Source organism: Helianthus annuus, chromosome 15, assembly GCF_002127325.2.
Source record: "Helianthus annuus cultivar XRQ/B chromosome 15, HanXRQr2.0-SUNRISE, whole genome shotgun sequence".
In the NCBI taxonomy this organism is placed as follows: domain Eukaryota; kingdom Viridiplantae; phylum Streptophyta; class Magnoliopsida; order Asterales; family Asteraceae; genus Helianthus; species Helianthus annuus.
Window position 1 is genome coordinate 14260249 of NC_035447.2, and position 72089 is coordinate 14332337.

Sequence of the window (72089 nt, forward strand, 5' to 3'; positions counted from 1 at the left end):
AAAACTAAGAAAATAAAACTAACTAAATGCTGAAAACTAAAAATAAAAATAAAGATAGACAAGATGAATCACTTGGATCTGACTCGTGTATAGTGTAACCTTTGATTATTTTCGCACTTTTGCACTTGTTTAAGAGATTATCTTAGTTATTGTAGTAGGCCCCTCTTTTGAAGGTGACGTTACCCTCAACCCAGTAGTTTGAGTCAGCAAGGATACAATCCTAAAGGGTCGGATTATTGAAAGATAATTAATTAAGTTATTAATGCAAATTATGGTAGGCCCCTCTTTTGAAGGTGACGTTATCCTCGACTAAGTAGTCTGAGTCAGCAGGGATACAGTCCTAAATAGCCGGGTTATAGTATTAATAGTAGTTTACTTATGAGGGGGTCAAAGAGTTTGGATCCCCGCCATCCAATACCTTTGGGTATTGAAGGAGATCCTACTAAATTTGACCCAGGTCCCTTGCAGGACCTTTAAACGCTGAACAAGGGCAAGACTCTTACCAAACCGTTCCCTTAACCCCCGACCAGGTAGCCAACATACCTCCATATAGACCGTGGAGATATGAATGGTGAAAATCTTTTATTTTATATAGACAGTAAAATAATGTCAAGACACCACGGACAAACGATAAGGAAGAATCACCTTCAACATAAGAAACTAGTTATTAAAGTCATTAATACAAAACCAAATAAAAAGTGCAAAAGATTAAAAAAAAGTATTACACTAGACACTTGTCTTCACCAAGTGATGTAAGAGACTTAGGCAAACATGGCCTTTGATTGTCAAGAACTCTTACGATCAATCTTGGATCCCGAGACGACTCACACACTCTATGATGGACAATGGATGATGGTGGTGGATGATGGTGTTATGGTGGTGGTGGGTGGTGGGTGAAGTGTGAGAGAGGTGGTGTGCCAAGGGATGAGTTGAAATGGCTCCAAGCACTCCTATTTATAGGCTGAACAGAAGCCTGGGCACGGCCCCGTGCCCGCTGGGCACGGCCCCGTGGCCGTCTGACACTCTCTTTCTTCATTAATTGTAATTCGCAATTACAATAAATGCCCCTGCAGTACTCTGACCACGCCCCCGTGTCCGCTGGGCACGGCCCCGTGGTGGGCAATAGAAGCTTCTATTAGTTTGTCTTTTCTGCTGCTTCTTGGGCACGGCCCCGTGCTCGCTGAGCACGGGGCGTGTTCAGTCTTCTGCCTTCTCTGTTTTGCTTGGGAGGATGCTGTCGAGGGATCGGGCAATCCACTTTTGTCCCTTTTCTTGTATTTATGTTAGATTTTGCTGTCTTTTTGCTTCTTTTGTTAATTTGAGCTCATTTAATCCTGAAAATACAAAAGGAAGACAAAAACACATTTTTTCCAACATTAGTACTAAAAGGGTTAGTTTTATGCCATAATTGATATAATTTATATGTTGCATTTTGCGCGTATCAGTGTGACGTCGACTAGGAAGTCTTTTTGTATCGCACATGCCGTTATTTGTAAACAACGAAGGGGTAACTACGTGTGGGTGCTTGAGCGGATCAAGTTAATCTTGCATGAATGTATGATGCCGCGTGTGATAGTCACGGATAGGGAGCTTGCCCTAATAAACGCGTGTTCTAAAGTATTCCCAAATGCAACCAGGCTTCTATGCCAGTTTCACATCGAACAAAATATAGTTAGACAGTGCAAGAAAGGGGTCGATAAAGAAGATTGGGGGAAATTTATGACGTACTGGCGGAGAGTGTGCGAATCTACTTCAGAGCCCATGTACAAGTACAACTTGGAGAAAATGTATAACCGACTCGTGGTTGCCAACCGAGAAAGTAAGTGTTCCTTCAACAAACGACTCACCCAATCTATTATATTTTACACACGCTTTTACATTTCATTATTTTATTTTTGCAGGTGTCTATGATTACGTCTACGAAAACTGGCTCAAAGACTATAAAGAAATGTAATGCGTGGACCGATAAGTGTCGCAACTTTGGTCAGCGCACCACCAACAGAGTTGAGAGCCAGCACACAAATTTAAAAAGATACATTACGCGCGGAAGTTCATTGCTGCGAATAGCAAGATGCGTCATTGATATAGTTGAAACTCAGTACGATGAAATACAAAAAAGTTTCACCGAGAGCATCGAAAAAATGATGAACCACCACAGACACCCGCTGTTGGACAACCTACGTGGAAAGGTTTCCCATGAAGCACTTGATTTGCTGGCAAAAGAGCTAATGAGGAAGCTGGAGGTGTTGCGGAAACTTAACGCATCATGTGGTTGCCATATGTGGCTTAGCTGTGGATTGTCGTGTGCTTGTAGGCTGGAAAACTACAAACGTACAGGTAAAAAATATTAAAACCACAAACCTTTTGTTATTTTGTACGATTTAGCTGTTTCTCACACCGTATTAACTTAACTGTGCAGGGCGTATGATACAACTCGACGACATAGATGTATTCTGGCGTAAGCTTGACTTGCTCCCATGTAAACTGGTAGACGAGGAAGTCGATATTGTAGCAGAGCTCAATAATGTGCGGCAACATTTAGAGGCGCAGTCCCCTGTTCAGCAAAAGAGTATGCTTTCAAAGATAAAAGCGGTCTTCACCCTGAAATCGTCAGCCAAGAAACCACCGATTGTCCAACAAAATACTCGTGGTCGGCCTACATCAAAGAACGTACAAGAAAGGCTAGATGAAGCTGCGAGGTTAGACGAAGCTGCGAGATACAGCTCCTATGGTGAGGACAGCAACGTATATACCGCTTCCCCCAAACATAGGTACGATTTACCCCGACACAGCTCATACGTACCGTCAGAGGGCTCTCGTGGAACTGGTTCGGTTGTGAAGTCTGAAAAACCTAAAATGCAACGAAACAGTTTAACGAGTTCTAAAAAGAAGGAGACGCGGGATGATCAGGGTTTTCCATTAATGAAGGGGGATGAGCACTTGTTAAGCATTAAGAGGTTTAAGAATCAAATTCCATCAGAGTTTCACTCTTACATATCGCGTATACAAGATGTGACCCCAGACGGTCATTGTGGGTACAGGTCTGTGGCTGTCGGGTTAGGTTTTATGGAACACGCATGGCCCCGTATTCGAAGTGATTTACTACTGGAGATTGACCATAACAAGCAGCGTTGGAAGCATGTATTCGAAACATATAACAAATGAGACTTTAAACGAATACGTAACAGCATCGAATGGAATTCAGTGAAAGGGTGCGATCAAAGTCACTGGATGGAAATGCCCCACGTAGGGCTTCTCGTAGCGCAAAGGTATAATATTGTCCTCCACGTGCTAAGCATCGAATGGAGCTCTACCATCTTCCCATTAACGGATGCCCCACTAGATCCACGACCTCAAGCGATAACGCTCGTACATGTTGACGGGGGACACTTCATACATGCTAAGTTGGAAGGAGACTACCCCATGCCTTTAGTGACCCCGTTGTGGTCGACACATCGATCAATAGCTGCGAAACGGTGGGAAGAAATGTATAGACCATGGTTACAGCACTACTACGAGTTAATCAATCCTAAATCAGACTCAGATAAAGACAGAGAACCGAGTTTAAATGTTATCGAAGATTAAGCGGAAACTTGTATTTTTGTAAATTGTAGAAATTTTTTAATTTATAAAGTTTGTATCATTTTTTATTTTTATAATTCATAATTTTTGTATTATTTTTAGCTTTTTTAAATTATATTTGTATTATTTATTAAATAATATTGTTTTCTATAAATTTAAACAAAGGAAAACACAAAAAAAATGTAGCTTTATATACGCTGCGTAGGGATCCCGACACAGCGTATGAGATTCAAATGACAAAACAGCCCCTGTTTTTGGCTGCGCATTGCCACAAAACAAGGGCAAAATGGTAAAATAGTTACACTACCAGGCAGCGTATTGATCCATACGCAGCGTATGTAAAAGGCGGACAGTTTCCCCCCAAATCAAATTTTCAAAACCTATATATGTTAAATTACCATTTTACCCTTGTGTTTGGGGCAATACGAGGCTGATTATAAAGGTAAAAAGGTCATCTACCACCTTTATATACGCTGCTTATGGATCACTACGTAGCGTATAACAATAATCAGCTCCATATTGCTCCAAACATAAGGGTAAAATGGTAAAATTATTATTTTTATACGCTTCGTAGGGTTCTCTACGCTGCGTAGAGGTTCTGATGTAAATCAGAGAAACCCCTACGCAGCTTTGTTCTTCCCCAAATCTCAAAAACACACACACAAGAGAGCATACCAAGGCGACTGACAAAATCGACGGTATACGACACGAATTCGAAGTATAAAACAGGTATTTACTCAACCTATTTAAGTAATTTTGATTTTTTTTTTGTATTTTATCCGTAAATTAGATGTTTTTTAGGTAAATTAGGGTTTGGTTAGTGATTGAACTTTCGTAAATTAGGGTTTGGTTAAGCATTGATTAGTGTAATGTGTAATGCTATTTGAAACCTGTATAATGTGTAATGCAGCTTGATTCCTGTGTAATGTGTAATGCTATTTGTGTCAACTGTAATGGTTCCATGATTATATTAGACTACATATTAGAATTGCTGAAGGTCCCAACAGAAAATAGTGATTTGATAGTAGCAATGGTCGTGCAATGGTCATTGCAGTTGACAGAACCATGGTTTTAAAAAACGTCCGAGGCGTACGCCTCGAGGCGGTTTGGTACAAAAACGTTCCTGAGGTGGCGCCTCACCTGTTCTAATTAAACGTACGCCTCAGTGTGGTGAGGCGTCCGTTTCGTTCCGTTCCGTTCCATTTTATCTGAGGCGGCGCCTCACCTGTTCTAATTAAACGTACGCCTCAGTTTTAATCTTTATTGCTGAATCGCTACTTTGTTTAATAATTTATTGCTACCGTTTATTATTATGATGATTAGTGATTAGCGATAATGTATTGCTAATTAGTGAATATTGGTGATAATTAGTGAATATTAGCGATAATTAGTGAATATTGGTGATGTTTTAGACTACTTGTGTCTTTTGTGATATGTTTAAATTGTTGAATCTGATGTTTAGTATTTTTTTATAATATATATATATATATTTATATTTATTTATTAATACCGCCTCGAACTTACGCCTCGTTCCGCCTCGAGGCATACGCCTCGTGAGGCGGAGGGAAAACGCCTCGAAAAGCGTTTCCGTTCTTTTAAACCTTGGACAGAACCATTTAATGCATATAATGTGTAACAAATCGAAGTTTTTTTAAACAGAAAACTGTTTAATGCATATGATTCCTGTGTAAACTAACCTTGAAGGCTTCATAAGCTACACGTTTAATGCACTACAATGGTTCTGTCAACTGCAATGGTCATAGACTTTAACGGTTTTTTGTTAAAGTGATTTGATATAATGTGTAACAGATCGAAGTTTTTTTAAACAGAAAATTGTTTTTTTAAATAGAATTTTTTTAAACAGAATTTTTTTAAACATATTCTTTTTTTTAAACATAATTTTTTTTAATTATTTAGTCGAAGTCTTCCCGTAAGACGCGTAGGTCCCTAACGAGCGTCGAAACTAAGATTTCACAGCCGTTTGCGGCCGCATTTGCATGATGTTGTCTTCTCCGTTTGGGACTTTGTTTGTCCTCTTTTATGGTATTTGATTACCTTTTGGTTAATAAACAGACTGCCATGGGACTTTCAGTCCATTCTCTAACCTTTTGAAAGCCTATGTTGCCCATTCTTGAAAGTTTAATTATGGAAAAAATATCTCATCGGGACGTTATTTCATTTTCTATTTTCCATAGTCCCAGACCGAGAACCGACCCGAACCTAAAATTGTTAAAAATTTGGAACTGATGTCTGACCATTTGTAATGGGTTGGGCTTGGTTTTAGTTACTTTTGGGTCATATTTTAGAGTATTTTTTCCATTGCATTATGGGTGATAAATTTTTAATCCGCTAAAATTCTACTCTTTTAAAATTGCATAAAGATGTACGATTGCCTGATGTGTATCGTGTTCCTGTCGCATACTGTCGACTCCGCTGCAACGCGCGGGTTTCCCACTAGTACTTCATAAAAAAACACCAACTAGACATTAATGTTAGATACTTCATAGAACTTCAACTTGCTCGATGTTAATTATTATGAGTTGAAGCTAGATTGCGAAGTCAAAAGGTTGCATTTATTTAAAAATTAGGGATCTAATATAATATGGTAGGAACGTTATAAAATAATCTCACTACAAGTCTACGATATATAAATTTAGTTTCCGAAGGAAAGTCATTGTCCATAAAAATATAAAGTGTTATCATATTAGAATATTTATTCCCATCTAAGATCTACCCAACAACTGCTACTGCAATAATTTATATGTTTATGCATAAAAATTCAAGGTTACTTTTTATAAGCATGACTTCTTGTAATTCTAATCTATTTTGTATCTTTTGAAACATGAGTGACATATTCTTTTTATATATTAATTCACGTGCTTCATTCTGGAATTTATGAAAATAGAAACTACTTGTTTGGTTCTTTTTTTTTGTTTTGTTTTGTTTGGATGAAACATTTGAAGCAACTAATTAGAACACAAGTTTCATTCCTAATATGCCATTAACATGAACCAAATTAGTTTGGTCTAAGTTGATGTACATTTTGGTCAAAATAGACTAAGCTTCATGCAAAATGCATCATATATGAACCAGATTGTTTTTATGTTCATATGACTGACCAATTCTGTAGATGAAAATCCTATGGATTAACCTTAGGGGGTGTTTAGTTCGTAAGAATTCAATGGAATTTAAATGAATTGGAATCTGAATTTCATATCTTAATATGTTTGGTTCATAAAATTTTGATGGAATTGGAATCTAAATTCCAATCTTCGTGTGTTTGGTTGACAATGTAATTGGAATTGGAATTGAGCATGAAATTCTTCGAATTCCTTGAACTATAAAGGAATTCAAAATCCTTCCTATATGTGAAGGAATTAAAGTAAATTCATTGGAATCTTCTACCGTTTTGACCCGAACGGTTTTGACCTGCACCGTTTCAAGTCGTACCATTTCGATCCGAACCGTTTCGACCCGTACCATTTCGAATCGAACCGTTTCGACCCGAACCGTTTCGACCCGTACCGTTTCGACCGTACAGTTTCGAATCAAACCATTTCAACCCATACAGTTTTGACACGAACCGTTTTGGCCCGTACTATCACACCCCGATAAATCGATTACATCAGAGTCCAGTATGATCCGAATGATACCTTAATTGCACATCGGAAGTTTTTGAGCTAGGACTTCTAAACAGTTGAACGCCCACTAGGTACTCGAATTCTCATGGGTTCTCTTATTCCAGCTGTTCCATGGTTTGAAATTATAACCTGAGAAAGAACATGCGAAAAAAAATCTACATAAAGTTGCGAGTTCATAGTTTGTTTTAAAAAAAGATTTAAAATAAATCTTTTTGATAACCGGTTTAAAAGTTGCTGAGAAAACATAATAAAATCATTTTTTCTCAGTATGTTATATGAAAACTGTAAGTCTAGCCCACGAGAGTCTTTGTGCATTGCACGAGTGAGAATGGGTCGAGCCCAAAAGAGTCTTTGTAAGCATAACCAACATGTCCTCTTACTTGTATATAAGTTGAAAACGTCACTAAAGTTTGTAAATCCATGTGTTTGTGAGTTTGCATCAAATGAATCTTAAAAACATTTGAAAATTCCGAGTATCAAAAACAGGTATTTAAAGCGTCTATGAACCTGATCATTAATGTGTAGCTAAGACATTAATGCGTGTGACGACATAGGAAGCACTCAACCCAAGCGAATTTCCTCCGGTCCACCGGTTGGAACAACAAAAGCACTACATGGGCCACACAAGGACCCATGAGTGGGGCTAGCTACACCAGATAGATCTACCACTCTTGCCCCTCGGTTTTATACAAGATTAATGGCGCTTAAGAGAGAGCCTTGTCTTACATAATCCTATAGTTCAGTCCCTAGCTAAACCATACCATCGAAAACTTGTATTTCCCCCGAGAGTTATAAATCCAAAAACATTTAAGAGAGAAGGGGGACTTGGACTCACTGGGTTATCCCGTTGTTTGTACGCAGACCAACCCAGTCCCATTGTTGTAACTAGGACAATCCCGTCACTAGTCATGAAAATCATGCACATTTCGTGAATATTGATTTTTATAAATAAACTTAGTAATTTATCGATTTTTATAAATAAACTTAGTAATTTATCGATAAAATATTCTCATGTCTATAATACAAACGAAGTTGTACGATTTAGTCAAATAGTTTTAATCATGTCTATAATACAAACTAACGATGTAATATGATTTTATCTAACTATAATAAAAGGAGTTCATAAACACATTAATAATCATCACTAAAAATAAGGGGCAACGTCGTTGGCCTGGCTCAAGTGTAGGTGAGGGGTAACGCCGTTGGCCTGGCTCAAGTGGAGGTGAGGGGCAACGCCTTGCTCACGACACCATGGTGTTTTGTTTCACCTATGTGGCATTCCTTCTTATTAGAGTATACTGGTAGAGTTGTATGTATAGTGTTAGTTAGTTTGTTGAGGATTGTTGTGAGTTGGTTATTCCTCATTTGTATATATATAGACTATCACTATGAACTGTACAACTTACTTGATGAGATGAGATTATGAGTTGAGCTTGATACTGTTCTTTATGGTATCAGAGCCATGCTCTGCCCTTTCTGTTGGAATTCCGGCAGTATTTTCCAGCCAAACTCATCAACTCCGGTCGTCTTCTTCTTTTTTTTCCGATCAACCTTTTGAGCTTCTTTTCTTCTTCTTTCTTCATTCATGGCAGCATCTTTAAACTCTAATTCTTTTTTAAACATGACTGATTTCACTTCAAATTATACACAAACTTTAACAAATATCACCAGTTTCATGCCAATTAAGCTTCATAATGATAATTTTCTGAATTGGAGGCATCAAATTCTTACTCTTTTAAAGGCTCTCAGTCTATTACATTTTCTGAATCGCGAGATTGCACCACTTCCGATTAACTCATAAGCAAGAGAAGCGTGGATCAGATCTGATGATTTTGTCTCTGTTTTTCTGAGAGATAGTGTGTCTCCTTCTTTGCTTCATCTCACAAATGGTGTGAATTCTTCCTCAGAACTGTGGAATCAAATTGAGGATTCCTTTTATAATCGATTTAGTCCGAACTATGGCAACGGTGCTCAAGATTATCATCAATTTAGTGGTGGTGGTTTCGATTTAGATGAAACAGTTCAGATTCCGTTGATGGCAAATGCGCTTTGTGATGATAAAGGAATGGTTTACGGCAGTGGATCACATACTTCTGATTCTAGGGTTTCGCCTATTGAAGATGATGATGTTACTGTTTATTTGTGTGAATCGAATACTTCTGGATCTAGGGTTTCGGCTATTGAAGATGATGATGTTACTGGTTATTTGTGTGGATTGCACTTGTCTAGTGAAAATGATAATTTGTGTTGATCAGCATGTAAAGTGGATCAACAAATTTTTGGGCAGTTTTCATCTTTACTGGGCTCAGGCCCAAACTTATCACAAAATGTGTTTTCTTCACAAGTGCAACAATCTCATGTGTCACCACAAGCCTATACACAAACTGTCCAGCCCACATTTGATCCGGGTGTCTCTCATTTTGGGCTTACCGCAGATTTTTCCAACATTTGTGAAAAGGTTGATTCTTGGATACCCGACTCTGGTGCCACTGCGCATATAACTGCTGATTTTTCTATTGTCTTTGATGCGGTTCCTTACACCGGCTCTGAGCGAGTCGTTGTAGGCAATGGTATGGCTCTTACTATTTCTCACATTGGCACTGCCTTGCTTCATTTATCTGATCATACTCTTACTCTTAGACATGTTCTTGTGGTTCCTGGCTTAGCCAAGAACCTTTTATCGATTACACAGTTAGTGATTGATCATCCTATAGCTGTTATTTTTTCACATCTAGGTCTGTCCATTCAGACTCTTGATGGACAGCTCCTCCATCACACACGTGATAGTCCACATCAGCTATATTCACTTGCTGCTTTCACTTCTGTTTCTCGTGAGACTTGGCATTCTCGGTTGGGTCATCCGTCTGATGATGTTTTGTCTAGATGTTCGTTTTTACATCTGACAAACAAAACCCAACACACACATTGTACCGCTTGTAGTGTTTTAAAATCAACTAGATTGCCGTTTACATCAGTTGTATCTCATTCTACTTCACCTCTACATATTATACATTGTAACATTTGGGGTGCCTCGCTTGTTATGTCTAGAGATGGATACAGATATTTCATTACTTTCATTGATGATTTCAGTCGATTTACATGGATGTATCCATTGACTTGTCGTTCTCACGCGGTTGATTGCTTTCGGCATTTCAAACCGCTTGTTGAGAACCTTTTCTCCTGCACCATCAAGCATCTTCAATGTGATGGTGCTCCTGAGCTCATTCGTGGATCTATGGCTCATTTTCTTTAAGATTCTGGCATCTTTTATCGCATTTCATGTCCCTATACTCCCCAACAAAATGGAGTTGCTGAGCGGAAAAACCGCCATCTTTCTTAGGTAGCTCGAGCTTTATTGTTTCATGCTCGGTTACCAAAGAAATTCTGGTATGATGCATATGCCACTGTTGCCTTCCTTATTAACCGGTTACCATCACCGGTTCTTCATCACTCATCTCCTTATGAGGTTATTTTTGGATCTCATCCCGATTACTCTCTCCTTCGTACTTTTAGGTGTTTGTGTTATCCGTTTCTTGGTGATACTCGAGCGGATAAACTTTCACCCAAGTCTACTCCTTGTATCTTTGCTGGCTATGCTCCATCTCATCTTGGTTATCTTTGTTATGATCCTCAAACGTCTCGTACGTATACTTCTCGACATGTTCGATTCCATGAGTCGACTTTTGACATTCTAGGGAGTTCTACTACTCCCACAGCTTTTCAGATTCTTTTCCTTTCTTCATTCCTCCTCCTTCGCTTTCTACTTCTGTTTCTTCTCTTTCTTCTTGATCTTCTCCTATTATTCCTTCCTCATCTTCTCATTTTATTCTCTCTCCTGATATTACTTCACCTTCTTTTCCTCCTTTTCCTCATCCTCCTTCTCCTCCTCCTCTTCCTCCTTCTACTACTACTCTTGTTCTGACTCACCCGATGGTTACACGACCTCGGGATCATACACGGCAACTGCGTCAGTTTCCTGATCATGTTCTTTTTCATGTCTCTACTACTCCCACCACTGAGCCTTCCATATTTCAGCAGGCTCAGCGGTATTCTGTTTGGTGGGATGCGATGCGTGCTGAGATTGACGCTCTTCATGCCAACCAGACTTGGTGTCTGGTTTAGGCTCCCACTGACGCCAACATTGTTGGTTGTAAGTGGGTTTACATGATTAAGCATAATCCTGACGGATCAGTGAGTCGTTATAAAACTCGGCTTGTTGCCAAGGGCTTTCATCAGACTGAGGGTATTGACTACACTGAGACTTTTAGTCTTGTGGTCAAACCTACTACTATTCGTCTTGTTCTTTCAGTCGCTTTCTCTCGAGGGTGGTCTATTCGCCAGGTTGATGTCAACAATGCGTTCTTACATGGGATCTTTCTGAGACTGTGTATATAGCCCAGCCCCCAGGCTTTGTTGACTCATCTAGACCACATTATGTTTATCACCTGCAAAAGGCTCTTTATGGCCTAAAGCAGGCTCCTAGAGCTTGGTTTTCCAAGCTATCCACCGCTCTGCTTGCTGATGGTTTTACCCAGTGTCTTTCAGATGTATCTCTCTTTGTTTACAGTCGAGATTCGATACTCTGTTATGTCTTGAGCTATGTTGATGATATCATTATTACTAGGAGCTCATCTGATTTTGTTACTGGTTTGATTGGGCGCTTGCACTCTCAGTTTGCGCTCAAGGATTTCGGACAGTTATCATATTTTCTGGGTATTCAGGCTACATCATGAGGATGTCTTACATTTATCACAGCATCGCTACTTACTTGATTTGTTATAGCGCACGGGTCTTGCCGATTGTCGTCCATTATCTACACCTGTCTCTTCTGGTAGACAGCTTTCTCGGCACACTGGTGATCCTTTGTCTGATCCTACTATGTATCGGAGCACTGCCGGTGCATTACAGTGTCTTGTGCTGACACGACCAGAGATTGCTTATGCGGTCAGTAAGGTGTCACAGTTCCTTCAGACACCTACTGATCGACACTGGGTCGCTGTCAAGCGGATTTTGCGGTACCTTAAGGGTACCATTTCTCATGGATTGTGTATACGTCGGTCTACTTGTGTTGATTTACATGCTTATAGTGATGCTAACTGGGCTGGATGTCCCGATGATCGGCGTTCTACCACGGGTTATTGTGTCTTTCTTGGGCCCAACCTTATCAGTTGGAGTTCCAAGAAACAGCATACGGTTGCTAGGTCGAGTACAGAGGCTGAGTACCGAGCGCTTGCTCATACAACTGCTGAGTTACGATGGATTACATCTATATTACATGAGTTACATATCACGATGACTTGTCCACCATCTCTTTGGTGTGACAATACCGGAGCTACACATCTTGCAGTCAACCCGGTATTTCATCAGGGCACCAAACACTTGGAGATTGACTTGCATTTTATTCGTGACATGGTTTTGGCTGGTATTTTACATGTTCGGTATGTTTCCACCACATTTCAGATTGCAGATCTTTTGACCAAAGGATTGTCTGGTGTTCGTTTTGACAATCTGAGGTCCAAGCTTCACGTGGATGCTCCCCGTTTAGCTTGAGGGGGCATATTAGAGTATACTGGTAGAGTTGTAATTAGTTAGTTTGTTGAGGATTGTTTGTTAGTTGGTTATTCCTCATTTGTATATATACAGACTATCACTATGAACTGTACAACTTACTTGATGAGATGAGCAGGGGCGGTTCTTAATGGTGCTGTGGTAGGGTCACGGCCCGGGCAAGTTTTTCGGGCGTAGTGCTAATTTTCCGCATTTCAATCGAAATTTTTTATATATACTATGTTTGGCTCGGGCTTTTTTTAGTGCCCGTGTCTTTCGGCCCTGGCACGTTCAACGGGCAAGATCCGCCGCTGGAGATGAGATTATGAGTTGAGCTTGATATTGTTCTTTACTTCTTCTATACCCAGATGACCGTAAAACATAGCATTACTAATGAGCTTTTTCATTTTGATATTGAGATCATTTATCTTTCTTAGTTACGAACATCGTAAAATGTTGAAGCAGAAAGTCACATGAGGTTGCATGATTGTAAAAATAAAAAAATACAAGTTGGAGTTTGAGAACTAAATTATTAATCAGGGTTCGTTTAATATTTAGCTTTTTACATCAATAGCAAAAAAGTTAGTACACTCTCAAAGGTTTTCTTTTCATTAAAACTTACATATTCCAACTCTAATATGTATAACTAAAACTTACTTCGTTTAATCATGTGTGTTATAAAAACGTTATACAATGATATGTCATTGTAATCATCACGCGTGTAAGGATTTTAAGCTGAAAATATCTTTTTCGTGAAAATTTCTTCAAATTTAGACTACCAAAATTTTAGCAGACTCTAATCAAATTCACATGGCATTATATATTTCTAGCTAGCAATCGTTACTAAAAATTAGCCACCAAAAATAGTACTGAATATCATGGAATGAAGAAAGTAAGAAACTTGATTAGAACTAAGAATGAAAATTATTATAGATTTGTTGTCTCTTTCATTCGTATGTTGATCACAATTCAAAAGCTTGTGCCCAAATTTTCCAGAAAATAAATTGAATAAGCCAAGTTTACATAATTTTCGGTAAAACTAAAATATGGTCGAGTCAAACTAGCACAGGTTAAGAAGCAGTCCAGACAAATAGTCTGATGTCAACACATCATTTATTCAAAGTTCGAATATTTTGACCACTTCAATTCTTACTTCCCCCTCTATATAAACACATAGATCTCTCTAACCGTTTCATAAAACACAACAAAACACATTCCCAGATCATAAAATACTTCTTGTTTTCTTGTGATCACAATTCAAAACCTTATAGGATCAAATAAATTGCATATACATATGGCAGCCATTAATCAAGCTTCAAGCTTTATGCGCACAAAAACATCTACTTCTTCACCCTCTTCATCTTCTCATAGACTAATAATCACAAGGGCTTCTATCCATTTGCCCAAGATTAGCACAGCTAATCTTGATATCTTCACCCCAAATTTAGCATCAAACATAAGCATGGTACAAGAAATGCATAAATTTTCAAGAATCACACCCAAGAACCCTACATCAAACCCTAATGTGCATCCAGATCATGAAGTGATCTTGGAGAAGCTTTACTTGATTCTAGAGGCTGTTTCTGATCGTGTGGAGATGCATAAAAACATTGGTGAGCAAAGAAACAACTGGAACAGCCTTCTGTTAACATGTATCAACACCATTACTCTTTCAGCGGCAACCATGGCTGGCATTGCATCTGCCATAACTAGTGTACCTGGTGCACCCTTGGAAACCCTTAAGCTTTCATCAAGTTTCTTATATTTGGCAGCCACAGGCATGTTGGTTATCATGAACAAGATCCAACCATCTCAACTGGTTGAAGAACAAAGAAATGCAGCAAGGTTGTTCAAGCAACTTGAAAGCGAAATCAAGACAAAGATTGCAATAAGCAAACCTACTCTTAGTGATGTTAATGATGCAATGGAGAAAGTATTGGCTTTAGATAGAGCCTATCCTCTTCCTCTACTTGGTGTCATGCTAGAAAAGTTTCCAGCCAAAGTGGAACCAGCAGTTTGGTGGCCCGAAAAACCAACAACTTCCAAACGTCGTAACGACAAAAATGGTTGGAGTGTGGATCTTGAAGAAGAGATGAGAGAGATCATTAAGGTTTTGGAGGTTAAAGATAAAGATGATTATGTAAGGTTAGGTGAAAAGGCCTTGAAACTAAACAAAGGTTTAGCCGTAGCTGGCCCTCTACTAACCGGCTTAGGAGCCATTGGTTCGGCCTTTCTTGCATCTGCTCCTCATAGTTCTTGGGCCATGGTGCTTGGGGTCATGGGGGGTGCAATGGCAAGTGTTGTAAATACTATACAACATGGTGGGCAAGTAGGGATGGTGTTTGAGATGTATAGAAGCAATGCTGGTTTCTTTAAGATGATGCAGGAATCTATAGAATCAAACTTGAAGGAAAGAGATGTGGGAAGGAGAGAGAATGGTGAAGTGTTTGAGATGAAGGTGGCATTGCAGCTTGGAAGAAGCTTGTCTGAGCTTAGAGATGTTGCAGCTTCATCTTCTAGAAAAGGGAAAGATGTTGAAGAGTTTGGAAGCAAGCTCTTCTAATCTTTTCAAATTATAGTTTTGTACATATATCAATTTTTTATAAATTTATTCATTGTGTATCTAAAGTTGCACATCATAAATGTTAACAAGTGGAGAAAACTATACCAAGATTCGATAATTCTTCTATTTATACTTCTAGTGAAATTAGCTATTGATAAAATGTTTAAAAGTTCTAATTTTGCTAATATTTGGATTAAGAGCATCAATATTGAAGAATGAAGACCTATTGAATATTATAAATATGTACCAACTACCAACCACCTACTCGCCATCGTTGCTAACCACCACATCACCATTGCCTCATTGTCACAACCGTCATATGTGTTCTTGTTTGGCGGGTGGTGGTGGGTAACAACAATAGCCATAGTAGCGGTAATTCAATAACTTCAATAATGCGCTTAAAATAGTTAAGGGTCTTAAAAACAAATACAAATATTATATATAGCCATAACTAAATATTAACTACACATTAAATATTAGATCGATACTCAATGGCAATCGCTCGATCTTAATTATCAGTTGAAGCTAAATTATGAAGTCAAAGGCTGCATGTGTTTATGTATTCTTGTAAGAATCAAAGAATCTCACTACAAGTCTACAATACATATTATATATTTCCAAATTTATACGGAACTTCCATTGTTCACAAAAATACAAAGTTTTATCATATTAAAATATTTATGCATCCCATAACAACTACTTCCGCAATTATTAATATTTTAACTTTAATGCATGAACCTTTGAAGGTTTTGTTTTTGTTATCATGACTTGTTGCAATTCAAATCTATTCTGTATCTTTTGAAACATAAGTGACACATTCTTTCCATTTATTAATTCACGTGCTTCATTCTGAAAATTAAGAAAATAGAAACTACTTGTTTGGTTCTTGCTTTCTAACTTTTGTTTTGTTTTGTTTGGATGAAACGCTTGAACCAACTAAATAGAACACAAGTTTCATGCCAAATACACCATTTATATGAACCAAAATAATTTGGTCCAAGTTGATGAAATTTTGGTCAAAATAGAAACAAGCTTCTTGCAAAATGCATCATATATATTATGAACCAAATAATGTTTAGGTTTATCTATCTGATCAATTTTGTATATGAGAAATCTTTGGATTTTGTTTGTATCTATTGGGCATGTAGGAGTTCAATTATACAAATTCTAATTTAAAAAAGAATTTATTCTACTCTTAAATCTATATCATTGTCCAACGTGAGACTTAAACCCTCGACCTCATAAGAAGGGAAATTATTTTACGTATATCTTCATATCACTAGTCCAAATGCCCTTTAGGGTTATAATTTAAATTTAAACCTTGTAAAACCATTTATTGACCCTAATCCCATCCCATTATAGAATTATACATTATAATTTACAACTTTATTTTTAGCATCAACATGAAGAAATCTTTGAACGACGCCATGATTGCGCAGGAGTATGACCAAGACACGTAAATAATTTTAGTCCCCAATTGCAAGTCAGTTGAAGGCTGCCTTGAAAATAAGTTTCCCTTGTGCATATTAACCTAATTTTATATATAAATATATTACTTATATATGTCGAGAAAATGAATATACTTTTAAAAGTGAAAAGCTAGTATATCAAGCTTTTCTTATTGAGAAATTCTACCCGAGTCTCATTTAACAGGGGAGTGCAGGAAAAAGAGATGAAAATATGAAAAACCATGTTCCTGAGTTTCATTTAACAGGGGGAGGGGAGGGAAAGGGGGGGAAAAAGAAAGAAAATTTATCCGTATATCCATCCTCCCAAATTGGAGAGATTATGAGAGACTATAAATTACTAAATTACCCTCCAATCTAATTAAAATGTTTTATGTTTAAAAGGTATAATGGTAAAATTGTTATTTTCTTTTCCTCCTAACTCGGGAACACATAAAATGCTTGATTTCTTCTCTTTTCCATTACATTTCATTAAACTCGGGAACACGAAAAAAATCATATCTTTTCGCTCCTTTTCTCTCTTAATTCATTTTTCTTTCCCTCTCCTGTTAAATGAGACTTGGGAACATAAATGTGATGTAAATGTGATGACATTATCAAATACTGCTACCAGATCAGACACTCAGAAATTATTTAGAACTAATTAAATGGCTAAATAAAGGAGTGAATTAGTGAAATACATGATTTACATGTTTTTATAATTGAAACAGAATCAATAAATATCTTTGAATTTGAGAACCATCAAAGTCTAAATCAAGGGCTCAAGGCTCCACACGAGGAAACTTGAATCCTAAAGTTAGACAAACGGCCTAGAGGAGTACAAAAAAACCGGTTACTATAACCGTAACCGGTACACTAGTGACCAGTTTAGGTTTAAAAAATCATAGGCTAAAAGTCAGTTTAGAGATTTAAAACAAGAACCTGTTAGTAACCGGTTTTCTTTACCTGATTTAACTAGTTAACCGGTTATTCATTTTTTCAACTTTTTAACTGTTTTTGAGTCTTTTTACCATTTAAATTATTTTATAAGCTTTTTTTACGATAAAACAAGATAATTATCTATATATATAAAAAAACTCGGTTACAAATAAGCGGTTATAGGTTAACAGGTCCTAAAATAAGCTAACCAGTTACATAGGTTATGGTTGTCGATCCTCAGAACAGGTTATTGGCTAATGAGCTTTGATCAAGTCAACTAATAACGTGTTCGGTTGACCAATTTGTGCACCCCTACAACGGCCTATGTTTGACATAACTGTTGGTCAGAACCCTTGATAAATAATGATAGACACAATGATAGAACAATAGAATTTTGAAAGAACGATTAATATTGAATATGATTGTGATAATACAAGTGATTCTGATGTTTTTAAATGAAACAATACGAACCCTATTTATACTAAACGAACAGGTGCGATTGTAGAGACGTGTCCCTTCATGAACATTTGTGACTCTTGATCTTGTGGATGTTATCAATCTTGAAGAGGTGTGTCTCCTTGTTTCAATCTTACTGCCGTCGATCAATGAAGGGACACGTCTACAATCACATCTGTTCGTTTAGTATAAATAGGGTTTGTATGTGTCATTTAAAAACATTAGAATCACTTGTATTATCACAATCATATTCAATATTAATCGTTCTTTCAGAATTTTATTGTTCTATCATTGTGTCTGTCATTGTTCATCAAGGGTAAGGGTTCTGACCAACGGTGGTATTAGAGCGTCAGACTATTGATATTGATTCACCAAATACAACAATTCGCAAGGCACTAGAGATCGCAGGAGGCATAATCATGCAATTAGGATTCGATTGTGTGAAGGGTTGTGAGAATTTGAAGATGCAGTCAGATTAGGGTCCGTGGGTGTGTCGAACTGGGTACAGGAGCGAAGGAAAGGGTTGTTTTGTGTTCATTTAGAGTGTTGCGAAGATCAGAATTCATGAAATCAAGATTTTTCAATACAAGGTTCAATTTAGAAAAGCATTCGAGTGATTGGAAGAAAAGCGGCGATCGCTATTTAGAAAGAAACCTGTGATTTTGTTCATGATGAACCAAAGAAAGTCGAGTGAAGCGATAGAAGGGTCATGAGGGTTGTTTATGCGTGAGGCAAAGTGAAAGCAAATTTGGAGAACAAATATGTTACCGAGTTCGAGAACCGAACGGGAAAGGAATCTCGTATTACAGCCCTTGATCGAGAGGATCACAAAATGGCTGCAAATCTGATCAATATTTTGAGTGATTCACCTCATGATGACTTTCTGAAGAATATTCATATAGAGAAGAGAAATAAAGACGAGGGTTGATGAAGAAGTTTTATGTGCGTATTGGAAATTATGGACTCGTGAGAATGGTGGTAGTTGATTTGTGAGGAGTCGAAGGAACGAAGAATCGTTATGCGGAGAGAACCTGTGAAAGGTACAATAAAACAATCCAGTGAGTGGATCAGGTAAAAGTAAAGAATCTGTAAGGGAAGTAATCAATCATGAAGAACCCGTTGTAAGAGACAACCGGAAGAGGAGATTAAATCTGTGATAGATTAAGGAGAAGACATGCATGTAAAGGATACAAATAATCTTGTGACTGGATCAGAAGAAGGAATTGTTGTGTGATACAACCGCAAGAGAAATCTGAGTGAGTTATATTATCTAAAAATCTATGTGAGATGGATTCAAATCATGTGATATGATGATGGCAATTTAGTCAAGACTGGGTGGAGTCCGTGTTGAGACAACTACACAAGAGAAGGTTCATGTGATACAAATCAAGTGCGGTCCAGACTAGTGTGAAGCTAAATGTTTGTGTGAATCAAGGTTCGTGTGAAACAAGGTTCATGAGGAGTAAGGTTCGTGAATAAGATGATCCATGTGGAGTGTTGGATACCAAGGAGATTCGAGAAGATAACACTGCTCGGAGTACAAGACCTACAAATTTGACGATGTTCGAGATTAAGGGGGAGAATGATGATGTTAATCTCTCACGTTAAACTACAAGGGTCTTAGTGTATATAGTATAAAGTATGTTTATTACGTAATTAGATGTTATGATATAGTATAAGGGTGTATGGTGACAAGAAACAAAGATAATACCCTACAACAAGGGATGTGTGACGCATCAGATACACACGTCGATTGGAAGGGCGCCAAAACAAACAGACACGTTGATTGAAGCATATGATCACGTCGATCAACAAGAAGTCACCCTACTTCTTCAAGGGGTGCGATGTTTGGGAAGGTGTCTATTCTATATGTATAAATAGGTTTAGATTTTTCAATTGTATTCAATCCCTGTACACATACAATCATTCAGATATATAGAAGTTCTGGTTAGTTTTCAATCGTATTCTTGTTCTTATTTCTTGTAATCAATATCAATTGTGAAGATTGGGGCCAACAATAACATCTGGCAGGGGCGGATGTACATTAGTGTGAGGGGTGGCGTCCGCTACGGCTTGGCGTTCCGGCGGTAGTGTAAAATTAGTGTAAATTTTGGAAAAATTTGACGTTTTTTCGATTTCGTTACCGCTTATTTATAAAACGTTACCGCTTGGCGTGAATCCTAGATCCGCCACTGACATCTGGCCCATTTTGCTGCTTTCATCCATATTTCACCAGCCCGTAACTCTTGATGAAAATTTATGTTGTTTGAAGTTAAGCCTTTCTGTAGCCTAATTCTTTTTGTCTAGTCAGTCTAACCATACAAAGACTAAATTACAATTTTTGTCCTTTATGAAAGCACAAATTATGGATTAAGTCCTTTAAAGTTTTCACGTTTAATCGGAGTACTTTACTTGAAAAGTTACCTTGTTTTTTTTTTAATTTTAACTAACTGGAGTTAAATAATTCTACTAAGTCAAGGGCATTGTTGCCTTTTTATCCATAAAGGACTATTCTCCTAAGTTTCAGACCCTTCGACGACTGATAACCTTCGATGACAACCACAACCAGCAACCTTCGATGACGGAGACCAATTATGGTTGCTTTTTTCGTTTTTGTTTCAGAACAATGACCAGATAATATAGGATGTTCCGTGTTTCAGATCCATTTTTGAAGGTTGAATAACGAGGAGGTGGATTTTAAAGATGAACAAAAACTATAAAATTAGAAGGTTTTATATGAATTTTTGGGTTGAAGTGATGAAATCTGCATTTGCTTCTAATGTGGAGAGTATAGTATGTAATGGAATTCAAAATATTAATATGGGTGGTGGACTCCTTTTGATGATGCATCATCTTCTTCTATGTTTCAGTGGAAGATGGTCTTTACCAGAGATGATGAAGATGATCATTTTCTTATATAAAAGAGTTCATTATAAAAAAATCGTATTAGATTTGAAATTTAAAGAATAAAATACAATTATTTATTCAAGTTTAAATGCTAAAAAAGAAACATGAACTGCTATGTTATGAAGATGATCGGGTAACCTAGAAATTGCATAACATTAGAATAATAAATCAAATCTGAGTGATTTTAGAGAGATAAAATAAGATTGAGTGACTTTAGTGAAACATATTAAAAAGTTGATTGCTATTCTATAAAGTTATCCTTTAAAAAAATGAGTAGTTTTAGAAATGGAGCTTTAAAAAACAAGTTGTTTGCTATTTAAAGATAACTTTTCAAATAAAGGACTTATGGGCTGTTTGCCTATTTCTGAATGATTAAGTGCTGAACCAGTAAAATGTCTGAATCATTAAGTGTTGAACAATTAAAAACCAGTATAATGTTTAACCGTTCAGAGACAAATCTCTGACCAATTTAGATTAGAGATTTTAACCATTCAGACTTAACATAATGTTTAACCATTCAGAGGCAAATTATTACGGGTAATATGTTATTGAGTCAAAGTCAAAGACAATATATTTTAAATTCAAATAATTAGCTTAGTCAATGGGTGTTGTTATAGTTTCCATATTGTACTCCTTAATTATCTCCACTATTCTTGCAAAATGAATCTATGGATCTGTATATATGTAAAGCTCTCATATGTAATTATTCATTAGTAATCAATAATAATTTCTCACAGTTCTTCATTATCTCTGTACCATTACACAAATGTCTTAATCATTCAGACATATGCTCGCGAAACAAACAATCTGAACCATTAAGTGCTAAACAAACAGTCACTTAGAGTGACTTTAAAGAACTTAATCCATAATTTGAGCTCTAAAAAGGGACAAACAACGCGGAACCGATTATTTGTACCCGGGTATTTTATACTCGTAACCAAACCCGATCCTACTCGTAGGGTATGGATATACATTTTGAGCTCAATATCTCTTGAATCCGTATCCATTTTATACCCGAAATTCCCCGGAACCAGTCATACCTTGTACCCGATATCGGTTTTCTAAATACCCGATAGAATAGCCCAATTTTTAAAGTATATTTTTATGTCTACTTTACACCTTTTATATTTAAGTTTATTTTTTTTTTAATTGCATATGATAAAGCAAACAATTTGTGCTTGAATGAATTTATGTTATTGTAATTTAATTTAATTATTTTTTACAAATTACAAACAAAATTTATCTTTTAAAACGAAATCATTTTTGTGTAAAATAACAAAGGAAGCTTATTTTTTTAAACCGGATATTAATACGCGGTTCCAATACCATGTTATATCCAAACCAGATGATACCCTATCCTAGTATATAGGATATGGTTTTTCTCTTCAATCAATAGCCATACCCGAACTCTACCCGATTTCTCACAATACCTGGTTTTCCAATACATAACCCGATTTGTGCAACTATACCTGTATCAACTTGAAAGATTAGGTCCAAAACCCGATTTGTGTACCTCTACCTGTATTGTATCAACTTTGAGATATTAGGTCCAAAAGAGTTTATAGTTAGTTGATCCAAGAGGAGAGAGCCCATTTTTCCTTGGGGATGCCCTTATTTATACAAGGCCCACAGGGGCCTCTCGACCCAAACCTAGAGCCCAAGATGGACCCAAACACGAGTCACCAGGTGAACATCAAATGGTTTAGTTGAAATAGAGGTGCACAAAAAACTCCTAATCAAAACCGGACCAGAAAATTACCCGGAACCAGACATTGAGGAACTGGTTATGGACCCGACCCTACCCACTGGGTATACATTTTTTGTTGTATAGCCGACACCGGTTTTTTTAAAAAACCGGGTAGTGTTTTCCACTCCAAAAAAAATAAATAAATAAATAAATAAATAAAATTTAGTTTTAGTTTCTCTGTATTTTTTTTTTTTTAATGTGTTGTAATTTCTATGTTTTTTGTAATGAGTAAACTGCCAAAATAGTCCCTGAGATTTGGTCACTTTTGCCACTTTAGTCTAAAACCCAAATCTTTTGAATCTGGGTCCCCATGGTTTCAATTTTATTGTCATTTTCATCCAAAATCAAAATCTGGTCAGGTTTTTCGGTTAACATCCAGCGTTTCTGTCTTTTTCCTCCCTTTTAATGGAGGGTAAAATGGTCTTTTAACGTTTTATTATAACAAATTAAAAAAATCTGACCATTTTGCTCTTCATTAAAAAGGAGGAAAATGACAGAAAAAAAAAAAGCTAGACGTTAATTGAAAAATCTAAACAGATTTTGCTTTTGGATGAAAATGGCAACAAAAATTGAAACCGCAGGGATCAATGTTTTAAAAACCGGTTTTTAAATTAAACCGGATTAAGCTAAAAAATGGTTCAACCGGTTGAACCAGGTTGTACCGAGCGGTTCAACCGGGTTGACTAGCTAACTCTATAATTTCATAAATTACAACATCAACTCAAATGTTAATCTAAAAATGCATGATTACATATTAAAAGACGATCAAAAAGTAAATCCATAATAAAATATAATCCAAAAGATAATCGAAAATCATTCGATTTTTCAACAAGCACTTTTAGATGAAAGTGTACGATATGTTTAAGCCATTTGAGTGTTGAATATATCAACTATTTTCGTTTCATACAATATTAAATAAGAACATTTAGTTACGAATAATCATAATATATAAAAATTACGTAAGATAAGTAACATATATAATAAAAATAAGTAACAACCCAAACTAGAATAACCCTGGGCCGGTACCGGTATTACGTTTCAAACCGGTATACCGGATTTTACCGCCGGTACAAACCTTATACCGTTTCACTTATTTACCGGGTGTTTCGTACCGGATTTACTTCTGGAAACGGTAATACCGGTATAACCGGCCGGTATTTACCGGTTTTTAAAACATTGGCAGGGATCCAGATTCAAAAGGTTTGAATTTTGGACTAAAGTGACAAAAATGATCAAACCTCAGAGACTATTTTGGCAGTTTACTCTTTTGTAATTTATGTATTTGTTAAGATAAAACCCAAAAAATAAATTAATAACAAATAACTTCATTTTTGTTAACTTTATTTTTTTGTTGTTTTAAAAAACAAATCAAGAACTGGTTACATACCCGACCCGGAATATCTTTGACCATACCCGGAATCTATATGACCATGCACCTCTAAGTTGAAACAATCTTGTAACCTATTGTACATATGTCATATGGCTTTTTCCTTATAAAAACATAATAGTTTTCATCAATTATTAGTCAATTTCATGTTCAATTTTGACAGGCACCAAATCTTGAAACATTATCAAGACAATTGCAACAAGATAAGCCGCTTATATGACACTAAAAATCAAGTGTTGAACCACAAAATCAAAGATTGCAGGCTTGCAGAATTCAAGTTCAACAAAAACAGGTTAAATGTAAAGAAAACAGCCATCAGAAACATTGAACTTTTCAACTACACAAACAAAGACTTATGGCTTGTAATATTTCGTTGGTACAAAGGGCATTTTGGTAACCGACCCTTCATACGTTTTCCCTCGGATCACAATCTTCACTTTCGTACCCGCTTTGTGCAATCCCGACTTAACATACCCCATGCCAATGTTCTTCTTCAAGCACGGACTAAACCCTCCGCTAGTAACCTCACCGATGTTCTCCCCGTTCTCGTTCTGAATCTCACTGTGACTACGGGCCGGTGGGCCTGTTGAGAAAAGCCCAACTCGTCTTATAGCTGGGCCGTCAGCAATTTGCTTGAGGATCACCTCAGCTCCAAGAAAACCACCCTCGGCCCGTCGTCTCTTGCCAATGGCCCATGTGAGCCCAGCCTCCACAGGGGTTATGTGTTGCTCCATGTCGTTGCCGTAAAGACACAGCCCGGCTTCAAGACGAAGACTGTCACGTGCACCAAGACCGGTTAACCGTACTTTCCCTTCAGATTTTTCTAGAATCGCTTTTGCGAGATCGACCGCATTTTCTGAGGGAACCGAGATTTCGAATCCATCTTCACCGGTATACCTACACGAAGTTAATATATTAATGATTCTGATTCTGGAAGACATGATATAATATCCTAATCGCTTTAATTAAGCGCAAACATACCCGGTTCTGGTTAGAAAACATTTGGAACCGTTGATATCGATAATACGGAACTCCCCAAAGTACATTTTACTCAAATCCTCTTTAGTCAAGTGCTGAAGAGTCGGGGCTGCAAGAGGACCCTGCACCACGACAACAAAACGGAATACATATATACATAATATTATAGATCATAACATGTTCGTTATCGAACGAATCAACTAACCTACAAAACAAATTAACAATATATTTGAATTAAAAAGAACCATTTCTCATAGGGCTGCAAAGAAAACGAACCTTCAATGAACAATTCATGAACAGTTCGGCGGGAAGTTCATTTGTGTTCGTTTGTTAATGTTTAGTTAAATGAATGAACACGAACATAAAATTTCGTTCGTTTAGTTAAATGAACGAGCATGAACAGAGGTTGCATTCATTCATATATGTTCGTGAACGTTTGGTAATGCGTTTGTTTATGTTCGTTTGTGTTCGATAATTCATTAGTGATTTAGTTTTTATATTTTATTTAAATACTTCAAAATTCCGACAGATAAAATATTTAATAAGTATCAGCATCTTATATATTTTGTTCATGAACGCTTGTTTGTGTTCGTTTGTTTCCGTCTGTGGTCATGAACATTAGTTTGTGTTCATTTGTGTTCATGAACGCTCGTTTAAATTCATCGCCTAAAATTAACAAACCAACACGAACACGTTAATTTCCTTAACAAACAAACACGAACACAAAATCTCGTTCCATAAGTGTTCATGAACAGTTCGTGAGCACATATATTTCCTTAACAAACGAGCACAAACAAGATCTTGTTCATGTTCGTTCAGTTCGTTTGCAGCCCTAATTTCTCAAGTTATAGTTACTAACCTGAAGAGCCAAAAGAGATCTCTCATCATAAATGTGCCAGCTTACATCACCACCTTTGGCTTTAAAAGCCTTCATATGCTCTTCAATATGAGCCAAATCCTTATCTCGACACCCCGCATTAACAACCAAATAAATGTGATCATCGGTCACTTTAGTGATAACAGAATCATCAATCGCTCCACCTTTCTCGTTTGTGAAAACAGTGAGCGAGCCGGTACCAGGAGCAAGTCCTGCCACATCAGCAACCACGAGCTTTTCGAGAAACGGGACGCAATCTTTTCCCTTAAGACTTAGCCCACACATATGTGCGACATCGAAAAGACTACCGTTTTCCCTGCAGTTTATGGTGGATTCCATGATTGAATCTTTGTACTGGATTGGCATGCTCCAACCGGCAAACGGTACCATCTTTCCGCCATTGGCAACGTGGAAGTCGTACAGAGCGGTTTTCTTGAGGTCAGCGTCCGAGGCGTAGCACCTTCGGGCTATGGTTTTTTTATCGGCTTGACCGAGACGGCGAGTGATTGATTGACCGAGTTGCCATAGTCCTCCCCTCATTGTGATTTATGCTTCAGCACACAAAAAAAAATCAAAAAATTAAAAAAAAAAAAAAAAAAAAAAAAAAAGTTTCTTAGATTCCAATAACCTTAAATTAAGCACAATCAAGGTTTTCAATGGTACCAATTAAAGATGTAAACATTGTAGATGAATCTTGAGGAATTAATAAATCAATCTATTAATTTTGTATACTAATTCATCCCCCAACACTTATCACATTTTGATCTAATAAATTGCAGCTCAACTGTATGACAAAATGCCTCAAAGAAAAGAGATAAGAAAACACAACCAACAAATTCAACAATCAATAAAGATCCAATATGTTCAACAATTAGCATCTTAATCAACAAATTTGCAAAAGGGTTTTGCCCCACATGAACAAAGACTCAATCTTTTCACAAATTACAATCAAGAAACAGATCTTTTACACCAAAAGCAGGTTAATTGACCAGAAAGAAAAGAGAAATTGATTGAGATTGAACTTACAAGTGAACTTAGAGAGCAAATCTTGATGCGGTTGGGTTGGAGTTTTTAAAATAATAATGAGTACATTTGAGGGAGAATATTTTTGCTGTAAAATAATATAATAATATAATAATATAAAAATAGGAAATGGTTGGTGAGTGAAAACTAAAAAGCAGTGGGTGGTGGAGAACTTTTGGTAGCAATCAAAACCCCTATCGTTGGTGAGTGGTAAGCCCTTGCCATCCATGATAAGGATCACTGGGATGCCATACATTCATTTTTTAAATATTTTTTAAGATTTTATGTGAAAAGCATATGGATATGGATATATTTTAACTCGCTAAATCTAGGTAGAAAACCCTCCATTTTAAGAAAACCCTAGAAAACCCAACCTCCCGACATTTTTTTTTTGAAAAAAATAACACATGTAATATACATGTTTTTAAGAGTTTTGGGCCAAAAAAAACAAAAAAGCGCCGAAGAAATGTTTTTAAAAAAAAAAAAAACAAATTTCAGCAAGTTTCAGCCTTTTTTGCCTAACACATGTTAGTCACCCGGAGTTTGCTGAAATTTGTTTATTTTTTTTAAAAACATCCCTTCGGCGCTTTTTTGTTTTTTTTTTTTGGCCCAAAACTCTTAAAAACATGTATATTACATGTGTTATTTTTTTCAAAAAAAAAATGTCGGGAGGTTGGGTAAAAATGGGGGGAGTTTTGAGTTTCCAGAGTTTTCTAAAAACATAAGGGTTTTCTATATAGTCCTCCCCTATTTTAACTAATTTGGGCTTATATAGTTATAGGTTCTTTTTATAAGATATTGATTTACACTTGAAATTTTTATTAAAGCATATGTTTAAGAAAACTTTTATCCACACTTGATGTATTCCTTTTTTGTTACTTGTATCTTTATATTTGTTTAAAGTTTTTTTATTAAATTCCGCATGTGTTCTTATCTTGATATCTATGTTTGGCATGGAGCTTCGCTTTAAGCTTTTAAGAAAAAGCTTCTACTTCATAAAAAGTCTTGTTTGATTGAAGGGGTTTGAAGCTTTTAGATTAGGAGCTTAAAGTTTTTGGTTGAACGTTCCTATTAGTAGCGTTTAGAATGAGCTACAAGCTTTTAGAAAAAAAAAATTGATTATTTTAACCTCTAAAGATAATGCACTTTTTAATGCACAAACTTTTTAAATTTTTAGTTACGTCTATTTTGGCCCTTTTATACATTTTATTAAAAGGTCCAGCTACTCTTGCCAAACACCAAATATATCTAAAAAAGCTACAGCTACCAGCTACCAGCTTTCAACCACCAGCTTTCAGCCACCAGCTACTTTTGCCAAACATACCCATTATCTAAAAACATCGACCCAAACATACCCATTATCTAAAAACATCGACCAAAACTAACACTTATTTAAAATCATGTAACCCATACACAACCGTGCAGCCTATTTATCTAAACAAAACTGAATTGGTGAATTGCATACAGGTTAAACAAATTTTAAACAGGTACACTAATTATGTGTTGCAAGTGTGTTTAACAGTTCAAAATGAATGTAAGAAAACCGAAGAGCGGTACACAACTTATATACAGGTTAAACAAAACTGATGTACAGATTAAATTGTAAGGGTTTAAAAGGTCTAAATGAATGTAACGAGCCATTTCGCCTTTGTTTGAAACCGTAGGCTAATTCGGGATCCCCAATCGCAAATAAGATACGGTGTTGATTAAGTGTGGATTAAAAAGTAAACCACTTTCAGTGAAAAATTGATGTAGAGTCGAGCCGGGCTCGACTGTGTATACATGTGTTAACATCAACAGTATCATCCAAATGAAACCAAAACTTTGATTATCCTGCTAATAAAACAACTGTTACATTTCTCAAGGACATGCTTACTGCAATGGCAACAAGCATACCTTCCAAAACTGTAAATGATTCACAATTACAAACTTTCGATTCATAATCTCATCATATTAGTAGATTCGCACTGTTTTTAAGTATCTTTCGTGCACGCCAGTGGACAGCAGCAGCGGTTTCCGATGTCCCCATCTACCAACAAAAAAAAACAAATTAAACAACAAAATTACTTGACCATGAAAATTTTACGTTTACCATAGTTATTAAAGGCACTAGGCGCACTCTAGGCGCATAGGCCTCGCCTGGGGCCTAGGCGCAAAGCGCAAAAAAAGCGAGGGCCTGAGAAAAAATAAAGTGCATAATGGAAAATTTTAAAAAATATATTGTGTATTAGAAAAAGAATACTATTCTTCAAATAAAATAAAGAAAGTCTATTATGTAACACTTTATATCATCTAATTAGTACCAAAATATTAGTGTATTAGTGTATAAAATTAGTTTTCCTTGATTAAAAGTAGAAATTTGGCTAGAATCTTGTCGGAATTTAGCCGGAAACTCTCCGGAATCTAGGAATCTTGCCGGAATGTGCGCCTGAACCATCACCTAGAGAGTTAAAGCGCAATTTCCTCGACTTAAAGCGCAACTGCCTCGCCTCGCCTGAAAAATGGGCCTAGTCGCAAGAGGCGATGGCTTTTAACAACTATGACGTTTACTATTTTTTATTTATTGCATGTTTTTATTATCCTAACAAAACTTAAAACATACCTTTGACTCCATAGAATGATAATCTTGCCACAAACTCGCATCCTGGTCATACGTTGAAAGTGCCGCTTCGTATATCTTGCGGACTTCTACAAGATTTACCTTTTTGCCACCAGCAGATGATGCAAGGTTCAATTCTATTTCAATGCAGTTTCTATATAAAGCAAGCCCAGGCCGAGGTAAAGTGAAAAATCTGCACAACTTCATTAATTTAATGACAAATATATTACTCGTATGATGATCGACAGCTAAAAGATTAATTAGAGACATACCGCTTATACATATCTCTTGCACTCTGGATTCCATCTTTTTGTAGAACAAAGTTTACAATTGCGGATGAAAGAGAAAACCCGTCATCACTACCACCGTCTCTGATCAATGAAGTTAGAGAAATATCCACCAGCTTGTCGAAATAATGTTTGTGATTTGAAAAATACTTCAAGCCCTGCAAATTCAAAATAATGCAGTAATCTGTTATATACTCAAAGCTACTGACATTCAAGATTTGTGATAAAATAACATAATTAGTACATAACTAACGAACTGAACAAACACAAACAAGACCTTGCTCGTGTTCGTTTGTTAATGAAATATACGTGTTCACGAACTGTGCCTGAACACTTATCGAACTAGATTTTGTGTCTGTGTTCGTTTGTTATGGAAATGAACGTGTCCGTGTTTGTTTGTTAATTTTAGGTCACGAACGTTCATGAACACAAATAAAAACAAACGAACGCAAACAAGTGTTCATGGACAGAATATATAATACACTGATACTTATTAAGTATTTTTGAAATTTTGAAGTATTAATAAGATATATAAAAAACTAAAAACACTAGTGAACTATCGAACATAAACGAACACATAACAGAACGTTCACGAACATAAATGAACGAGCACAGCATCTGTTCATGTTCGTTCATTTAACTACACGAATATAATTTCTCGTTTGTGTTTGTTCATTTATTAAACGAACGAACATAAACGAACTTCCCGCCGAACGGTTCACAAACGTTCGGTTCGTTTGCAGCCCTAATGATACGGGAAAAAGTTACGAGAATAGTAGAGAACTTCCACATACCATTAGCCATAGGTTCTCAACTTGCGAAACAGAAACTTTCCTCAAAGGATTTTGCAAGAGATCAAACACATACGACAAATCACCTTTGCTTGGTGTTTTAATTCGCTTAATCTCTATTGAAAGTCGTAAAACCCACAAATTTACCGCTTCCGAAAGTTCTCCATTGCAAAGTTTTTCTGCCAAATTTCTAGCATCGTCTAATCTTTCAAGTCGTAACAAAAACGAAACGTGTTGGCAAGCAAGATCTTCAGAGATGCACCCCATGCTTTGAGCCTTGTCAAAGATCGTTAAAACATGTGTAACGGGGTCTATGCTAGAACTTTTATTGTGTCCGTTTTTACCAATTGTGTTCATCATAAACTTGATATATAGATCGAACATTGTAGATGACGGTATGACCTTCAGAGCCTCATCAAAAACCTAAACACATTTTAAGAATAAAAATAAGAAACATGCATCTTGAAGCTTCTAATATAACGAAGATTAAAATGCCATTTTCGTCCCTGAGGTTTGGCCACTTTTGCAACTTTCGTCCAAAGGTTTGTTTTTCCGCGTCTGGATCCAAAAGGTTTGAAATCTTGCCATTTTTATCCAACTCGTTTAATCCATCTATTTGTCTCCGTTAAATGAGGGCCATTTCCGTCTTTTTAGACATTTTTGATTAAATTAAAAAACATGGTAAAAGTAAAGATATAAAGATCCACCTCTATTGACTTTCTCCCCGCCCAAACCCTTTAATCGTCACAAAAAAAATGTCTAAAAAGACGAAAAATACCAGACTTAACGTTAAAAATGGATGGAGTTAGCGAGTTGAATGAAAATGGCAAGATTTCAAACCTTTTGGATTCAGATGCAAAAAAACAAACCTTTAGACGAAAGTTGCAAAAGTAGCTAAACCTCAGGAATGAACATGGCATTTTACTCTACTATAAAATACATACAAAGTATAGAGATTCAGGTTTTGAGTTGGCATACCTGAACCGCGTTGACCAACTGATCAGGCGTAATTTCTAACGTTACATCTTGTGTACTCTTACGCCCAGCTGCTTCAAATTTTGCAAGCCAGTCCCAATATGCTGGTTCTTTCGAAAACTCGTTTTTCATGTCAGCAAGAATCTCGTTTTGCATATTTTCGGAATTCGCCAAATCAGTTGCCTCTAGTATCTCCAAAAACTGCGTTCTCAAGCTGAAACTGGACGGAAGCGCATCCACTGCACATTTGTAAATCGTTTGAAGAATGTTCAATCCTTGCTCCCGAAAAATATCGATCTTCTGTTTCAGTTCGTCGTTTTGTACATCTAACTCTTTGTAATCTTCACTTTCTCCATCAATCGACATGAATAATTCTTTATTTTCATCTCGCCATTGTTTATCTTCGGGGTTTGAACGATCGGGAACCAATGTGCCCACGTCTTCTCCAAGAGCTGCTCTGCGAGCACTTAACTTGTTAAGGTAAGTGAGCTCCATTCGGAGATATTCTACCCATAGAGCTTCGGAATGTGGGCAAGATCGCAAACCGCTTTGCATAAGTGCACGAGCAGCTGCAGCGTTTAAGTTGTGGTCGAACTCCCATGATGCGGCGTATATCCAGACTCCGGGTACTTTTGGATGAAATCTGATCACCTGAGCCAAAACCTGAGAGATACACAAACAATAACGGATGAAAATTTTAGATATATAAACAAACACATACAACCTTGTTTGTATGATTGATTTATTATTAACATACTTCTTAATACTGAACTTGTTTATGTATAGCTTGTATCCATTGATTTTAGTTTTATCGTATTTAGCAAAACGAATACGATGTGTTTCTCCCTTTTGAAGACTAGCAATTATGCTGCTAAATTTTATGGTAATATAATCTGGAATGTAAACTGTCAAATGTCTCAACCCTCAAAATGTTAATTTGTTTAAGGGCGTTTCTGGTTTGGTTACATGGTATATAGGTTGACGTTGACTCATGTGAATGCACATTCTGGTCTTCTTGATCTGAAAATAGTCTTCAAAGGTTTATGATGACTTGTTCCCCCCTTTTAAGGACTGGAACTTGTACAGGTAGTTTATGGAAATTAACTCTAGGCAGTTGCTAATGGTTATGTTTGTAGATTTATACTTTATTTTTTATTTTTTAGTATTGCTGTCCTTTTTTTCTAAATGCTATACACAAGGCATACTAAAGTTAGAATGCTGGTACATAACTCACATGTTGCTGGTTTGGTTTTAGTTTTTCCTTTGTTGGAAGTTGAGGCCGTTCTGAATTTAGATTATATAATTTACTTACTATGGTTTATGGGTAATGAGAAAACTGCCACCTTTAGTTGCAATTAATGTCCCCAAAGAATCAAAAACACTAACTTTGGTTATTCACCTACAACACAACCACAGAATGGGACTACTATTACAAGCATAGTTGTTAATAGCGATGATGGCGAACACTATAGCGAATATCATTGCGTAGCGCTGGATCATCGCTATCTGGTGTTTAGCGCTTAATAGCGACAATTAGAGGTTTTTTTTCTTTTTTTCTTTTTTTGTTTTTTAAATATTAAAAACTGAAATTTTAGGCATTTTAATTAACCAAACAGCTGTAGTCGTCACTAATTGCATCGAAATACCTTAAATTTGTGAATAAAACCCTATTTTTTAAAAAAAAAATCTAATACATTATCGCTAAACATCAAATAACGCTCGTTGTCGCTACGTAGCGTATAGGTAGCTTGTCGCTATCTATCGCCATTCGCTATCAACAACTATGATTACAAGTAACAACAGCACAAAATCAGGTTCAAAGTTTTCAATCTCTAAAGTCTATTATCAATCCATACACCTTCCTATATCGTTTTGAACCAAAGATAAAAAATTTCATCGTGACTAAAATTGTTTTTGTGATCTTGTTTACCACATTATTATGAAAAATTGACTAAAAGTGTTTCCAACTGAATCCGACCTGACCTGACCCGTTTCGACCCACACTGATAATTGACTTTTTTAAACCCAACCCCGTATTGACCCGTTACCTAACCACCCTCAGCGCACCCATTTTGAACCCCTACAACTAAATTCTTCATAGAATTGGTATGTGAACTGTTTTATAGATATCTTTTCAAAGAGAATGTTCTGCACAACTTATGATTAATATGCACCAATTTTTTGAGGATAATATCACGCAGAATTTTGGGCAAAATAGATATTGCACAACTATAGTTCCAGCAAAATTAAACACAAACACAAACCAAAACAATTAAAACAAATTAAACATCTACAATAACAAATTCAAAACAACATACCTTCTTCATATGTCCATTCCTCCTCTGCCTACAAAACTCCAAATACTGAAACCACAGCTCAATATCACCTTTAAACCTATTAGTAGCCAACCGATAAATCTCAACAATCCTCGATACTCCAGAAAAATCCGAATAACTCTGCTTCATCTTCGAATCTTTTCCCTTTTCACTCTTCTTCTTCAACTCACGCATAACCGCTTTCTTACGAAGTACTCGTAGAGCATCAACAGACTTCTCGTAGTCGATGTAGGCTATGTAATCCTGCTTCAGAGGACTCGGACGTTTAAGCCGGTACTCGAACTTCCGGCGTTGTTTTACGATCTCGGCGATTTCACGACGGGAGAAGAGGCCGCGCCGCTCGAGGTCGTCGAGCTCGTTGACCATGCGCTCGAGCTTGTATTGTACTACGTCAGCCATTGTTACGGTGCCGGAGGAGAGGAGTCAGCGGCGGTGAGTGGCGGCGGTGGTTAGGGTTTCTACGACGGCCGTTTTTGTTTGTTGAATACGTTCCCCCCCTTTTCGTTTTACTTATATTTTTTGACTGATTCATACTTAGTCCCTGAACTTTTTATTCTACTAATTTGGACACAACTTTTAGTTGGCCACTAGGGCTGCAAACGAGCCAAACGTTTGACGGACAATTCGTGAACCGTTCGGCAGGAAGTTCATTTGTGTTCGTTCGTTTATTAAACAAACGAAGATGAACAATAAATTTTTTTTGTTTAGTTAAATGAACAAACATGAACAGATGGTGGTTTGCAGCGCCACATTAATTTGGACACAAGGTTCAGGAACGCATTTTAATAAAATTATATGTGTGAACATTAACGTTGGTAATTATTTTACAAGCTTCTAGAATATTAACGTTGGTAATCATGTGTCAAAAACTTGATTTTTGGATGAGATAGTTATTTTACAAGATTATAGAATCTTAACCTTCGTAAGTTTTACGAGCATTATTTTAACTAGACAATTTTTTTTATAACATCAAACTCAATTAATAGTGTTCATCGGGTCAGTTATTTGGGTTGATTGAATTTGAAACTTTTGAAACCAAGTTCAGATTCGAACTACTATGAATTCAATTTTTGAAAAGCCAAATTGAATTCCATTTAGTTAAGTGCCTTTTATAACTTGATTATATTCACTTTAGTCGTCTCGTGTAAACGTAATTTGGTGCAAACAATGACGACACCTCATCCCAACGCGTCTTTTTACATGTTATCTCGAAAAGTTCGACACCAATTGGTGAGTGTACCAACTCCTTGGTTTACAATAAAAAAGTTTGCCTTTTAATTGTTAAAACAAATACAAATATGAGAAAAAGTTTAAAAAGTGTGTAAGGTTGAGTTATTGAAGGCTAATTAAAATAAGTAACAACCAATTACAAAGGATTAATTGAAATAAGTACCAAAAAGTTACAAACGTTCATCAGTGAGAGACTTCTTTTTATGGTTTAGGGTATCTCTCACTAATCCGTTGATAATTTACTAGTAATTTTACTATTTTAGATTTGTGTGTCGTTTATAGCTATTAGTTATAATATGTTTTCTAGCTATGTTAATGTTAATCTCGTGTTCCTTTTTAATCGCTTGAATTATAATGTGTAAGGTTGAGTCAGAGCATTCACATCCAAAGAACTAAATTGTGAGTGTGGGGTTTTTTAAATATAAAGAGTACTAGTCTAAGTTCCCGTGTGTTACACGGGTGGCTAAACAGGAAAACTAAGTCCTTTAAAACTGTAAAGTAAAAATTGTAATATTATATACGTTGAATTATTAACGAAAATGTCCAACACTATGTCCAACACTACATGTAACCCTGTCCTGCTGCTGTTGTTTGAAACAAAACAGGCATATTTGCATAAGCGAAAACATGAACCTACAAATTTGTTAAACATTACAAATTTGTCTAACCTACAGATTTGCATATCCGCTTTTTTCTAATGATGTGTTTGATGGAGCTTTAATGGATGGGCAATTACTTAGTAATGGAGAGATGAGGAAATGGTAGCTACTTTTCAAACTTGAGTGGACATCATTTGTTGTTGTGCATCTAGTAAAACAAAAAAAAAATTAACAATTATATATGATGAAATGAACGAAAGTCTACTGGTGTAATTACCAACTAAGTTAAATTGCTACCCCGCAATTACCAAATTTAGAAGGAATTATATCTTTCTTGCATTCCTGGCTCATTAACATATGACCAATGTTTTAAAAACCGGTTTTTAGATCAAACCGGATTAGGCTAAAAAATGGTTCAACCGGTTGAACCAGGTTGTACCGAGCGGTTCAACCGGGTTGACTAGCTAACTCTATAATTTCATAAATTACAACATCAACTCAAAAGTTAATCCAAAAATGAATGATTACGTATTAAAAGATGATCCAAAAGTAAATCCATAATAAAAATAATCCAAAAGATAATCGAAAATTATTCAATTTTCCAACAAGCTCTTTTAAATGAAAGTGTACGATATATTTAAGTCATTTGAGTGTTGAATACATCAACTATTTTCGTTTCATATAATATTAAATAAGAACTTTTAGTTATGAATAATCATAATATATAAAAATTACATAAGGATAAGTAACATATATATTGAAAATAAGTATCAACTCAAACTAAAATAACCCTGTGCCGGTACCGGTATTACGTTTCAAACCGGTATACCGGATTTTACCGCCGGTACAAACCTTATGCCGTCTCACTTATTTACCGGGGTGTTTCGTACCGGATTTACATCTGGAAACGGTAATACCGGTATAACCGGCCGGTATTTGCCGGTTTTTAAAACATTGCATATGACTAACTTGGTTCTGACCAAATTTAAGAAAGGAGCAATTTTTTCCACAGGATTACCCAGCCTAAACCATTTTGACCCACATTATCAATCGTTAGTTCTGACCAATATTCAATTCGGTTCTGACCTGTACCCAACTCACTTGATTCGCCCAATTTTTTTCACCCTCTACTATGTATAATTTAGGGCTTTTGACAGGTTATAGGGGCAGCATAAGTGCATTCACAAATAATAGCAACCTCCTAAAATACTTAAATTTCCGTTCTTCCCCTTCAATCAAAAGATGAAGTGACAACCCCTGCAAAAAATTAATCAATTATATCAGCGGATTAATATATACGACTCAATCTACCAAAGTAAACCATTAGAAAGCTAAATTTCTCAATTCTCAACATTAAAAAGCTAAATTTATGATCTCCTTCTCCTTCAATCAAGAGTATTATCTTAAGTCCACTCTAGAGGTATGATACACTTAATTAAATTCAGCAAAATCTAATATGGAACAGAAATATATTTGGTCTTTTTCAACATTTTGTTCAGTTGCACTTGCACATCATAGCTCGAAGAATTCTTGACCATGATATAGAGAAACCGTAAGCACCCACACCAACAGATTATGTGATCTCAATATCTTTCTGTAACAGTCGATTAATCAGATTCAAATACTTCAACAGAACTGAAAGTAATATAAAAAATAAAAAGTAAAAAATAGAAGTGTGTCAACAACTGGGCCAGGGTCACCAACCCGGTCTTTGTTATATGTAATGGGTAGTATTTTTCACATACCGTCGGACGTCGCCAAGAGCATCTCTTACTTCGATAAAGTCTTGTTTCAGGTCATCCAAAGGCATTGTTCTAACTGCATTGACACCATTTTAGGTGCCACCCGTAGACACCATTTTACCGTTTTAGGGATTTTAATCTACCAAACAACTGTATTATTCACTAATTGCATTAAAAGCCCTTAAATTTGTGAATAAAACCTAATTTAAAAAAAAAATCATGCGTTATCGCTAAACATCAAATAGCGCTCGCAATCGCTACGTAGCGTTTGGTTGAGCTTGTCGCTATTTACCAATATAATGTGTACACAGAAAGTGGGATCAAGAATCTTATGAGTTCGGACTATTAACAATATAATAATTATTACAGTTTTTCAGTTTCCCCCGCTTCTTCACATCAACACGATTAACAGAAATCTCAATAGCTCACTTTCAAAACCGTGTATAACTAAAAGATTACACCAGTTTGTGATAGTTACCTGCGGAGGTGGTAAAAATAGAATTTTTACCGGCTCTAAACGCGTTTGACCCATTCCCTTTGTACGCCGAATTTGGTTTCTTTAGTGGTCTCCATATGACCACATTCCATCACGATCTTCATCCTAGGCATTAGGCTATTAGGAATTTAAAAAACACAGACTAAAAAAAATGTTTTTGAACAAATATTTTAATCTATGAAGATAAGAAAGTGAAATAAGGCAACTTATCTTCAAGATCTTGCATGTAAAATACTATCACAACAAATATGAGAACTTTCGTCAACGGAGTTTGAAGAATTACTTGTCAGTTTTCTTTAATTTTAATAAACAGTTTTGGAGAAAAGTATAGTAAAAATGTAAGATTTAAGATTTTAATAAACAGTTTTGAAAAAATACAGGTCGTTTTGCCACCTTGCCTCGTTTTAAGGCCGTTTTGACCCAAGCCTGTTTGACTTTAACCCTAAGTCCATAACCTATTTTTGAGATGTTACCCAACCTGGCCCATCCGTTTTGCCACCTCTAGGTCAAATCTATTATGAAAACATATATAGAGATGAGAAGGATTCTATCTTGCAGTTGTGTACCTGCAATCATTCTTCAACAATGTCTTTGGCATTCGAGGCATCACACATACCACAAAGCAAATCCAATGAACGTCTCCGAATCCTCCGTTTTTTTTAATAAAAGATTATCAACAAATGTAAAACATTCAATATGATTAGTGATTATATGTGATCGATGTCGTGATCTTTTAATGAGGTCATAATTTATGCTTAATGTCTTTTTAATATCTGATGAACATCTGTAACCAATAACATTCTAGGCATATTCTCCTGCACAATCCATTTTCACCAAGCATTACCATCAAATAGCAAAAAAAAAAACAAAAAAAAACAAAAAAAAAACAAAAACTAATCTAGACTGCTTCATAACTTACCAAACCCAAATACTATATATTCGGCTCACGAACAGCTATAAAATTCTGTAACACCCCAAAAACATAAACCCGTATATTATGAAGTTCAAAGAATTAATAAACAAGAAATTACCAATTAAGAACTTAACCTAGTCAAATTCTAGTCTTGAAATAACTCATATTATTGTTAAAATACTTGAAGCTAGAGAAAATGGTAGTCAAGGGACTAAACTTGTCAAAAATGAAACTTGTGTTACTAATAGTAACAAAATCAAAACCATACACCCCAATTGGGGGTCCTGGTCGATCAAAGAACAAGCAGGGGCGACATCCCCCATTTTCCAAACCCTAACTTCAAGTAAATCTCTAAATTGAAGCCTCAAATCAGCCCTAAATCAAGTCTTGAACACGAATTAGTGATCCTCATCGCAAGAGGATTAAGAGGTATGTAAAAATTGATGAGAATTCTCTATTTGAAATCCTCATGAAATCTAGCAAATCTGAAATTTTGTTGATGCATGATAGTAATTAGCTAGATTAAAGAAGATATAGTGTCTAGGATTAAAACCTAGACAACTAAATGTGAAATCATGCCCTAATTCAGGAAAATTTCATGAATCCATAGATGTTAAGTTATGGGTTTTGTATGTTGATGATGAATATTGGGATTTCGAGTGTAATCCTAGTATAAAGTCCATTATAAGAAGTAATTCCAGTGATATTGATGCTAAATGTATGCAAAATTTCTATTATAGTGATGTTTGATGGCAAATCATAAAGTCATGAACTTGTTTATGAAGATGGGAAAATTCGACCCGCTAGGTGTTTGTAGAAATGCCTAAGTGGGAAATTAAATGTGAATTTTGAATAAAAACGCAGATTAGATAATGGTCCATGATTATGTGATTATGGTCATAAAAAGGAGTTCTAAACATGTTATGAAAACTGAATTTCTAGGCAAGGAGTCCGGTTCATCTAGCGGACAAGCCGGAGGGAGTTCACGAGGAAAAGACGCGCTCTAAAAGGTATGAAATTTTATTGTTTCATCACATTATAAGTATTATTAGCTTTATGCGTTGCTTGAAAGAAAGGAAAGCATGAGTATCAAGAATTTCCATTATATCATGAAATCGGCTATTGCCTTAAAACAAGTTATAAGCATGAAAATTGAGCATCCGTAAGGTGTATAATTTCAGCACCTAAACGGGTCAAACAAGTTCTGGAAATAAACACGAAGCATGACTTAATGTATTGTGCGAATATCATTTGAAGCATAGACCGTGTAGTGAATACCATAGATAAACTCTTAAACCTTGTTCTTATTATAGATGCTACGTTTTGGTTAGAATGCATGCTTGTAGTACGAAAGATTAAATAGAAATCTTGTAATTTAGAGTGAATGTTAACTCCCGTTACATGCCCAATTAAGTTGTAATTGAGTAATGTGATGATCGAAATACAAACATGAAAAACTAGTCCAGTCGTCTATTAATTTATGTGAAACTATGTTGTCTTGTAACATAAAGAATCAGCAAGAATCCTGCATATTTAACAAGGGAGTTATGTGCAGAGTCCACCGTAAATTACGGTGGTACCGTAATTTACGGTGACCTGCAACTTTGTTACGGTGGATCTCTACTGTGTTACGGTAGACCCCCAAATGTTCAGGAGCCACCGTAAATTACGGTGGCACCGTAAATTACGGTGAAGCCCTGTTTGATGAACTTTATTTCTCGTTTTGAATAAGTTTTCGAATCTAATCCAATTTCGTGACTTCCATGGTAAATACTACTAATGCTTGTTAAACATGATAGCTTTCAGGTACCAAGTGAAGGATGAAGATCAAGCTAGTTGACTCGAACCGAACACTCTAGCAAACGCTTCCGCATATAACCTTTTGTTTTAAAAAAAAAAACATGTAAACAATTGTAGTTAATGTCTTGGTCTTGATTTTGTAAAGATTGTACAAGTTGTGGTGCTTAGATGGATTAAAATGATGAAAGTTTTTGTTATGTCAATATTTAGACATCTAATGCTAGGTTTTTATGTATATAAATCTGGTTTTATAAGCTGGGTGTTACAAGTTGGTAATCAGAGCTTAAGGTTGCCAATAAGTGTTCGGTTCAAGCTTGATCAACATCCGGTAAGAGTTATTGCTTAAGTAAAATTTAGAAGTATAGAAATAATTCACGAACAAATATACATGGAAAAGAGTGTGTAAGCACACTCAAACACGAGAAAAGCATGAAACAAGAATAATAAAATCAAGAGTGTGTAAGCACACTCAAACACGAGAAAAGCATGAGACAAGAATGATTGAGTCAAGTTACGAACTTGATCAAATCAAAACAAGTAAAACATGTATTACAAATGAGATGTTTAACAATATATGTAAACATTTCAGTATCAAAGATGGCAAGCGGAGGTGACGGAGATGCGGTGCCAAGAGTCACCGAACAGATGAGAAATGTGATTGCCGAAGAAGTTGGAAAGGCGATCGAAAACAGCTTGTCGAACTTCATTGATAAAATCCAAAATACGGTTTTATTAGTGGTAGAAGAAAGAATCAAGAAGCTAGAAGATAATTCAAATCTAGCAAAGGAAAAATCCGGGGAACGAAAACCTTGTTCATACAAGGAATTCATAGCTTGTAAACCGCCTATCTATAATGGGGAAGTTGATCCAATCGTGTGTCAACAATGGATAGGCGATATCGAGGGAGTGTTCGAGAGAACACATTGTGATGAAAATGACTACGTAGCTTATGGTACGGGTCAGTTAAGAGGTCAAGCGAAGGATTGGTGGGATAATAAGAAGAAAGAGATTGGAAACGAAGCGGCTAAGGCCATGACGTGGGAGGAGTTTAAGACGCCGTTTCTTAAACACCATAGCCCCAAAGCGGTTATAAACAAGATCAAGGAAGAGTTCATGCAACTCAGACACAAGGGTGAATCCATAGACAAGATCACGGGGGTGTTTATGGACAAAATGAAGTTCTGTGACGATTTGATCACGAACGAAGAACAAAAAGTCTATTACTACCATAACATGCTGAGCGCTGAATATAGGGAGTTCATAACCCCTTCAAAGTATGAGACCCTTACCGAGATTGTCAATGCTGCTCGGGAAAGGGAGATTGAGTTGAAGAAGAGTATAGAGCGGGGTGAACGAAGGGCACAGGATATAAATCCAAGCCCTACCAAGAAAGCAAGAACGAATGAAACGTCAAAGAAATCAGACGCAAAGAGCGGTACGCCAAGTTGCAAAATCTGCGGCAAGAATCACAAAGGTGAATGTCGCTTCAAGGATAAGCCATGTCCTATATGTCGAAAAACGGGACATATGGCTATATCATGCCCAGAAAAAGTGACCGTTTGTTATAACTGTTACCGAACGGGTCACAAAAGATCAGAGTGCCCAGAATTGGCGGGGAAGAAAGAAGGGCAAGACTCAAAAGGTGAAGCCGCAAAAGGCAAAGCAAGATCCTTTCAATTGACCGCTGCTGAAGCAAAGGTCGAACCTGACGTGGTCTCAGGTATATTCACTATAAATTCAATTCCCGCACGTGTGTTATTTGATACTGGTGCGAATAAATCCTTTGTTTCATATGGGTTTATTCGACACCCCTCATTTGTTCTAACAAAATTGCCTATGCCTTTAGAGGTAGAGATAGGTAATAATAAAAGCTTTATTGTCTGTGATGTATGTAAAAACTGCACGATCAATATTGATGACGAGGAATATGCAATAGACTTGATCCCGATGTCGATGGGAGAATTCCAAGTGGTAGTGGGAATGGATTGGCTATCCCGTTACCACGCAAAAGTGGTTTGTTTCCGAAAGGAAATAAAACTAACTTCTCCTAGCGGAAAGCAAGTTACAATATATGGAGAAAAGGGAGGTAACCCGGTGATATGCTCAATGCTAGAAGCTCGCAAACTCATGAAACATGGATGCAAGGCCTTTATGGTATATGCGAGCGAAACGGAAAAGGAACTCCTCAAAATTGGGGATGTACCAGTCGTGCGAGATTATGAAGACGTGTTTCCGGAAGAACTACCGGGGATACCGCCAGAACGGGAGGTAGAGTTCGGAATCGAGTTGATTCCGGGCGCGAAACCCGTGGCCAAGGCGCCATACCGACTTGCACCGTCGGAATTACAAGAATTGATGTCTCAAATTCAGGAATTTCTTGACAAGGGATTTATCCGACCGAGTGTGTCTCTGTGGGGCGCACCGGTCTTATTCGTGAAAAAGAAAGATGGCAGTATGCGCATGTGTATCGATTACCGGGAGTTAAACAAACTCACGGTGAAGAATCGATACCCACTTCCTAGAATTGACGATTTATTCGACCAACTGCAAGGAGCAAGTTGGTTTTCCAAAATTGATCTCCGATCCGGTTATCACCAATTGAAAGTCAAGGAGGAGGACGTGCCCAAAACGGCTTTCCGTACGAGGTACGGGCATTATGAATTCCTCGTAATGCCTTTCGGATTGACCAATGCGCCCGCGGCTTTCATGGACCTCATGAACCGGGTTTGCAAACCCATGCTAGATAAGTCGGTAATTGTATTTATCGACGACATTCTGGTATATTCAAAGAGTGAAGCCGAGCACGTGTGTCATTTGCGGGAAATATTAGACACACTTAGAAGAGAGAAGCTGTATGCAAAATTCACGAAGTGTGCTTTCTGGTTACGGGAAGTACAGTTTCTTGGGCATCTTATTAGTGCTGATGGAGTACTAGTAGATCCGTCAAAGATAGAAGCTGTGACAAAATGGAGCCCTCCAAGAAATCCCTCGGAAATCCGAAGCTTTTTAGGGCTTGCGGGATATTATCGGAGATTCATACAGGATTTCTCCAAAATTGCCTTACCCTTGACCAAATTAACTCGTAAGGAGGAAAAGTTTGTGTGGGGCATTAAGCAAGAGGAAGCTTTCCAAACACTCAAGGAAAAGTTGACCCACGCTCCGGTACTGACCTTACCGGAAGGGACTGAAGACATGGTGGTTTACTCGGACGCTTCTCAATTGGGGCTCGGATGCGTGTTAATGCAACGAGGCAAGGTTATCGCCTACGCCTCGAGACAATTGAAGATTCATGAAAATAAATATCCGGTTCACGACTTAGAATTGGCGGCGGTGGTGTTTGCCTTAAAGATATGGAGACATTACTTGTATGGAGTAAAGTTTACAATCTTTACCGACCATAAAAGCTTGAAATATTTCTTCGACCAGAAGGAACTAAACATGCGGCAAAGGCGGTGGTTAGAAACCGTCAAGGACTATGACTGCGAAATACATTACCACCCCGGTAAGGCCAATGTAGTTGCCGATGCGCTGAGTCGCAAAACAGATTATGCCCCGATACGGGTACGATCAATGCAACTGGTTGTGACTTCAAGTTTACTAGAACGAATTCGAGAAGCACAAGATGAAGCTGTAAAGGCGGAAAACTGGAAAAAGGAAAGAATTATTGGTCAAGTTAAAGACCTTGAAGTGGGCAGTCATGGCCTAAGAACTCGTTTTAATAGAATCTGGGTTCCCAACACATGTGGTGTTAAGAAGCTTCTCCTTGATGAAGCTCATAAATCCCGTTATTCCATTCACCCGGGGGCGACCAAAATGTATCATGACTTGAAGCAAAACTATTGGTGGCCCGGAATGAAGCGAGACACTGTGAAATACGTGGAAAAATGCTTGACATGCCTACAAGTCAAGGCGGAACACCAAAAGCCGTATGGTAAACTCCAACCGTTAGAAATTCCGGTTTGGAAATGGGAGCAAATCACGATGGACCTATTGACTAAACTACCTAAAACAAGTCGTGGTTTTGACGCTATTTGGGTGGTCGTGGATAGGTTAACTAAAAGCGCCCACTTTATTCCGATTCGTGAAACCTATACATCTGAGAAAATGTCGGAGGTATACACCAATGAAATCATAGCAAGGCATGGGGTACCGATATCCATTGTATCAGACAGGGATACTCGGTTTACCTCGAAATTCTGGCGTGAATTCCAAGAACAGATGGGAACCAAATTGTTCCTTAGCACTGCTTATCATCCACAAACGGATGGGCAGAGCGAAAGAACAATACAAACATTGGGTGATATGCTACGGGCTTGCATTATTGACTTTGGGGGTAGTTGGGATGTCCATTTACCCTTGGTCGAATTCGCATATAATAATAGCTATCACGCGAGCATTAAAATGGCCCCGTATGAGCTATTATATGGCAGAAAGTGTCGGACTCCGGTATGTTGGGGAGAGGTGGGCCCGCGAGGGCTAGCACCAACTGATGTAATCCGAGCTACAAATGCAAAAATTGATATAGTTCGGACACATTTGAAAGCGGCTCAAGACCGACAAAAAGCATACGCAGACAAAAGAAATAGGCCAATCGAGTTTCAGGTTGGCGATATGGTCATGCTAAAGGTTTCCCCATGGAAGGGTATTATCAGATTCAGAAAAAGGGGGAAGTTAAGCCCGAGATTCATTGGGCCATTTAGAATCATTGAACGAGTTGGTAAGGTAGCTTATCGACTTGAATTACCCGAAGAGTTGAGTGGGATTCATAACACATTTCACGTATCACATCTCCGGAAATGTTTGGCCGACGAGACCGCTCATGTCCACTACGATGACATCGAAGTGGATGACAGTCTCAATTATGCAGTAAAACCGATTGCGATTTTGGATCGTAAAGAGAAAAATTTGAGGAACAAAGTGATATGTCAAGTCAAGGTCAAATGGGACCACAGAAAAGGGTCAGACACTACTTGGGAACCCGAAGAGGAGATGCGACGTCTCTACCCTACATTATTTGGTACGTAATTCGGTTTCGGGGACGAAACCCTTTTAAGGGGGGTGGACTTGTAACACCCCAAAAACATAAACCCGTATATTATGAAGTTCAAAGAATTAATAAACAAGAAATTACCAACTAAGAACTTAACCTAGTCAAATTCTAGTCTTGAAATAACTCATATTATGGTTAAAATACTTGAAGCTAGAGAAAATGGTAGTCAAGGGACTAAACTTGTCAAAAATGAAACTTGTGTTACTAATAGTAACAAAATCAAAACCATACACCCCAATTGGGGGTCCTGGTCGATCAAAGAACAAGCAGGGGCGACATCCCCCATTTTCCAAACCCTAACTTCAAGTAAATCTCTAAATTGAAGCCTCAAATCAGCCCTAAATCAAGTCTTGAACACGAATTAGTGATCCTCATCGCAAGAGGATTAAGAGGTATGTAAAAATTGATGAGAATTCTCTATTTGAAATCCTCATGAAATCTAGCAAATCTGAAATTTTGTTGATGCATGATAGTAATTAGCTAGATTAAAGATGATATAGTGTCTAGGATTAAAACCTAGACAACTAAATGTGAAATCATGCCCTAATTCAGGAAAATTCCATGAATCCATAGATGTTAAGTTATGGGTTTTGTATGTTGATGATGAATATTGGGATTTCGAGTGTAATCCTAGTATAAAGTCCATTATAAGAAGTAATTCCAGTGATATTGATGCTAAATGTATGCAAAATTTCTATTATAGTGATGTTTGATGGCAAATCATAAAGTCATGAACTTGTTTATGAAGATGGGAAAATTCGACCCGCTAGGTGTTTGTAGAAATGCCTAAGTGGGAAATTAAATGTGAATTTTGAATAAAAACGCAGATTAGATAATGGTCCATGATTATGTGATTATGGTCATAAAAAGGAGTTCTAAACATGTTATGAAAACTGAATTTCTAGGCAAGGAGTCCGGTTCATCTAGCGGACAAGCCGGAGGGAGTTCACGAGGAAAAGACGCGCTCTAAAAGGTATGAAATTTTATTGTTTCATCACATTATAAGTATTATTAGCTTTATGCGTTGCTTGAAAGAAAGGAAAGCATGAGTATCAAGAATTTCCATTATATCATGAAATCGGCTATTGCCTTAAAACAAGTTATAAGCATGAAAATTGAGCATCCGTAAGGTGTATAATTTCAGCACCTAAACGGGTCAAACAAGTTCTGGAAATAAACACGAAGCATGACTTAATGTATTGTGCGAATATCATTTGAAGCATAGACCGTGTAGTGAATACCATAGATAAACTCTTAAACCTTGTTCTTATTATAGATGCTACGTTTTGGTTAGAATGCATGCTTGTAGTACGAAAGATTAAATAGAAATCTTGTAATTTAGAGTGAATGTTAACTCCCGTTACATGCCCAATTAAGTTGTAATTGAGTAATGTGATGATCGAAATACAAACATGAAAAACTAGTCCAGTCGTCTATTAATTTATGTGAAACTATGTTGTCTTGTAACATAAAGAATCAGCAAGAATCCTGCATATTTAACAAGGGAGTTATGTGCAGAGTCCACCGTAAATTACGGTGGTACCGTAATTTACGGTGACCTGCAACTTTGTTACGGTGGATCTCTACTGTGTTACGGTAGACCCCCAAATGTTCAGGAGCCACCGTAAATTACGGTGGCACCGTAAATTACGGTGAAGCCCTGTTTGATGAACTTTATTTCTCGTTTTGAATAAGTTTTCGAATCTAATCCAATTTCGTGACTTCCATGGTAAATACTACTAATGCTTGTTAAACATGATAGCTTTCAGGTACCAAGTGAAGGATGAAGATCAAGCTAGTTGACTCGAACCGAACACTCTAGCAAACGCTTCCGCATATAACCTTTTGTTTTAAAAAAAAAACCATGTAAACAATTGTAGTTAATGTCTTGGTCTTGATTTTGTAAAGATTGTACAAGTTGTGGTGCTTAGATGGATTAAAATGATGAAAGTTTTTGTTATGTCAATATTTAGACATCTAATGCAAGGTTTTTATGTATATAAATCTGGTTTTATAAGCTGGGTGTTACAAATTCCCAAGCAATGCCAAATATTGAGACATGAGATGGTAGAGATGTATTGCTGAACGATGCAAGACAGGAGGCCCTGCTCAAAATAATAAACCCATGTTATCATGCAGTGTATCCTGCACAGAATATGTGGATCAGCTAAATAATCCTTCGACATAATTAGCAATTCATGTTTCCAAACCATACATATAGTAGTAGTTTACCATATGTATAACAGTTCTGAACTTAATTCCCGGAAACGTCTACTGGTATTAATTGGCACCAGTAGCAAGATTCTTCATTTAATTGGCACCAGTAGCAAGATTCTTCATGTTAGCAAGCCCGGGTAGGTGCAAAGGCATGTTGGTTTTCAAACTTAGTCAGTTTAATAAATGAAAGGCCCAAGGCTCCCATTGTTTCTGCAATAATTTGCTAAACTTTGACAAAAACATCGGTATGCTTGGATGAATGATTAAGCTGCTTCTCCAAAGTAAGCAGCCTCTCCTTATTTTGAAGAATGTGGGAATCCTGCTCATAAATTCAATCATTAATGTTACTCATCAAGAATCATTCATAACCTTAGAAAATCCCACCTAATTGTTGCATCTTGTATGCAATAAAATTAGACTTTGGTTGGCTTTCGGCCCATTTGAAACACACGCACTGAATGAAAAAAAAAACTGATCTTGTTCAATTAATTAGCATCAAACCTAAAAATCAAATAAAGATACAACCAAAATAAATATTGATAGAATTATAAATACCAGAACCATAAGTATTAAAACAAAAAGTGAAACACACACCGAATGGATACAACCAAACTCATAAATACCAGAGCCATAAACATCATAACAAAATAAGGTGTAATTATTCATTTTAGAGATGGAATCATACCTTTGCTTGAATGGCGGTTGAAGCATTTAGACGGACAAACTTGAGGGTTTAGAAGTCATAAAAAATAAACGCATCTTCCTCTTCCTTCCAAAGCCAAACCCGCAAAAAAAAAGTAAAGAAAAAAATGAAAAATAAATAAAGTATAAAAGATACATATAAATTCATCGGGGAGAACAGGGAAGAATTCCCGACGACACCGAAGAGAGAGCGGGGGGCGGCGTTCCCCATCGGAGTCACCCGCCACATCACCTCCTCGAGGTGGTTCCCAAAACCACACCCACCGGTCTTAGGTTTTCAACCGCAAGCTAGAGGTCTGAATCTAAGTGCGGACAACAGATTTGACTGATTTGAGGATTCTTAGATCCAAGTTAGGTTTAGTTAAGTTAGTCACTTTCTCAATCAACCCTAGCACAACCACCACAAACAATACTCATCGTCATCAACCACCATAGATTTGAAAAGTAATCACAAAGTGCAAGAACTAAAAAGATGCAATACCTAAAATCCGTAAGAGCCTTTCACACGGTAATCACAAACTGCAAGAGCTAAAAAGATTCAGTATTAAAAGACTATACCATTTGTAGGAATAATCGCAACTTGCAAGAACTAAAAAAAATGCAATACCTAAAATCCTTAATAGCCTTCCATACATAATCCACATCCGCATCCTCTTCAACCACCAATTTCACCGGACGACCCCTCCTCCACAAAGTAAAAATAACAATCGGTATTACAAATTCAATATTAAATAATCAGATTCAAGATTAATTAGTGTATCAAATCAACAAAAGACTGATGAATACATCTGAAAATGAAATACCCATATGATAAAACTTACAAAAATTAGTGTATCAAATCAAAACCACAAATAAAATAAATAGTAAAAAACTATAATCTAACCTTGATTGCGACCACAAAAGGCAGGGGGCAAGCAAAGCCCTAATCGTTCATAGACATGAATGATTACAATTAAGACAACAAAATAGGATAAATAGAAGAAAAGGCTGAAACCCTAGATGTTTAATCGAAGTGTTAGTGATATAACCTTGATTTGGAAGCTTGATATGAAGATCGTTGAAGGAGAAAGATAAACCACGAATAATGAAACAATGTTTAGAAAGAGTAATCAATTTGCTTTAATTGATTGAGAGAATTGATTAGGTTACCAAATTGAAGAAGCGTAGGTAGGAAGAAGGAGAATGGCGCCTAAAATCCTATTTCTCTGGCCAAAGAGAGCTGCCACATCATGGTCAAATAGTCAACCTTTATTTTGCTTTAGTATAATAGATAGATAAAAAATGGTTGTGAGTGGAGGAAAGAGAAAATGTTATTGTTCATCTGTATATTTGGGGGGACACTGTTCACCTACTATGATTTTTTAATATATATTGAAAGTGGTTGTGAGTGAAGGAGAGAAAAATGTAATGATAAAGGTATAAAAATATTATTTAATTGAAAAGGAGAGAGAAAAATTATTTGTTTTTAGTTGAAATATATTGATATACGAGTTGTTTTTTAATGGAATGTATGTATAATTTTAGGGGGCTGGATGCGAATGCTCTAAGTGAAGGCTAAATGGCATACGAAAACCCTTTTGAGATAAATAATCTAATAACTATGCATATTTATACTCTATTCCAAAACCAATACATAATTTGCTAGTATATAAAAATTAGTTTCAACTTTCAAGAGTCAAGACATAAGTAATCCTACCTTAAAAAATGAATAAACGTATAGCCGAATACATTCTTTATATTATATATTTATTATTTATTTATAGTAGATATGTGTCATCGGCTTAAACATAAACATTATTATCACTCCCACAAGATCTTAAAGAAGCATATGGGCCTCCTAGAGTCAACTCTATGTCAACAAAAGTTGGAGAAGACAAAGATGCTACAAACGGATCTAGAGCATTTTCCATGTCATCATTTGCCTCAAACATTAGATCTTTTTTCCTTGAAACACTAGTTCTCGACGCCCCGGAATTCATCTTTGAAAGAGGCTCTTTTAGCATCAAATGATTTGTCTCCATATCGATCTTTGTCCTACAGGATTTTAGTTGATGTGTTATTGATCGTTGGTGATTATACTCCTTTGTTTTGTAGTGTAAATTGTTCAAAAAATGAAAATGCAATAAGTTAGGTTGATAAATATAGTTACCAGTTTACTTCTGATCCAAGATAACCATTGTGCATGCTATGCTTATAATGAGGTTCATGTTGGATGTTGGCCAATCTCCCATGATAGTTCTTGTGTTGGGCAAAGCATAGATGATTGTAGTCGCCATTTCCAACTTGTTTCTTCTCCGAAGACTCTATAAAAGTTCGCAAACAAAGAAGAATGGTCATCGTGCAATCTATGGTATTCGTGTTAAGAGTTGATCAAACATAAAGTCAAATTTCTGTATGCCTAAGAATTGTGCTAAAGGTACCCAGCCACTTCATTATTAGTTGTCATGCATTTTTCAAATTGTCAAATCAATAATATTCACTCTTTTTCATAATAAAAGACAAAAAAATCCCATTGATTTTACGTTTTCATACTCATTATTCGAGATATTGATAAAAGCGAGGTCAAAACATGCTAATTTGTGTGTTCCTACTTTCAAGAAGCATGTTTTATTTGAAGTAACATCTTTATCATGTACGGTGAGGTTAATTTGTTTCATCTTTGCCCACACTACTAATAAGTTTTACTTCAGGGGTGTTTGGCCTAGCTTTTATTTTTTGGCTTATGCTTATATTTTAAAGTAGTTTGTAGCTTATTTTCTATTATTTGGTAAGTTCTTTTTAAGTGTTTGGATTAGCTTATAGCTTATTTTATATCATTTGCCCTTATACAAAGAAGCTTTTTTCAAATAAGCTAAAAAACCATCATCAAATAAGCTTCTTCAAATTAGCTTATATAAGCTAATAAGCATAAGCTTAAAAAGCTAAACCAAACACCAAATTAAGCTTATTTTGTAAAAAAAACTTAAAAAAGCTATAAGCTTCATATACCACCAAACGGTTTTCCTGGGTCCAACTCAAACTCTGAAGCCAGTATGGCCCGGTTAAGACAATATGTTTGACCGGAATGGGTAACGGCAGTGGCGTAGCTTAGTTTAAACTCGGGGGTGCACCCACCCCCTCCAATGTCTCGGTTAGAAGTGTAAAATTTTCGATTTTTCGTCGAAAAATTTTAAAATCATAAAGGATCGCCCCCCCCCCCCCAATTATTTTGTCTAAGTATTTATATAATATATAAATTGGGTCCCATGACTCTCTCCCCCCCCCACTTATTTTGCCTAAGTATTTATATAATATATAAATTGGGTCCCATGACTCTATCCCCCCCCCCCTCCCCGGGAACTTTTGGTCAAGCTCCGCCACTGGGTAACGGAGCTTTTCAATTTAGGGAGTGCGATAGCCTAATACAAGAAGGTCATCGTTCCAAAATAATAATAATAATAATAATAATAATAATAATAATAATAATAATAATAATAATAATAATAATAATACATGAACTAGTTGTGTATAATTAAATCACCTTCCGTGTATAAATACGTATACGGACCTTGGAAAATCACATCGTTCTTCATGCTCCTAAACATCTGTACATAAATACACATGCATGTATTAAATTAAATTAAATTAAACTACATATACATTTCCCCTAATGGGAAATAATTAAGTTATGTAATTGTCCAAAATGACGCAAGCGACTAGCTTTTTTTTTAAGTTAGCATATAACTAGGATTGAGACCCGCCGCAATGCGGCGGGGATTCTTTAGTTATAACTAAGTCGATCTAGGACCCGCACATTATGTTAAACCTGTCAAACGGGGGAAAAAAGACGATGTAAAAAACGTTCACCTACACACACACGTTGCGTCATGTTAACTCGCAAAATTTAGAACGAAACGTAAAAACGTTAAACCAAAGACGCACGTTGCGATGTGTTAAGTCACAAAATTTAGAACCAAGCATATAGCGAAAAATTTGCCTAAAATGAAAACTATAAAGGACCAAAGTTGAAAGTAAAAAAAGTTATGAGGATAGATTGCAAAAGATAAAAAGTTTTGGGTTAAAAGTAAACAAACAAATAGTTTTGGGTTAAAAGTAATTTATTAAATACTTTTTGGTAAAAAGTTAAAAAAAATCAATTTTTTTTAAAACCCCCAAAGCCAACGTTATGACAACCATATGGATAACCATTTTTTCTTTGAAAAACCCCCAAAGCCACACCCCGCGTTGCGACGGGGCGTAAAACGGTGTCAAAAACCGTCATCGACCACCAACACTGACTCGACCTAGCATATGCGTGTTGCGACGAACCTGTCAAACATAGAAAAATAGAGGTAAAAACGTTGAACCACACATGAACGTTGCGTCGTATTAACTCGAAAAATTTATAACTATACGCAAAACGAAAATTTGCGAAAGATGAAAAGTATAAGTAACAAAAGTTTTGAAGTTAAATTGCAAATAATGAAAAGTTTTGGATTAAAGTTAAAAAAACAAATTATGTAGGGTTAAAATGGAAAAGGTAAAAACCTTTTGGGTTAAAAGTAAAAAATTCAAGTTTTTTTTGAAAAATGCCCTAAGCACAAGTTACAACTCTTTATGCCTATATTTGTTGCTTCTTTATAGTTATAAAATAATTGAACGCAAACTGAAGTATTAAAATGTCATTTAACCTCGTACTTACCTGACACTTCCTCATTGGTCTAGCTAAATTACGATTTTCTCTGTTGAAATTTACAATTTTGTTATTGGTTTTGTTTTTTCCTCCTCCAGTCAAATTACGATTTTGCCCTCAGTTTAAATTTACAGTTTTGCCATTGTTTTTTCCCCTGTCAAATTACAATTTTGCCCACGGTGTAAACTTATAGTCATGCCATAGTTTTAATTTTTTTTACAGGTATTGTTTTATTTTAATTGGTTGACTCAATTTAATTATTATTCATTCAAGGCGACTGCCTAGCACACGCTCATTTGTTTTGCTTCCATTTTAAAATTATAGTCTTTACATCGTTTTAGTTTTTAGTAAAAACTAGTAGGGTGCCCGCGCGATGCGGCGGGGCGATACTTTGCATTGCAACACTCGTTTCTGTTGGTTTTCTTATTCGTATAATATTTATGATAACATTATTGTGGTGGATATATGTCATAAGTTTACACATATGTAAAAGTTTTGTTCTTTTATAAAAAATAATAACCAAAAGACAAAAAATATTGTTTTTTTTTTGTATAAAAATTAAGAATCAAAAGACAAAAAATAAAAGATAAGTTGTTATAATTGTAAAGTTTGTTTATTTTATTGGTTAAACTATAAAGTATAATTTATTCTTTAAAGTTCATAACTTTTTATAAATATCCACATAGTACTCATCCAATAAACTTTAAGTTTAAAATTTTCGTTTTTATAAAAACAAAAAATAGTATTTGACTCGTAAGTACGTTTTAGAGCTTTAACTTAAATTGTTAAGGGTTTTTACAAATATAAAAAATTTATATTTTTATAAGATTTCATAAACTGTTTTTATAAAAAATAGGATGATAAGAGTTTATATCTTTATTAACTTTATATCATACTAAGTTCAAATTTTTAGTTCCTAACTAATCTTATCTATATGAGTCTACTTTTAACTAATAATCTCTAAAAATATGCAACACAATCTACTACTATGTATCTAGTCAAGTTGGTAAATAATTATTTTAGAACTGACTAATATTATCTATAACAATATAGTTGAACTTATAATTCCTAAAGATTTGGAAACCAGTTTAGAATTTATCTAGTAAAGATTGTAAATTTCTAGAGTATTTTATTTATATTACTTGTTATAAAAATGTTTATAAAATAATTATTTTTTATTAACTTTATATCCTAGTAAGTTCAGTTTTTTAGTTTAGCTTTAAAGTTTATTGCTTTATTACTTTTTAATTAAAAAATGCAAATTATTAGATTAATATCCAAGAATAACTGCAATAATTATTTTTTTTATTAGTTGACTTATAATTCCTAAAATTTTGGGACATAGTTTAATATTTATCTACTAAATATTGTAAATTAGTATTAAATAATTCCTAAAATTTTGGGATATAGTTTACTATCTATCTACTAATCCGTAAATTAGTATTAAATAATTCCTAAAATTTTGGAACATAGTTTATCTTCTATCTACTAAATATCAAAGTTTTGTTTTGTTATAAAAATTAATAATAAATAAAGTATAGAAAAACTGTTTTAAACATGTAAAGATTCGTTTGTTAATAAAAAATACTAAACAAATGACAAAAAAATAAAAAATAAGTTGCTATCGTTATAAAGTAAGTTTATTTTGTTGGTGAAATGATAAAGTTTATAATTTTGTTGTTTAAAGTCCATAACTTTTTTAAATATCCACATCATACTCATCCAATAAACTTTAATTTTAAAATTTTCGTTTTTGAAAAAGTAAAAAGTAAAAAATAGTAGGTGACTTGTAGGTACGTTTTAAACACCTTTAACTAATGTTAAATTTCATTTTTATAAATATTTAAAAAATTATATTTTTATAAAACAGTTTTTATAAAAAAAATAGGATGTAAAAGTTTATATCTTTATTAACTTTATCTTTTTATTTAAGAAATACAAATTATTCGAAAAATCTATAATATTATATAATTATTTTTTCATATCTCGTGTCGTTCAACAGTTTTTTTTATAGAAGGCACTAATGGATATATACAAAATCCTCGTGGAACATGACTGTTAAATTGAATAAGTTTAGTGTGCTTTGTAAATACAATCTTGAATTTACTCCAAACCAAGAGGTAGTTTTCATGTTTTGGCCATTCTTTGTAATCGAATTTATCTCTTTGGAAATGATCAAGTACGAACATGTAAATTATATAATACGAACATGATTAAGTACTAAAGGATATTAGTTCAATCGAGATGTAAATTATAAGTGCAATAAAATAACACAAAACATAAACTTCAAATATAAAATAAACTTTATTATTCATGGGATAGTCTATATCAAACAAAAACAACTGAAAATGAAAAAAACATAAAAACACTTGATATATTTCATCTAAAATCTCTTCTTTTTTGATCCGTTTTTCTTGTTTGTGCTCGAATCAGCAGTATCATCTAATTCATCTTCTTTCTCATCGTCCTCAGAATCATCTAAATTTATAACCTCGACCCATTTCCATTCAGAGAGTCTCTTAGATCTTTTCTTTTGATTCTCATACTTCCGATCCTTAAAAAACAAAAAATTAATAAAAAAGTTAAAAAATGATTAAATAAATTTAAAAAAGAACAAATATTGAATAAAAAAATTAAAAAAGATTAAATAAATTTTAAAATTACCTCTTCACTAAATTGACGTTGAAGCTTAGACTTGTATGGACTGAACATTGCACCATAAGAAATAATTTCAACACTATTATCACCATCATCCTACAATAAAACACCAAATAATAACATAACGAACTTGTTAATATGAAAGATTATAAGCGAAAATATTACTTAAAAACTAACAAAAGCTTGTTCGACAACTGGGGTGTTTAAATTGGTGTGTTGAATCTGAAAAATCAAATAAGTTAGTATTCACATAAAAGTAAATAAAAAAAAACAATTATTCATTATTGCGATATAACAAAACTTATCATAGAACCGACCTTAGATTTTTCAATATCGCATGCTTGTTTTTTTGCATCAAGTGAATTCAGAACTGGCTCCATATTTTAAATCTGTTTAGCAACAGAAATGTAGAACTGTGAGTGTTTGCTATGTATTTATAGTAGTCCATTAGGGTTTAGTTTTAGATTGATCATCCATTTATTTAGGAAGTTTGTTGTGAGTTTTAAGTTTTTAAAATAAGATGCACATATCCTGTTTAGTTTGTTGTGGCATGTTTAATAGGAAGTTTGTTGTGAGTTTTATCTATACTTACTATATTAAACATGCCACAACAAACTGACTCTGTAGAAGTAAAATTAGGGAATATTTTAGTTTATTAATGCCGTTCAAAATAAAAAACTTGGGTAAAAAAGAAATGTTAATGCACGGTAGCTAGGTAATGGTCAAAGCTGGCTTGGGTAAAAAACAAATGTTGGCTTTAATCAATTGTACATTTACGCATCGGCTATTTGTACTTTATGAACGCACGGCGAAACTAAAAAAGACAACTATCGAAACGTCTAAACAAATGGGCCGATCGTCATGGTACCTTCGGATTTTTTTAAACATTACGGGTTGTAAGATATCGCAGGAATACATTAAAAAATTAAAGGGGGGAGGGGAGTGTAACTAATTACCCATAATTATGATAAATGTCAAGGATTTAAATGTAATAGATTAAGGGACTAAAAAACAATTATGGTTTAAAAGACCACTTTACCCTCATTCTAGGGGTTTATTTATAAATAATGGGGGAAGAAGTTCTTAACTTTTGGGAATCCTTCCCTCATGTATTATAATATAGTATAGATATGGTAATGTTTTGTTTTAGTTGGTTGACTCGATGTAATTTTTTTTTAATCGTGGTGTTATGAGTAGTATGTACAAGTGATCGAAACATAAACGTACATGTTATGAGAAAAAATATCCGACTTAATGCCCCGCAACGCGATTAGGGCAAAAACTAGTATATATATAAGAAGGGAATCACTTGATAGAACTCATTAGCATTATTGACTTTTTCTAGTCATTGTGGTTTGTGACAAATTTTGAAAATATTAATGCAAAAGTTAAGGAAAATCATCAAAATGGTTATTTTGACGAATGAGTATGATAAAATACTCTTGATTTTTATTTTACAAAGATATCATGACTGTAATTTTAGTTAAGAAAATGTTTCGGCTACCTAATTAGAAGCTTTCACAAGGCACACCCAATTGCGCCAACACAACAAATTGTGTTCTAGCGCAACAAATTTTTCATCTGGCACGGGAGAATGGATTTGTTGGCGCCAGATGAAAATCTGTTTCACCAAGATTAAAATTTGTTGCACCAGGATTGAAATTAATTGTGCCAACGGAGACTTACTAAACGCTAGTTGATTAAAGTTGCGTCCCATTAAAGTTCATAAAAGTTAAGGCTATTTTCTCAAACTCATTGATCAAGATGGTAATTTTAGTTATCTTTTCCATGAAAAAAAATATATATGGCTTTAGAGCTTTTTGTTCAAAACTACCGTATTTGTAAATTTTTCTATGCTTCTATATTACCAGAAAACACGTAGATAGAATGATTTGAAGATTTAGTATTTCAATTTATGGAAGATAATGAAGAACTCAAGATATTTTTTTAAACTAATTAACCTGAAGATGGCTCTTGATATGAGATAGAGTTAATCCTTCACATTCATCATTGGCAGAATCATCTTTGAAGTTGCTTCTATTTCCATAGAGAAAACATTAATGCAAGCAATGTGTTAGATGTAAATACACAAACCCCACGACATTACCATGCCACCTCACCCAAATAGGCAACATTAACCATGCCACCATCGTTAAAAGAGGGGGGATCTACGGACACGTTACTTCCTTAACGCCCTTGAGGTGAGGTCCACCCCATTTCAAGTAAACAATTTTTTTTGGTTTTTTTTAAATATTTTTTTAGTTAAATCACAATGTGATAGTTAAAGAGTGAGTTAGTTAAGGTGAATTGTCCACATGGAAGTGATGTGGTAGAGCGTTATAGTAAACGAAACCACGAAAAATTCTATATGCACATGTATACAATGTTTCAATGAAAATGGTAAAATGAAGAACAAAAACATGATTCGAGTCGATCTCTCTTCAATTATCTTCTTATCTTGTGATATTTCTTAAAGTACAAAAATTTGCATATATGTATATACATTCACACATATAAGGATGAGTAAATGATACAAAATGTCCAAATCGAACAAGTGGCTTAACACCGGTATCGAATTTTCCGTACCAAATCATTTCCGTTACCAATTCAGTATCCACTTTTGGCGTTTTCGGGATCGGTACTTTCGGTTTAGTACTGCTTCGGGACGATACCAATAATTTACTGATTTTTATCTTCAAATACCATACAAGTACAAGCGTACCGTACCATATATTTTCGATACCAATACCCAGTATTAACAATTTTCAGGATCGGTACATTCGGTAGCGGTACAGTACCGAGCTCTGATATGGTACCAAGCTCATCCCTATATACATAGTGTGTATGCACATATGCATTTAGAAAAAAATACCATATTTTTATTAAATTAATCTTAAACATATTGAAATCTACCTGGATAATTATAAGTTGATATTTTATATAGTACAGTGTAATGTTGAAAGTTGTTCTTGCAGTTATCTAACATATTTATATGCAAAGAGTTTAAATAAGAATCCCTACATAAATAATTCCTAAATAAATCATTTTTAGCCCTTGAGTCATATCCAATATACATCTGAGATTTGAAACAATTATCCACGATGTTAATCGCGACCATCCCCTCTAATTTGTCCGCTCTATAATCAAATACTAAGAAGTAACTTTCTTAATTCTTAGTTATTTAACCATTCTCATTCTAATTTATTGTGTATATATATGTTCATGTGTATATATAGACTAATAGAGTGAGAGAGAAAGAGAAAGTGTGTACTATCTTGACTGGGGATGAGCAAATCCCGATCCCGTCCTGATACGGTCCCGATCTCGAAAATCCCGATCCCGAATTTCGCCAAAACTTGATACCGATACCGAAATATGTTGGTACGCTAGCGGTATTTGAAGGTAAAATTTGGTATTTTACCGGTACCGTACCAAACCGGTACCGATCCCGAAAATACCGACACCGAAAATGTCAAAAAGTGGATACCGTTTCCGGTACAAAAAAATCGGTCCGGTATTTTCAGGATCGGGATCGGGACGGTATCGGGACGGGATCGGTATTTGATACCAAATGCTCATCCCTAATCTTCACCACCAAGTCTTTGAACTGCATTGACAAAACATTGATGAAGTTCATCTGTACATCGAAGACGGGGAACTCTAGACCGGTTGTAAGACTGGACGATGGCCTTGCTTAAGGTATTTTCCGGCATGTACTCATTCCTCCTCCGACGAAAAATCCTAGATGAACTTTGAAAGAAAGACGACAACTCTTTCCTAGTGCTTGCACCCTTTGACCTCTTCATTTCTTAGCAACAAATGAATAAAGACTTCTTGGATATATATATCATATCACCCACTTTGTTTCAAACTTTGTTATTAGTTACTTAACACCTAGATAGTGGCTGGCATATTGGTGGTGGGGTAAGACTTTGGGACCAACAGGTCCTGGGTTCGATTCCCATAAGGGGTTTTCCAATATTTATTGGGTTTCCTTCTGAATTGGTGTATAGGCGTTATGCCTAGTGGAGATGGATATGATCGGGTGGTTCCGCTGTTGGCACGATAATACTCGAATGATTCGTCGATGATCCAAATTTGCCATTAAAAAAACATAATTTAATAAATGTCTAATTAAATACACTAAATGCAGATTCTCATTAGTTATCAAACCTGTTTATAAAAATAAAAAATTAAAAAAAAAACAACTCCAGAGTGAAATACATATATAATTAGAATACATAATTCGAAGAAAACAAAATTAGAGAAACTTATAAACACAATAACTAATACAAATGTTTATATATTGAATTTGATCATCTAGGATTATGCCAAAGAGGTCTACAAATGTTTCCAGATCAAGACAAGTGCCCCTATTGCATGTTAAACCATTGGAGAGGCCTCTGGTATAAGAAAACAACCATTTTAAGTCGATTATAGACCTGCAATTGGCACCTGCAGGTTTTCTGTCATTGTGTCTCTCTCGCGGGCCGCATAAACCCTTAAGGGTTTCTTACGCGGGCCGCCTGGCCTGCCAGAACCAGCCAAACAAGTTTAAACAATTACATTTCAGTCCCTGGTCCTTTGTAACGTGGTTTTAGCTTATTTCTTGCACTTTTGGTCCCCTAACTTGGTTTTTAAGGATCTAAAGACTTATACCAACTTTGTTAAGTCCTTGTTTAACTTTGGGTTACCCGTAAGGCCTTAGAATTCAACGTTGATGCTTTTAACCCCTCGCATACGAATTTTATCATAACTTTCTCATACGTTAACGAAACTTTATGAATTTTTTATCACAAATTCTAGTGAGCATAATTTTTCGTTACAAAGCTTCGGGTTTGCCAAAAGGTCACTCAGAGGTGTACTTTAAACATGTTGACACATTTAGCCCCTGTAGTTTGCAATCTCTCAGTTTCTTTCATATTTAGCTTCGTATGATCCATGATTTATTCGTTTGAAGGTATAAACATCTTGTAGGGCTATTTTAAAATATATTTATCCATTGTTGACACTTTGGACCCTTATATTCACATAGTTTCCTTGTTTGTCAACTTTAGCCCCTCTAAAGTATTCTTTCACACGTTCAAAGCTTACGACACGTGTCAATACATTATTGGACATGAATTTTCGAGGTGTTACAATAGCCTTTGCTACTTGCTTGGCGATGATAGCAGCAAGACGTTTGTCTCTCTTTTCTTGGCGAGTAAGTGGGGTTCGGTGTCTAGATGACGACATGGTCTGCAACAAACATCGTCGTAGGTCTCAGACACATCAAAATCGAATCTCACCTCACACGTCTACTACTTACTAAAACTCAGGAACACGATAAGGCATGCATCACATAAACACACAGGCACGAAAATCACATAATCATAGAAGCACATAAGCACATAGGGCACAGAATCACAGAAGCACATAAGCACATACGCATTTAATCACAGATGCAGTCAGAATACAGAAACCTATCCTTCCAAGTTCGCCTCTCGTTCGAATATAGTGATCGCGTATAGGATATCGAGTAGTATAGTATAGCATAATGTCGTCCAAATTGTAGCGACCTGTTAGAGTTTTGGGATAGAAGTGTAGTGCGGGTTATGCGTGTCGATCTAAGACAATGCAAAAATCAAATAATTCTCCATAAATTTAAAGCATGTAAGCAGGTAAATACACATAAAACACATAAAATCGACGAATTATCAGAGTCAGCAGTTGTGGGCTCAGAATCAAAACACATAAAAATCGAGAAATAGATTGTCTGCGGCTATTAGACATCGACTACCCAAAGCGATTCGACTATTCTCAAGGACTTGTCGTCACATTTAGACTTTCGGGATCGTGTTTCTGCCTCGATTCTTGGGCATTCAGCACACATTCCTTAGGTCATACCTATGAGTTCAGGTCGTTGGAATCCGTCGAGGCTTTGATGTGATAAATAAAAGTCGGAACAAGTTGGAAAGGTTAGGGCTTTACCCCTGGCTTAGCAACTTCTTCCTTGTTTTTAGTAAAATAGAGGAGATTATTCATCAAAATATGGATTTCACTCCTATTTGGTGTAATTCTCCTTGTTAAACAAGCGTTCGTTATTGAAAAAGAATAATGAAGAGATCATTGATAAGTTGATAAAAACAGCATTGATCAAGCAATTTAGTCGAGAGTTTGCGGTTTTCACACCTAATCTTGACTAAATTGCCTTCTCATTATTGAAAATTCGAGTGCGGTGATAGTGTAGCATGAACGAGCATGGCGAGATACATGGCATATAAGCTTGGTCTGTTGGTTCCTAACTATAGTCTAGGTCTCTAAGACATCGACCCGGACTAGGTCATGTCTAGCCTAATTCCCTATAGTTATGGCTCTGATACCAATTTGTCACACCCCAACCGATGGCGAAATCATCGGGGCATGGCACTGAGCGAAACAGATTGTCCAGAAGTTTCCACAACAATTATCATACTATTCAATTTAAATTAATACGTCCCATACCGTATCTCAAATAGCAATTAAATTATTACATACAAAAATCCAGGCAAATATTCTGTTCCGACAACTCAGATTTTGAAATACAGCAATTGTTTATCTGCTTCGAGAAACCCTTAATTTGACCACTACAGACAACTATTTGTTGGGCTCTAGAGTTTTATTCTAGCCTCGCTTTCCTAGCAGATAAGCATCTTAAACACCTGTCACATACGTTAAAATAAGTCAATACATATAATGTAAAGGTGAGCATACAAGTTTGATAATAGCATATATAGTTTGAAATAGTTTACGCATAACCAGCACGTACACAGAGGAAAACGAAGCATGTTAATTATCGACATGGATCTACCGATACCAATGACTGCGGGTTGACTGCCCGAGGCAGTTCGCAATACATGATTACCACCGTAATCCATGCAAGTAATTGTCCTTAACAACCCCCGTGTGAACGGGTGTTGAGTCCAAACTATAGTACTATCGTCGTTAAGGCAGGTAGACAGCATTCCACATGTAAACATAACAACAAGCATTCATTTAGTCACGTAATACATGCGGTAACGATTAGCGTTTAAAGTAATTGCGTAGTGTGTTCGATTGTGATTTAGAATAAGTAACGTATGTAACACCCAAAAGTGCTAAAGCAAAAAGGGTTCGAGTATACTCACGGCGGTTGATGGATTGAAGGGAGCACTTGAGAGTAGGGTTAGCCTGGATAGTTTGATAGCACAACGATAAGCAACGCGTAAAACATAAACAAGTCTTGGTGGGTCGGACAGCTGGTCGATCGGACGGTATTCGAAACACAAATGTACATGTTATGAGAAAAAAAATATTTGGCTTAGTGCTCCGCAACGCAAATGGGGAAAACTAGTGTATATATATATATAAGAAGGGAATCACGTGATAAAACGCATTAGCATTATTGACTTTTTCTAGTCATTGTGGTTTGTGACAAATTTTGAAAATATTAATACAAAAAAAAAGTTAAGGAAAATCATCAAAATGGTATTTTTGACGGATGAGTATGATAAAATACTCTTGATTTTTATTTTACAAAGATATCATAACTGTAATTTTAGTTAAGAAAATGTTTGAGCTACCTAACAAGAAGCTTTCACAAGGCACACCTGATTGCGCCAACACAACAAATTGTGTTCTAGTGCAACAAATTTTTCATCTGGCACAGGAGAATGGATCTGTTGCATCAGATGAAAATCTGTTTCACCAAGATTAAAATTTGTTGCACCAAGATTGAAATTAATTGTGCCAACGGAGACTTACTAAACGCTAGTTGACTAAAGTTGGATCCCATTAAAGTTCATAAAATTTAAGGCTATTTTCTCAAACTCATTGATCAAGATGGTAATTTTAGTTATCTTTTCCATGAAAAAAAAATATATGTGGCTCTAGAGCTTTTTGTTCAACACTACCGTATTTGTAAATTTTTCTATGCTTCTATATTAACCAGAAAACACGTAGATCGAATGATTTGAAGATAATGAAGAACCCAAGATATTTTATTTTAAACTAATTAACCTGAAGATGGCTCTTGATATGAGATATAGTTAGTCCCTTCACATTCATCATTGGCAAAATCATCTTTGGAGTTGCTTCTATTTCCATAGAGAAAACATTAATGCAAGCAATGTGTTAGATGTAAATACACAAACCCCACGGCATTACCATGCAACCTCACCCAAACAGGCAACATTAACCATGCCACCATCGTTTAAAGAGGGGGATCTACGGACACGTTACTTCCTTAACGCTCTTGAGGTGAGGGACACCCCATTTCAACCAAACAAATTTTTTTGGGTTTTTTTATTATTTTTTAGTTAAACCACAATGTGATAGTTAAAGAGTGGGTTAGTTAAAGTGAATTGTCCACATGGAAGTGATGTGGTGGAGCGTTATAGTAAACCAAACCACGAAAAATTCTATAAGCACATGTATACAACGTTTCAATGAAAATGGTAAAATGAAGAACAAAAACATGATTCGAGTCGATCTCTCTTCAATTATCTTCTCCTCTTGTGATATTTCTTAAAGTACAAAAATTTGCATATATGTATATACATTCACACATATAAGGATGAGTAAATGATACAAAATGTCCAAATCGAACAAGTGGCTTAACACCGGTATCGAATTTTCCGTACCAAATCATTTCCGTTACCAATTCAGTATCCACTTTTGGCGTTTTCGGGATCGGTACTTTTGGTTTGGTACTGCTTCGGGACGATACCAATAATTTACTGATTTTTGTCTTCAAATATCATACAAGTACAAGCGTACCGTACCATATATTTTCGATACCGATACCTAGTATTAACAATTTTCAGGATCGGTACTTTCGGCAGCGGTGCAGTACCGAGCTCTGATATGGTACCAAGCCCATCCCTATATACATAGTGTGTATGCACATATGCATTTAGAAAAAAATACCATATTTTTATTAAATTAATCTTAAACATATTGAAATCTACCTGGATAATTATAAGTGGATATTTTATATAGTATAGTGTAATGTTGAAAGTTGTTCTTGCAATTATCTAACATATTTATATGCAAAGAGTTTAAATAAGAACCCCTACGTAAATAATTCCTAAATAAATCATTTTTATCCCTTGAATCATATTCAATATACATCTGAGATTTGAAACAGTTATTCACTATGTTAATCGCGACCATCCCCTCTAATTTGTCCGCTCTATAATCAAATACGAAGAAGTAACTTTCTTAATTCTTAGTTATTTAACCATTCTCATTCTAATTCATTGTGTGTACATATGTTCATGTGTATATATAGACTAATAGAGTGAGAGAGAAAGAGAAAGTGTGTACTATCTTGACTGGAGATGAGCAAATCCCGGTCCCGTCCTGATACGGCCCCGATCTCGAAAATCCCGATCCCAAATTTCGCCAAAACTTGATACCGATACCGAAATATGTCGGTACGGTAGCGGTATTTGACGGTAAAATTTGGTATTTTACCGGTACCGTACCAAACCGGTACCGATCCCGAAAATACCGACACCAAAAATGCCAAAAAGTGGATACCGTTTCCGGTACCAAAAAAATCGGGACGGGATCGGTATTTGATACCAAATGCTCATCCCTAATCTTCACCACCAAGTCTTTGAACTGCATTGACAAAACGTTGATGAAGTTCATCTGTACATCGAAGACGGGGAACTCTAGACCGGTTGTAAGACCGGGCGATGGCCTTGCTTAAGGTATTTTCCGGCATGTACTCATTCCCCCTCCGACGAAAAATCCTAGATGAACTTTGAAAGAAAGACGACAACTCTTTCCGAGTGCTTGCACCCTTTGGCCTCTTCATTTCCTAGCAACAAATGAATAAAAACTTCGTGTCTATATATATCATATCACCCACTTTGTTTCAAACTTTGTTATTAGCTACTTAACACCTAGATAGCGGCATATTGGTGGTGGGGTAAGACTTTGGGACCAACAGGTCCTGGGTTCGATTCCCACAAGGGGGTTTTCCAATATTTATTAGGATTCCTCCTGAATTGGTGTATGGCGTTATGCCTAGTGGAAATGGATATGATCGGGTGGTTCCGCTGGTGGCACGATAATACTCCAATGGTTCGTCGGTGATCCAAATTTGCCATTAAAAAAACATAATTTAATAAGTTTCTAATTAAATACACTAAATGCAGATTCTCATTAGTTATCAAACCTATTTATAAAAATAAAAAATAAAAAAAAACAACTCCAGAGTGAAATACATATATAATTAGAATACATAATTCGAAGAAAACAAAATTAGAGAAACTTATAAACACAATAACTAATACTATTATTTTGTTAGTAACTTTTTATTGTAAAATAAATTGTTTTATATAATTGTTGAGACTAAACGGATGTTGAAGTGATATGTTAAGAAACTTATATTTTAACTTCTTTAACGACAAAATAAAAAAATACCCGAAAAGTGTTCGTTACATTAACAGAGCCTAGAGATAAGCCGCCTTTTTTATTAAACAAGTCCGGGTTCAAAACCGGTTCGGTTTTTTAAGGAAGTACTAGTCCCGGTTTTGGTCATATTGTTATGGGATAGAAACCGGGTTAGGCAAAAAATAAACCAAACTTCTAGAACTGATTAGGGTTGAGGGAAACTAAAACATTTTTTTTGAGTTTTGTAATATTTTAGTTTAGGTTTTTATTAGTGTTATTTTTATTGTTTCGTCTACATTTCCTTTGAAATTTCAATCAAAATCGGTGTGTTCCCTGCCGCATCAATCAAAATCGGTGTGTCCCCTGCCGCATTTCGCGGCGGGTCATTTCTAGTAATACCTTATATCTGAAACTAGGTTAGAACCACGTGTATTACACGGCTTGAATTGGTAAAATTTGGTTTCATTTTTTTAATTTAAATATTTGGGATCATAAAAGGCAAAAGAGGAAAATGAGAATCATAACTCTTATTTTTAGAAAAAAAATAGCAACAAAATAACAGTGAATTAAATTTTTGTTATAAAACCGATAAAGTTTAATTAATGAAAAACATGCAAGGTTAGTGAAAAAAATAAGGAAATTACTAAATGTAATATTAGGAATGAAATCGGGTAAGTACGAAATGGGTAAAGATCCACGTGTAAGTTAAACAGGTACATGGTTTAGGCGAATAATAAAAATTAAGGTTTCATAGAATTGTGTTATGTGTTCCCCAAGATTTTCGTTTATTAGGTTTAGGTATAAGGTATAACAAATAAATAAATATATCAAGATTTAGGATGTATATTCTTATATTGTAGGAATTAAAAAGTGAAATTTTAATTAAAATTGGTGATAAAGATAAAAGTGGGACACATGACATTCTTTGAAATCATATTTATTGTCACACCCTCAAATTCTACATGCGGGATTTTATCGCGAGATAGGTGACATACTAGGACCAAGCTACTAATCATGTTGAACTATTCAAATGATTTGGAATATGTTTAACTATCACATTCAAAGGAATAGTGATAACAGTCTCAATGTTCAAAAACATTAATTTAAGTTAAAAGCGGAAGCAAAAATATAAAAATCCAGACATAATGGAAAACCCACAATTGTTTAGCATAAATAATGAAATAGTTAAAGGTCAAAAATTCTATCCGCATCAATGTCTATCCGCATTGATGCAATAGTTAAAGGTCAAAAATTCACGCCCGGCTCCAAACACGGTGTGAGGTTTTGTCAAACCTAATAGAGCTATCAACTAATACCCTGTTTGCCAACCCGACAACTAATCGGTATAAAGAGTAGGGACTTTCCAGATAGATGTTCCGTTTAGTCCACTATAGACATAAAATTAAACTAGGGTATTTAAGTTTCCATATTCCAGTCCAAGAATATAAATGTGGTCCCAAATCAGGGATAGTGTAATTCCAAAACCAGGAATTATGTAAATCCCAAACCAGGGATTGCATGCTTTTAGTAAAGTTGTGAACTCACCTTAGATTTGCTCGGCTAAAATTAAAGTGACTAAGGGTAGATGTGGTCAACCACGTCCTGATATGGTTACCGTTTTAGTGTTAGTTGTCAACCACAATAATCACTTAGTTTCTACACGTATACTAACACATAACATGCAACACGTTAACACTTATTTATCCGTTCGTGTGCGTATGGGTATGGGTATGGGTATGTGCATGTGCATGTGCTCATCCCTTATCATGCAACATGTTAATGATACTCGTTTAAGTTCCAACCAACAATCAACATCTTATAGTAGTATGCAAAAACACTTTAGGAATACATACGTTAACTTTCTGCAGTTTCAGCTCAACATGAGCTGTTTTCGTGAATTTTGTTAAAGTACTTAATGTGCTCGAAAATTATAAATAATTTATGAGGGATGCAATTAGGTCCGTGAAGGTTTGTATATTTTCCCAAAGCTTAATTGTTTACAGAAAAATCATTAAAAATAATTTAACACCTAAAGGGCAATTTCGTCACATTCTGTCGACAGTTTACGATTTATTTTATTTAAAAATCTCTGTCGACCAGATTTACGAAATTCCAGTTGGAGGATTTGATGAACTTCTAGAACTATCTATTGTAAAAATTTCACATCTTAACTGGAATCCTAGGCCAAGTTATGATCCCCGTAACAGGCTGCAATTTCTGTAGAAAAACGCAGTATGCACCTGTGTTTCCATTTTAATCTTTTAAAATACCTAAACTTGTCGAAAAGTTATGATTCTAGTTAGGTTTGAAAGATATTTCATTTAGCTACATTTTAGACTTAAGAACCACATGATTTTGTTATGTTTTGATCACGTTATAGCCGATACATGTCTGCTGTAAAAACCTGGACAGAATCTGTTTACGATCAGCTTTCATCTAAAACATATTTACGATTCTTTTATCATGGTTTTCAGCAAATATAACCTATATATCATCAGATATCTCAGATTCAACAACAATTATTTATCAAGATCGTGGTATAACATCAAACCCTAATACGAAATCATAGGAATACTAGACTTCATACTTATTAACTTAATCATCAAGAAACTAGATTCTAACGCCTCTATTATGCAAAAATCAAGAACTCAAGTATGCATATAAATCAAACGCAACCAATAATTATGTAAGTGAAACAAGGATTATCATCGAAATCTGAACAAGTGTGTTACTGAGCTAGAGAGGGAACCGAGAGACTTGGAAACCGAAGGAGATGTTCCGGCTTATGTTTGATCGATCTACGAAGAGAAGAAGAGACGAGGGAGGGGCTGAAGTCGCTAGGTTTTGGGAGTGGGGCTGTATGCACGTCCCTTTATTTTTATAACAATTAAAAGGGTTGGGGTCTTGTGCGAGTTGGGCCGCAAAGCTGAACGGACCGAGTTTAGGTACTAGGACTTAGGAGTCCTAATTTGTTAAAGGGATGAGGTGGGTGTCCAGGTTTGTAAGGAGTAGGGGTGATTCCGGGTTTGAGTATGAGTATATGAAGGGCTCCGAGTTTATAAGGGGAAAAGAGGTTTCCGAGTTTAAGTTTATACATGGTGATGTCCAAGTTTAGGTATAGGGTTTGTGGTGTTTGAATTTGAGTATTCATGAAGGAGGATTCTGAATTTAGGTGTTAGGTTTTTGTAACACCTCGAATTTTTGTGTCCAATGATGTGTTAACACGTGTCATTTGTTTACACGTGGCATCTATAATAAATAAAGGACTAATTTTGACAAACCTTGAAAGTATATAAATTCGAGGGTTATAAATGTCAACAAGGGTAAATATACTGTATAGTATCCCTAATTAATGCTTAAACCTTCAAACGAATAAATTATAGATCGTACAAAAATAAAATGCGGAAGAAAGTGAGAGATTACAAACTACAGGGGTTAACTGTGTCAACATGTTTAATAATACCTCTGAGTGACCCTTTAACGTTCCCAAGACTTTGTAACGGTATTATACCCTCACTAAAATAATATAAATGAATTTCGCGAAGTTTCGATATGAAACGAGAAAGTTACGATCAAATTCGTAGAAGAAGGGTTAAAAGCGTCAACAGTGAAAGTTAAGGCTTTCCAATATAATTAATAAATAAACCGGGGACTTAATAATGCGGGTAATTAACACAAGGCCCCTATCGGTAAATAACCGAGGGCCAAACCGCAAAGTTACCCCTTCAGAACCGAAAGGCCAGGTGAATCATTACGAAAGATTTCGTTATTAATGGCCCGATTCTGTAATCATTACAAAAAGATTTAAAAATCCTGAAATCTTAACCTTAGGCGACCCGCGTAAGGTTTCAACATAAGTTGAGGCGGGCCGCGAGCCTCCTCAATAACGCGTCTGAACTTCTAATCCCAAGCGACCCGCGTAAAAGTTGCATGGAATGTCCATGCGGGTCGCGTAAAGTGCCCAGATGCAGAAACTTTGTAACTACTTGGCTTTTGCAAACTTGAACGATCAAACCACAAACAAAGAGGCATGGGCACCCTACAAATGACCCATATCACTTAGGGGACACCTACCATTACCTCTGGTCAGATGGTAGTGCTTGCAATGATCAACAAAGCTTGGCATTGGCTATAAATAGCATGCCTTAAGCATAACAATTCACACAACTCAAAAACACTTATATCTGATCATTCAAGAGCTCTCTAGCTTTCCCTTCTGTTCTCTCATCAAGAGTTAACTTCTGTAAGTCGTTCATAACCATTTTGGTTTCACATTTCCATAGTTATAGCCTATAAACGCAACCGTCGTAACTAACGGTTGTCATTGCAATATCTTGCAAATGATTCAGTCTTATGACGAATCAAAAATGGTTATGAGTTGGTATTTATGTGGGTATTAAACCTCTAAAATGGTTCCCCCTGATCACCACTCTAACTATGTCAATTATCGAGTCAAACGTGCGGTTAAAAAGTCAACAGAAAGCTATTTTAGCGATTTATGCATAATCTGTAATATATATGTTATGGAACCTGTTTTGACAATCATAAAACATGATAATAAGTATATAAACTTGTTTGCGCTCGTTTGAATCGATCATTTGCTATATAGAACCGGTTCGGAGCCGAAAGTCGCAAAAGTTTGACTTTTGCTTTGACTTCAGTTCTGACCCGTTTTAGTGAGGTATAAATATACCTTAGGACTCTCTTAGGACCAGGTCACATGTTGGTATAAGTCTCTGTGGTCGGTTCATGAGTTATCCGAGTCTTTAGCGCATTTCCGTCATTCGCCTAAAAGTTGACCGTAACGGCCTTTTAAAATTAAAACGAGTATTTCGGACACGTGAACGGACCAAAACCTTGCTTATTAAATTATAAGCATGTCCCTGAAGTTTCACGTCAATCCGAGGTCTAGAATGAGAGTTATGCTAAAAGGCGCACTTTTAAGAAAGTTTTGTAATTAACGGCGCAATTAGCATAACGCTCATCTAACCCAAGTTTTCGGCACCAAAACTTTTACCCACTGTGGTAAAATAATATTTTGGGAATTTTAAAGATTTTTAATAATTTTTACCTTGCTCGTAACCTGCGGTTATGGCTACGGTTCGGTAAATACCGAATATGCCCTTTTTGGCCAAAACGGGAGTTCTACAAGGTCTTTTGACCCGATTCCAGTTGCTACTGGTTTTAAATAATAAATAAAGTATTTTAAGCTTTATAAGCTGTTCGGGAAACTCAGATTTCCTGTAGAACTCGAAAATCCCTTTTAAAGTCTTTAAAATGACCGAAAAGCCCCTACGGGGCATAATATAAACTTAAACTCGTTACGGGCATTACGGAAGGTATCCTACTAATACCAAAATACCTTTAAGGCATATTGACTTAGGAAATAAGCGTACGACTCTCATAGTTAACCGTTTCGCCTATTTGCGCACACGGTGCGGCTCATGGAACTAGTTTTCGTGCAATAGCCGATATGGGTCAAATTATATTATTTGAACCCCAAAATCCAGAGTATGAACTATAAAC

The 72089-nt window shown here is 35.8% G+C and overlaps 3 protein-coding genes and 2 long non-coding RNA genes across 5 annotated transcripts; 1 reads left to right on the forward strand and 4 right to left on the reverse strand.

Annotated features, from left to right (window-relative positions):
* Positions 1–13876: 13876 nt before the first annotated feature.
* LOC110910764 (probable F-box protein At4g22030) lies at positions 13877–15451 on the forward strand. The gene has a single exon (XM_022155370.2). It carries the CDS (start codon positions 14065–14067, stop codon positions 15331–15333), a length of 1269 nt encoding a protein of 422 aa, XP_022011062.1. The 5' UTR covers positions 13877–14064; the 3' UTR covers positions 15334–15451.
* An 8956-nt stretch (positions 15452–24407) lies between these two features.
* Positions 24408–27316, reverse strand: LOC110910763 (aminomethyltransferase, mitochondrial). The gene is made up of 4 exons (XM_022155369.2): positions 27096–27316; positions 26052–26620; positions 25196–25314; positions 24408–25111 (listed from the first exon to the last, which is right to left on the reverse strand). The coding sequence occupies exons 2-4, from the start codon at positions 26607–26609 to the stop codon at positions 24568–24570; spliced, it is 1221 nt and encodes a 406-aa protein (XP_022011061.1). The 5' UTR covers positions 26610–26620; positions 27096–27316; the 3' UTR covers positions 24408–24567.
* Positions 27317–28894: 1578 nt separating this feature from the next.
* LOC110910762 (U3 small nucleolar RNA-associated protein 6 homolog) lies at positions 28895–34573 on the reverse strand. The gene is made up of 6 exons (XM_022155368.2): positions 34063–34573; positions 31748–32407; positions 30773–31192; positions 29964–30136; positions 29695–29884; positions 28895–29121 (listed from the first exon to the last, which is right to left on the reverse strand). Exons 1-6 carry the CDS (start codon positions 34477–34479, stop codon positions 29041–29043), a joined length of 1941 nt encoding a protein of 646 aa, XP_022011060.1. The 5' UTR covers positions 34480–34573; the 3' UTR covers positions 28895–29040.
* A 2510-nt stretch (positions 34574–37083) lies between these two features.
* Positions 37084–38230, reverse strand: LOC118487383. Its single transcript, XR_004881695.1, has 3 exons — positions 38130–38230; positions 37655–37727; positions 37084–37166 (listed from the first exon to the last, which is right to left on the reverse strand). It is a non-coding gene; the product is annotated as an uncharacterized LOC118487383 (long non-coding RNA).
* Positions 38231–55781: 17551 nt separating this feature from the next.
* Positions 55782–56334, reverse strand: LOC118487384. Its single transcript, XR_004881696.1, has 2 exons — positions 56166–56334; positions 55782–56055 (listed from the first exon to the last, which is right to left on the reverse strand). It is a non-coding gene; the product is annotated as an uncharacterized LOC118487384 (long non-coding RNA).
* Between the last annotated feature and the right edge of the window lie 15755 nt (positions 56335–72089).

Excerpts from the sequence above, each read along its gene's own strand:
- LOC110910764 (XM_022155370.2), top strand. The coding sequence starts at position 14,065 with ATGGCAGCCATTAATCAAGCTTCAAGCTTTATGCGCACAAAAACATCT.
- LOC110910763 (XM_022155369.2), bottom strand. The coding sequence starts at position 26,609 with ATGAGGGGAGGACTATGGCAACTCGGTCAATCAATCACTCGCCGTCTC. Across the intron at positions 25,315-26,051 it reads GATCTCTTTTGGCTCTTCAG|GGTCCTCTTGCAGCCCCGAC; the intron begins GTTAGTAACTAT and ends GTCGTGGTGCAG. Across the intron at positions 25,112-25,195 it reads TGTTTTCTAACCAGAACCGG|GTATACCGGTGAAGATGGAT; the intron begins GTATGTTTGCGC and ends AACTTCGTGTAG.
- LOC110910762 (XM_022155368.2), bottom strand. The coding sequence starts at position 34,479 with ATGGCTGACGTAGTACAATACAAGCTCGAGCGCATGGTCAACGAGCTC. Across the intron at positions 31,193-31,747 it reads AGTTGGTCAACGCGGTTCAG|GTTTTTGATGAGGCTCTGAA; the intron begins GTATGCCAACTC and ends AAATGTGTTTAG. Across the intron at positions 29,122-29,694 it reads ATCATTCTATGGAGTCAAAG|ATGGGGACATCGGAAACCGC; the intron begins GTATGTTTTAAG and ends TTTTGTTGGTAG.